The sequence below is a fragment of the Leuresthes tenuis genome, unplaced genomic scaffold (genome assembly GCF_036924035.1).
Source record: "Leuresthes tenuis unplaced genomic scaffold, fLeuTen1.0.hap1 SCAF_16, whole genome shotgun sequence".
Lineage (NCBI taxonomy): Eukaryota > Metazoa > Chordata > Actinopteri > Atheriniformes > Atherinopsidae > Leuresthes > Leuresthes tenuis.
Window position 1 is genome coordinate 6,938,699 of NW_027325370.1, and position 71,130 is coordinate 7,009,828.

The 71,130-nt window shown below is 40.7% G+C and overlaps 5 protein-coding genes across 9 annotated transcripts in view; 3 read left to right on the forward strand and 2 right to left on the reverse strand.

Annotated features, from left to right (window-relative positions):
• The window catches only part of znf740b (zinc finger protein 740b), a 5,767-nt gene extending 3,119 nt beyond the window's left edge, over positions 1-2,648 (forward strand). For both annotated transcript variants that reach the window (XM_072367318.1, XM_072367319.1), the window contains 2 exons: positions 199-317; positions 427-2,648. In XM_072367318.1, the coding sequence (XP_072223419.1) occupies positions 199-317; positions 427-576 (269 nt within the window). In that variant the 3' untranslated portion in view covers positions 577-2,648. The remainder of the gene's footprint in view (positions 1-198; positions 318-426) is intronic.
• A 10,265-nt stretch (positions 2,649-12,913) lies between these two features.
• copz1 (COPI coat complex subunit zeta 1) lies at positions 12,914-17,057 on the reverse strand. Its single transcript, XM_072366939.1, has 9 exons — positions 16,951-17,057; positions 16,449-16,517; positions 15,314-15,395; positions 15,103-15,194; positions 14,557-14,612; positions 14,376-14,453; positions 14,228-14,279; positions 14,107-14,145; positions 12,914-13,437 (listed from the first exon to the last, which is right to left on the reverse strand). The coding sequence occupies exons 1-9, from the start codon at positions 16,966-16,968 to the stop codon at positions 13,390-13,392; spliced, it is 534 nt and encodes a 177-aa protein (XP_072223040.1). The 5' UTR covers positions 16,969-17,057; the 3' UTR covers positions 12,914-13,389.
• A 5,149-nt stretch (positions 17,058-22,206) lies between these two features.
• nfe2 (nuclear factor, erythroid 2) lies at positions 22,207-27,004 on the forward strand. Of its 3 annotated transcripts, XM_072367522.1 has the most exons (4): positions 22,207-22,459; positions 23,542-23,620; positions 23,712-23,849; positions 25,755-27,004. In XM_072367522.1, the coding sequence occupies exons 2-4, from the start codon at positions 23,573-23,575 to the stop codon at positions 26,961-26,963; spliced, it is 1,395 nt and encodes a 464-aa protein (XP_072223623.1). In that variant the 5' UTR covers positions 22,207-22,459; positions 23,542-23,572; the 3' UTR covers positions 26,964-27,004. The 3 variants fall into 3 exon arrangements, with proteins under 3 accessions (XP_072223623.1, XP_072223622.1, XP_072223624.1); XM_072367521.1 differs by lacking the exon at positions 22,207-22,459 and having other exon boundaries at positions 23,348-23,620; XM_072367523.1 differs by lacking the exon at positions 22,207-22,459 and having other exon boundaries at positions 23,575-23,620; positions 23,716-23,849.
• A 135-nt stretch (positions 27,005-27,139) lies between these two features.
• hnrnpa1b (heterogeneous nuclear ribonucleoprotein A1b) lies at positions 27,140-30,792 on the reverse strand. Of its 2 annotated transcripts, XR_011907894.1 has the most exons (11): positions 30,684-30,792; positions 30,068-30,184; positions 29,812-29,958; positions 29,475-29,685; positions 29,229-29,387; positions 29,092-29,145; positions 28,881-29,021; positions 28,667-28,801; positions 28,498-28,567; positions 27,344-27,401; positions 27,140-27,262 (listed from the first exon to the last, which is right to left on the reverse strand). XR_011907894.1 is itself a non-coding variant. In XM_072367524.1 (10 exons), exons 1-9 carry the CDS (start codon positions 30,693-30,695, stop codon positions 28,509-28,511), a joined length of 1,035 nt encoding a protein of 344 aa, XP_072223625.1. In that variant the 5' UTR covers positions 30,696-30,792; the 3' UTR covers positions 28,029-28,338; positions 28,498-28,508. The 2 variants fall into 2 exon arrangements, 1 of the variants encoding a protein (XP_072223625.1); XM_072367524.1 differs by lacking the exons at positions 27,140-27,262; positions 27,344-27,401 and adding an exon at positions 28,029-28,338.
• Positions 30,793-31,963: 1,171 nt separating this feature from the next.
• On the forward strand, positions 31,964-37,247 carry cbx5 (chromobox homolog 5 (HP1 alpha homolog, Drosophila)). The gene is made up of 5 exons (XM_072367525.1): positions 31,964-32,107; positions 32,616-32,797; positions 33,023-33,248; positions 34,385-34,485; positions 35,690-37,247. The coding sequence occupies exons 2-5, from the start codon at positions 32,667-32,669 to the stop codon at positions 35,829-35,831; spliced, it is 600 nt and encodes a 199-aa protein (XP_072223626.1). The 5' UTR covers positions 31,964-32,107; positions 32,616-32,666; the 3' UTR covers positions 35,832-37,247.
• The last annotated feature ends 33,883 nt before the right edge of the window (positions 37,248-71,130 follow it).

Here is a 71,130-nt window from a genome sequence, read left to right on the forward strand (position 1 = left end):
AAGTCACCTGGAATTTTTTGGACTATTAAATGGCTGCATGCAACAGTTTTTTTTTTTTCAATTTCTATATTTTTCTTAAATGCTTTTAATCTCTGCTCTTTCTGCTGTATTTCTTTCTTTCCTTAAATTCTCTCTTCATAAAAAGCAAAGCGTTCTGGTAAATGCTAATGAATGCTCCACACCTGTGGTTGCTTACAGGGGAAAAGCCATTTGCTTGTGATGCATGTGATATGCGGTTCATTCAGCGCTACCACCTGGACCGACACAAGAGGGTTCACAGCGGAGAAAAGCCGTACCAGTGTGATCGCTGCCATCAGGTCAGTCAGCATTTCTTCAGGACTACCAAAATACTCAACACGTACTTTAGCTGTGCACTCCTCTGCTGCCTTGCCTGAAACATTTCTTTCTTTCTTTGCCTCGCTGCAGAGCTTCTCACGGACAGACAGACTGCTAAGACACCGACGGCTGTGTACAGTTGGGATAAGCAAAGAGGAAAACCAGTACTCCCAGGATGCATCTGCTCATCCAGCCTCCTGGAGTCCCCTACAGTCTTCTAACAACCGTCTGACTGTCTGACCATCGGCTTCCTGACAGCAGTCTGCCTCTTCGTACCGCCACTCACTGGAGTTTGACCTTAAAATAGTTTCACCTCAAGGCAACCAAACTTTAGTTTGCTCCTGCCAGCTGAACTGGATTCAAAAATAAATCTTTTCTTTTTTTTACTTAACTGTTACATTTATTATACAAGCAGAAGGGGAAGGACTAATTTGGACAAGTCATTAAGGCAATAACTGAATTAACTCGGCTGAGAAACACACACATCTCCTGTGATTTATTTATTTGTTTGGAGTCACTACCCAGAGATTTTTGTTTTTGTTATTTCTGACTGCTTGGACAGTCAGAATATAGCAGCACTTCTTCTATCCTTTGACCTGCAATCTACCGTATACCTCTGTTACATTGGACACGCACAAAACCTTGCAACCTTTTAGTATTAAAAAATTGTTCTTTATACTACCAATTATGAACCTGCTTCAGCTGACAAGCAAAAACAGTCACAGCGGGAGTCTGGTGTGTTATCCAAAAAAATATATATATATATAGTCAATAATCAATGACTATAGATCCCTTTAATGTACACTGATTTAAAATGAAAGGCTTTTACGAAGAAGTGACATTCAAGCTAGTCTGAAGAGGAGTCTTGTTTCCCCCTTAAATGGCTCTAAACTAACTTCTTGCCTGCTAATCTTCCAGCTGTAAAACTTGAAGAACTATGTCCTCACAGTGATGGTTAAACATTATCTAAAAAACACTAAAGGTTAACTTTTCAACCGATTCTGGAATTAAGACGCATAGTGAAAGTTGGCACACACACTCACAATTCTTCCCTGTTTTAAAGGGATTTGGTCCCGACTGTTAGTAACTGGCATTGTTAGTGGTAATCATTAGAAAGCCGATACGTTTGTAGGAGACCAGATTTTTCTTAAGCCCGAGAATGGTGACCTACCTTAGACTGACTGGAAGTAGGAACCACTTCTTTGTTGCAAATGGTGTTTTCCATAGTGCTTCCTTAAAGTAACCGCCTATATAAATCCATTGTTTGTCTGCTCCTAGAAATCAGCAACTTGTCTTTCCCCGTTCACTAACCAACTGATTCCGCTGGCGTTCAGAGACTTTCATCCCTTCAGAAAGCGTGTGGAGTTGGGTGATCACGCTCTCTGCAGCCCGTTGCTTTTCATGGAAATTTAGATGAAATTTTGTATGGATCATATTTACCAGACTGTTAGCACAGTGCTGGATCAGAAAACGCCCCAATAATTGTTTGACTGAAGGCGCTGGGAACATTGTCTTGATGGCGGCTACGTAAATGGCGGTGTAAATGTCCCAGGTTAACCCAGTTAGTTAAAAATACGAACTGCCTCATGAACAGATTTCTCTGTCTGACTGAATGTGACCTACTAGCAGTGCCGTGTCGTGTCAAGTCCCATTTACATTGAACATCTTCAGTGAAGATGGATAATTGTACTTTGTTGACAGGGAGCTTGTTCATGCCTGCTTATAGTTAAATCAGACTGTAAACACTGGACTGATTATGTAAGTTCAGTTGTAGAGGAACATTTAACAGTTATTTAGACTGAAATGTATTATGATAGACAAGTAGCTCTGTTGCTTTTAGATGTGAGAGGAGTTTGGATTCCATTACCAACTGTCGATTGTTAATGAAGTTAATATATATTTAAATTGATGTAGGTGTAGTAAATAGTACAAGGGAACTAAACTCCAAAAGCAAATCAAAGTTTTTACAAAGTTCTAAACCCATGATTTATTGTGACGGCTGAAAAAGACCATTTCAGGTTCTGTGTTCGGTGACGATTAAAAGCTGCCACTTGTTTAATTTTAGCATCAGCCCGTAACAGCCGTGATTAGTTAGGATTCTTTTTTATTTTATGTTATCTTGCATGTATTTGTTGATAAGCTTGTATAGATTTTGTTTTGGTTAAAAAAAAATCATTTTTTTCTTTTTAAAGTCTATTTTTCTTTATTTTATAAAGGCCTTAACCATTTTGTCATGTTTTGATTGAAGTCAATTTTGACTCAATGACTTCGTACTGAATGCAGTTTAAGGGTCACAATAAAGGTGTTTTAAAAAAAAAAAAACAAGAAAACAGTGAATGCTGTTCACGTGGTTTTGTAGATTTTTTTTCTTTCTTTTGAAACAAACTACAAACTCTCCTTTTCAAATTTCTTTTTATAGAAAGCCAGACTGTTCTGAATGGTTTGCAACTTGAAATGCGCTCAGATTTTAGTGTAGCGCAAATGTTTGTTTTTTTAAAAAATGGGCAATACACTGAATATGTCAGCAGATGGCAGCCATGACCATATGAGAACTAATTGTCTTTACAGCACCGTGATGAAGAGGAGAAAACAAGAAATGCTTTACACCCATTCCTGAACGGTTCTTGCTGTGAAAATACCCATAAGTAATTAACATTAAGTCGGTTGTTTGAATTTTAAAAGAGACATGAAGCAGAGGAAAAACGTTTTTCTTTGCATGAGAACTAACAAAACTTTATAAACCATTCCAGGTTGTTCATTTGATGGGTTTTTACAGCGCTTTGGCTGCAAGAAGAAAGTGCAATCTAATTCTCTTTATAACCTTTTATGGTTCTATGAAACAGATGGTCTTTGCACCGTGTAAAACAAAGTGCTTTGTATGTTTCAGACACTTCTTTTTGTGAGTTTATTTTTTACATTGCATTTTGAATGCATCTACTTTGAAAACTTTGGCTTGGAGTTGTGATGTTTTATGGGTTTGGATATCCAGGTTGGTTTCAGAAGTTGCTTGAAATCTGCAGAAAAAGAAATGTCTTAACAGTCATCAGGTTCGTTCATGTGAAATGTTTCTGTTCGGTACAACGTGATCAAAGTCGGCAATCAAACAGACATTAGCATCTGTGGGGTGTTACCTGAAACCCACATTCTTCAGAGTAAAGGAAGGAATTTCCTCAGGTGCATTGCCTCCGTAATTCTGCCTGTGTGGGTATGGGCACATTAGTCGTATGGTAGGGAGTGCAGATCATACCCTTTAGCACCTTCCTCTTTGCTATTGACTAGTTCTTTAATAACAGCATAAGGATAGGTAGAATGAGATCAGCCTGAAGGCTGCTAGGAGTGTGTGCCTTCCCCCATGGGAGACATCCCCTCCCTCTGCAGCCTGATTTACAGCACCCACAGGCCCCTTGCACTCAACAATGGACCTTCTTAAGTGAGGTAGATGGGGGGGGGGGGGGGGGGGGGGAATCAGAGAGTGGAGATAACACTCCATCTTCATGCATAAAGTGCTGAAATCATCGAGGTTTGAAATCATTTCTGCAAGACAGACTGATCACGGAGAGTCCAGAGGTAAAGTGTGGGAGTGCCGCCTTGTCCTCAGTGTGGCGCCCCTCCATCAAAGAGGAGGGCTCAGCCAGACTGATAGCAAGCCCTCCACATGCTCAGCTCTCCTGTCAGAGGGATACAAAAAATAGGTCCTTTAAACAAAAATATCTCCAACCACCAGTAAATCTTAGCTGCCTGTGCACACTGGCTCCATAAACATTTGGGTGGTTCAGAGGTTTGCAAAACAAGTGCTCAGCAGCAGAAATGTTCTGTCGACGACAAATGTTTGGTTGTGCCTGATCAAACACATCACAGGCTCACTGCAAATGATTAAAACCCTCCCAACAATAGCTCCTGCTATCTCCCTCTCCCCAAGGTGTGGGAGAGCCTTTTCATCTCAGGCTTTGATTAATAAAGGAACTGCTGGTTGGTTGAAAGCAACGATCTGCCCCCTCTGAGCATCCATCATGTCCATGACAGCCCACCTCTCTGTGTTAATTAGCGGTGATATTTAAGCTGTCTAAGGTGTTCCACTGCCGTCAGCGTGGAGGTTGCGCCGCTCATCATGACAATTTCAATTCCTCAGAGTCGAGGTTCCTCCCATTCTCCACAACACCTCAGTGAACACGTCCTTAAACATCCACATAGATGCAGACCCAATGTTGCAGAAGTCTAAAAAATACCTAAACTAAAAAAAATCAACTAAAGCCTTGTGAACGCTGTAAATGCACTCTGTCTCTTTCATGTGTTTAAACCAACTTTGTCAGCAGGAAGGTAAAAATCTCGAGTTGACTTATTACACTTGCTTAATAATTATTTGAAATTACATGAAAGAATTTGCCATAAATTCAAAGTTCTCGTCAAACAACGAGCAGAGAAAATGTGAATGCATTACTTATTAATGATTACCAAATACAGCAATATTCTCTCACACTTGGGGCTATTATTCAGAAATAAATAATTTATGTAGCAGAATCCTGGTCTGTGTTATACCCAAGAGGTGTCGTGCACCAAAATGAGAATTTTAGAGGTGCAAAATTAGCTGAAGGCAGCCATTTGGCACCAATATGAAAGCAGACAATATGGCTTGTGTGGTGCACACAAAGTTGGTGTGAAGACGGTGCCAATAGGTTTCAAGGTTATCACAGTTAGTGTTACCAACATTTAGCAAATGTCTGGAAAAAATTTCAAGGGGAAGTCTTCCACATGCCCACTTCACAAAAGGTCCCTAATGGGAACATTTAGTCACTTCACGCCTCATAGTGTCCTATATTCAAATGTCTGTCCTCACTTTTCTAATTAGTGTAACTCAGCAAGATTAATTAGCATCTGCATATCACTCCGAGGACTCAAAACCTAGCACAGAGGAGAAAAGGAGCGAAAGCTATCACCTATCTGACAGGTAACAAGGGAAAATTTTGAATTTGGCCTATTTTTGTTTTGATATGCTAAGACAATGAATATTCATACATGAAATTGAACCTCGAGTGAGCTCCGAACACACAAGCCGAGTTTTAAAATATACCTTTATCCAATCTGACTTAATGAGGAGAAGTCTTAAAGATATGAGAAAAAAAAAGAGAAAATTAAAACAAGGTTTAGGGTTAAAAAGAAAAAAGGTCAGTTTTACACTTTTGTTCACACGTTTGTTCATTTGATAGCCTGTTTCAGGAAATTAGTGTTGTAAACTCTGGCATGGCTTACTGGTATGTTTAAATGTAGCACAGCTATTATTAAAGTGAAAAAGAAAGGTTATTTTGCTTTCTCATAATGTGCATTCCTAGTGTTCATTCTTATAAAGAAAGGTAGATAAAGACAAAAGTGAGAGTCTTGAGTGTGGCAGACTTTCAAGGAATCCTGTCATAAAAACATTATGGCAGTTCAAACTAGAAGAGTGCCTAAAAAGAGGATCCCCCAGCAAGCAAATGTCCTGTTTGTTTTGATACTACTGACTGAAACCTACATCCAAATTTAATGGATCAATATTTGCCCCTACTCCACCCCTTCACCATCAGCTTGGTTGTCTTCCTGTGAAATGAAAAAAAAAACAGCATTTAAAAATCAGATGCAGAATATTATGCTTCTTCAAAAATGTTAATGTTACTCAATACTTGCAAAGAAAAGACAGAGAGAGAGAGAGAGAAGCCCAGATGTTGCTCCGTACAAGGGCCTCGTGCTTTACCATGTCCCCTTGAGTCATGCAGTGGATTATTGCTGATGTACATTTGGCCTCAGGATTATACAATAGAAAAAAAAATCTTAAATGAGTCTGTTCAAAACCAGACTTTTAAAATGCATGCGTGAAACGTAAGTCTGACCAAAATCGTGCTTTCTCCAAACTTGATTAACACACCAACTTAATCCATTCAACTAGACTCAAGTGAGCGAGTTCCATCATTTTGCATCTCCTCCTAACAACTGTAAAGCTTCAGTGTAGGCTATATCATTACAGCCAAATTTCCAGGAAGGCTGCTCTGAGTCACATATGTTGATGTTTCTTTTGTCAGAAAGCTAAATGTGTCACCTGAAACGTTTCTGGACTGTCAGTCTGCTTTAATAAAATACGATCTTAAAACCACAGAGTCATCAGACAGAAACGTAATTCCAGTAACTTAAAAATAACATCAACATGCAATTAAATCGGTTATACTTACATGTACGATGATGAATTCTCATTATTTCATCTGTACTCGAAAATACTCAAACATTTCACGTAGTGAAACTGAAGTGGAACTTTAGACAAATAATTCTATAGATCAGGCCACTTTTAGTCATTCAAGCATATAGTTCTAGTGGTGGCCATGTTAGTCTCGGCATAAAATTGACTACATTCAAGATCACCGGAGAACAAATACTAATGACTTCTTCTCTTGCAAAGCCATTAGGCCCAAGTGTTCACTTATCCTGTGGGGTATTTCTCTACAGCTACTGGATGGATCTGCACAAAATGTTGCTCAAACAGCTGTGTTACTGAAAGAATATATCCCTCTAAATTTGGCAATCCCTGGATGTTTCCTCTTTTACTTTAGAAGTGCTGGATGCTCACTGCCCTATGGGAAGACATTTATCTAGGAAGCCATTATCTTTTTGTTTAACACGCCAGAAAAAAGAATGCAGCAATAAATTTCAAACAATTTTTCAGAGTATAATTTTTTTTTCTCCATTACCTTAAAAATGTAGAAGTAAAAGATGTCCTGATGTTTATGTAACCTGGCCAATTACAACAGTGGAAAAATAAAGTCAAAGGTTCAACAGCAGCATGATTCTACAAGAAAGACCTCGTCGTAATAATTAACTTTACCCAGGCCTATTTGCCTCAGACCCTTTTAACACACCGCCAAACTATCCATCACCCCTCTGAGTTCAGAGGGATCATGTCTCTTTAAGATGTAAAACCTGTTTTCTCTCTCCTGCATGGCACATTGTCAGGGGCCAAGCTGTGTAACCCCATGTTATCAAGTTCAAGAGAAGGTCTTTCGTGAAATTATGCAATCCTACTTGACAAGGCAAGTCCAGGGCTTTCCTCAGTCTTCTTATTCACCAATAATTTTCCACTTGAACAGACTACATGGAGTGTGAGGTGAGAGTTAAGGGAGGGGTCTGATATCCAAGGGAGATGGTACATGAATTCACTTAAGGTTGATAGACAGGGGAGGGGCACCCATGCTATTTACCCTTAGAGATTTCCATGGGTGAAGGCTGTTACAGGGCCACATTGTGCCTCCTCTCGATCTTGTCAGGATAGGCTGTCAGGCTGATGAAGAGATAGGCTGTAGATAGATGACGGTACTGCACGAACACTGAGGCTGCAGTGAGCAGATGTAGTAGTCAGACAGAAAGTGACTTTGGAGGTTTGCAGCTGCAGATCAGGCATGCGATAAAGTGTTTTTTTCTTTTTTTTCTGACCCCTGAGTCAACCAAAAACCTGAGAAATGAGGAATGAGCAGAACAGTTATATATATTAAAAAAACATGTTTCAAGATAGGAAATCATTCAGAGGAAAATAAGAGATGGTTTTGGATGCATGGAGACATGCACAATCACATTTTGTCCTCTCTGTTTGCAGCATGATCAGAAAACTATCCTCAGTCTGAATATAATGTTTTGTTGTAAGCATTTCTGGATCGACATCTGGCGATTAGGCTCTCACTCATTGCTACCTCTGTGCTTGCAAGAGACACTCTCGTGATGTAGGGACTATTATGCTCCACTGCCACCTCCCTTCAGGGATAAGATTTTACGATTGCAACCTGACACCGTTTCTGTGTCCTATAAGCGACAGAGCAGTAACTCACTTCAAAGGCGAGAGGCATCAAATCACAGCGCACCCATAAATTAACCTGCCAAGCCTTGGCCAATGAGAAGGCAACATTAAATCTCGGCTGTCACGCTGGCGGCCAATGGAAAGACGAGGGTTGTAAATCTGTCAAGGCCGGTCTGTTAACGGTGTTGTGGTGTGGTTGGGGAATCCACAGGGAGGGAGGGGAGAAAGTGAGAAAGAGTGGATGAGAGAACATGCTGAGGGTTTAGAGGTATGCACGGAAAATGTTATTTTTTTCTTTTCATTCTGAAGCTCCAACACCAAAAAAATACATTGACACATACTGCAGGGGAACAGCAGAGGGCAAGCTTTTTTAAAGAAAAAAAACAGCAGTAGGAGCTGATGAACACCAGCAGAACACTCGTAAAGGTTTACAGCCAACATGGCGGTAGTCTATTTGATGTTGACTGCCTACAGTGAAAATGACTGATGGCCCTTCTTTAGTGCTCTTTTGCATCATCGTCACACCAAAACTTTGAATTGACTGATAACAGTAGTAAACTGTGACTGTCAGGACACAGCACTGTCAGCAGCACATCCCCAGGATTACAACCTGCCCGTGAGGCTCATGGAAGGGGTAGAGCATAGTCCAGTTGAGCCTATCCACCAACCAGATGTGCCCCAGTTGTGCAAGTTCAGAGCATGATAGAACTGCTCCTGGGGATTTCATGCTGAAAGAATCCAGCCACGATGAAGCCCATCTTCTCCAACTCCCACTCCAGTTTACCTTTTGCCAGCAGTGAGTACGTACGCATTCAGAGACCTTTCACTATCACTCCTCTGAAGCGTGCTTTCAGGAAAGAGTTACTCACAGGAGAACTGTGGGGAAACAGCAGAAGGAAAACACATCAGCTGGAATATTTCCTTGACTAAAAATTCCCTTGGTGATGCGCTTTCATTATCCTATCAAACTTGAGCATTTTCATGTGATAAATCTTACAAGTATCATGAAATAACTGGTATTGTAAAGGCGGCGCTACAGAAAAAAAAGATCTCAGTGTTTTTCAGCAACTTGTAATGACATCCAATAAAACACACATACTTGGGGTGACATTTTTATTTTACACCAACAAAAAAAATTAAACATTATCATCAGAATTTACAGTCATCTTATGTCATTACTATGAAAACTTTTTTTTTCCTTCCACAGACACATAAATAGTGGGTTGAGTTATGGCAAAGGCAGGCTATAGTGCGGTGGTGGAGGTGTTGTTTTTGGCTGGCTTTTCTTGGAGTGGCCATTATTCTCTTTTCTATGGGAATCCATAAACAGGCCTGGAGAGGGCAACTGGGGCCATAAAGCACATCAGGCTGCTACAATGCTGTTGAGGCAAAAGGAGCAGGCCTGGGCGCATATCTCCTCTTGTCTGCATGCACACACGCACGACCACAGACGCTTCAAGCAGCTTTCAGTGACTTATTTTGAAATGTTTACATGTGCACAGTATACTGGTTATTGTTGGGGTTTTGGTATGTCATAGTTTTGTGTTGCACGTGTAAACATCTTATTCTGCTTTGGGGAACCTGGATTAGGTGTTATCTTGGTTTTGTGAAACCTGGGTATGCTACCTGGAGTTATTTGACAGAAACCAGTATACTGTGGCATGTAAACAGCTTATCCAGGTTTATGAGCTTTTCTTTGCTGTTGCTATTAGTGGCTGAGGTGGTGAGTTGTTACACTACTGTACGCAAATGATAAAAAAAGACCTTTAATGACAGTGTATACTACGTTTCTTATGTGTTATGTAAACACCACATAGGGAATATGACCAAAACCTTAAAAAAACTAGTGTGTACTAGTGTGCATTTAAAACTAGCAGATCCAGAGTAACTGATTTTGTTTAAATTTTTTTCCTCTAAATATCCGATAAAAAATATTATGTTCGTGATCTTTGTTTGTGAAACTATGTGTAATAGCCTTGTCCATCGTAATACAGTGGGTCATTAAGCATCCTGTGAGTCTCACCCTGTGCCCTGCTCAGACAATATAATGGCTCTTCTTGTAATAGGCACCTCTGCTGGGTCCAGCATGCTGTCATTGTTTTCCCCTGTGTTGTGTCTGTTTAACTGGACAAGCTATTGGATGGGTGCAGGGGCCCATTGACTATGACATAAAGACTCTGTAAGCTTACAGATGATGATAATTTATTGACTCTAATTCACAAAGTCCACACACACACACGAGAAAGAGAGCAATTCTTTCAGTGTATGCATCGATCAATTACAAGGCTCTAACCCACACGTCTCTGACAATTTTACTGCATGTTATGTACAGCGTGTCAAGCCATGGCGTTTCTAACTGTTATACTCATTCCTGTATAATTAATATAAATTACCTGGCTGGTTTTTATGATGGTGCAACTGTAATTAGAGGATGAAAGCAAGTCACCGAGCTGCCGATGATGCTGCAGGGCTATCTAGATGAAAAGTGAGCGTCTGGACAGGCGTCTTGGGTGGGATCTGTTTTAACCCTCTCTCTTCCCTGCTGTGCTCTTGCTGGGATTTCATCTAATTGCATTTACTGCTGTCTATTACTGCTAGCCTCGTCTTCTTTAACCTCCACCCCCTCTTTTTTTCACTGAAACCACACACCAAGACATAAGCTGTCTTCATTAAACCAGCAAAAAGGTGTGATAACAGTAAACTAGTCCCATAATGGAGTCCATTTATAATAATTACACGTTCCTTTCTTCCTACGTTGGCCTTCATTCATGCGCCACGGACTCAAGAAGTGAAAACAAACTGGAGCAAATCCAAGACAAATTCACGTTTTCAGGACATTTTGGTCATGAAATTATTTTACCAGGAAAGGAGGTTAAAAAAAATTGTCCACGGGGCAGAAGAGCATTGAAAAGCTCAGATATAATTCCTGCATTCCAACAACATCCACAATATGTGTGATCTTCTCAACAAACTCCCACAGGCCAAAGACAACTCTACATCAAGAGAAATCACTTGATCTCTTTTTCACTTTGATGTATTGCTAAACTATGTAGAGATAGAGAGACGAACTGAAAAAGTTGTCAAACCTTACATAAAACATTTGGAGAAACAGTTACAAGCAGTGACTTTTAACTCGGGTCAACAGACGTGTCACAGCAGGACCAGAACTGTGGGTTGATTAAATCTTAAAGAATAAATACAGAAATGACAATTCAAACACACAAGCAAAAATGTAATCGTAACAATCAAACATCAAACTAATGAGCTGGTAATAATGCGCACTGAGCTAATAATCTATCCTAATTATAGATTCCACTTCAGAAATTAAAATGGAATTTTTTCAACCATATCAGCACCTTTGCAATGATCACTGCGTAAGCATACACTCACTCATGTGTGCACGAGTATACATTTAGATCCACATGTAGCGGACATAACTACAACTAATACCAAACATGAGTCATCAGCACTTTTATGCAATATGCACTTCAATCACATATCTTAGACAATGGAATTTAATTATTTTCCATGTATTTAATTTAGAAGAGCTTTCTTTGTAGAGGTCATAGGCTTGTAACCATTTACTTGGTATTTGTCTTGATTCTTGTTACACATTTTAGTCTGTACAAATACGAGAAAGAAAAATTCAATAGGAGCTGGAAGAGGGCCTGCTATCTAATGTGGTTTGAATTAAGCATGACTGGATCTGAGTGTTGCATCACCCACACAATAATCTGATGGCAAAAAATATGTGTATAACCTTAAGAAAGCAGAATAGGAACACATGGAAATATCCAGCCGGGAAGATGCAGATAGATCATTTCTAATCTTGAAACACGCATCACATGATGTGATGGAGTGCCTATTCTCACATTCATTCCTCTTTGAAGTGCATTTCCCATTTGTACCGAAACGACCGCATGAGGTTGCTGTGTAACAATTGCGGCGCATACATGAAAGCATTCAAATTTATAATGCATATGGGGGAGCTCAGAAGACATGAATACAATATATTCATGTCTTTCAATAAGACATGAATATGTCTTATTGACATAAAACTAAATCCTCAAGTCTTAATAAAACTAATCCTCAAGTCACAGAACTCAGTACCATGTCAGCTATAGTTCAGTTAGGGGAGTAAGTCTCTTTCCCACCCCAGAGTATGAACTCGCCTTTGTATTTTCTCATCAACACCAGGAGATGGAGCCCTTGCACTTGAGTATCAGTCTGCTGCTGAAGTCTTAAAAGAGGGCAAACGAGTCAGATCTGAAATGAGTGACGGACCCAACTATATTTGAGGATACAAAAATGTTGTAAAGTCATCCTAATACTACATGTGATTGCAAACCAATGAGGAGTCTTCCACTGGATCAAACCTTTGAAATGCAAGTAACCGTGTCAGTTTGACTAAAATCTTACAAAACCAAGCTTCTCAGAATCAGATTAACACGCACATATACTATGGTTTAGATTCGATTTATGCATGTAAACGTGTCCGAAAATGTGATTGAAAATCAGCCCATTAGGACAAGGTGTCAACTCTCAGTTTCTTAAAGCACTTCCAGACCATTGCGTCACTCTAATAAAATCCTGATTTGATAATCGCAACATCATCAACAAAATAACCATTTAAGTAAGTTAAAGACAACGTCTGACGTGAATGTGGACGTGACAACTTCCCACAGACAAAGCGAGAAGCACCAGAATGTCTTCAACATTTTGTATGACAAAATACTGTGAAAAACATAACTGCTGATATGACTGCAGTACTGGTTATTCAAGGTTTAATAACAAATTCATGTAAATTTAAAGTAGCTTTATTGTTTCTACAGTAATATGGAAGAGATGACAGAGTACTGCCCTAAATACAGCAATTCTTGTTATTGGAGATACATGGAATGTTGTCGCAGACTGTGATGGTGTTAATCAGTGTTTCACATCTGTAGACAAATACTCTGTTTTAATAAAAAGCCTTTTGTCTTCGGTGAAAAAGGAAATAAACAAAACCCCTTGCTGGAATGTACACCATATCTTATTCTCATTTTGATCGTACAATGCGAGACTGGAGAAAACAAATTATGAAAAATTTAACTTTGTCAAGCAGAAGTCCGCGAGTGTGACTGGATCAGTCATATGTACTCCTCACAGCTTGGACTGAAGAAGTCGAAGTGGCAGAGGGTGTAAAATGATCAGTGCCGTGTGGGCTGTGCTGAACAGCAGCTCGCTGGTAGACCGGCGCAGGCGTACTATCGAAGAAGTGACCACTTGATCTGTTCTTTGGCAGACTGAAGAACCTGTGCAAGAAAAATAGTTTTGTCCAGGCAGATCACTGCAGCAAATGTAGTCCAAACTGTAGTGGACGGTGAAGACGTGGCTACGACACGAGGTAAACCCTGACGAGAATAAGCATTAAATAAAACTAGATGTAAAAATAAGTGTCAAGGGCCAAGTGTAGCAAAGACAAAAATAAAGTTACAAATAGTTGGTAAAATACTCAAAAAATGCTGACCGAGTGATAAAAAAACGAGGAGATATATCCAAGGTCTAATTAATCATCCTAATTCATTGAATGAAAGCTGAATCATAACCATAAAGCATGAGGACAGCCATTAATCATGGCCAGAGGAGGACTGGCGGTAGCCAGTCTCAGACCTCTTAAATGACAACATTAATCAAGAAGAGCTCAAACACACACATACAGATGAGCACATACAGAAATTGAAACCACTAGCTACCTACCACCTTACCACTGAATAATTAGTAATCACGCACACTGTCGTGCATATAAGACAATGCCAAATATGACAGCTTGGAAGCGAGTGACAAAGTAGGAGAGGAGGATGACGTAATAACGATGCCCTTGTGTTTTCCGGCTCTGAAGTAATGACTTTTAACAGTCAATAAACTAATGGATCTTTGAAACTTTATAGTAGAGAGAGGATCAAGGTATGTTTTTTTCTCACCTGAGTGACTGTCTGCTCCGTCAGAGGTACATCATCCCCCTACAAGAACAAGTAGGTTATGTTCACAGCTCACACTACCAGTAGTCAACTTTTCTGAATATTTCAGACAAGAGGAGCTTACTCTAAGAGCCACACGATGTACGACTTGCTGTGGGTCACTCTCTAAAATCACCCTGTAGGCAATGCAAAACGTCCCATACACAATTAGTCATTTCAAGGGAAGAGATAACTTAGCATCAGGAGTTCCATGCTGGTAAATGTATACTTACCCTCCATCTACAATTTCATCCACAGCCAAGAAGAGCCCCTCCATATTCTCCAACAAAGCCCTCCTCTCGACATTTTTTCTGCAGTGTTAAGAAAAAGCGCTCTTCAGTCTCAAGCTTTCCAAACATTAGCTTTTTTTTTTTTCTCCAAATGATTGAAGTCTTGTAAATATCTAAAACATACCTTAACATCTGACTTAGGGAATCAAAAAGGCAATTGAGAACAGCCATGAGCATAAGCTGTTGAAAGTAAAAGAACATATCAGAACACAACCATCACTAATCAACCCATTGTGTCATTTCTACTTCTTTTTTCCAACCTACATTAAACAGATGCAAAAGTATTTGTGTTTACTTCTATAGGCGCTGGTTTACAGCCACATACACTGTGCTTCACCATAGTAATGGCATTTATCCTAAGTCTGGCTCAAGGCTAAAAGACGCTCTGAAATTCAGGGGTTGAGAAATGTACGCAAGAACAACATTTGGTTAAGGCAAAAGCAAAGATTAAAAACAGTTCATTCTTTAACACACAGCAGACTACAAACTCAGCCATATAAAATGAAGAATCTTTAAGAGAGAGACAGCTAACACTGCACTTCTCAGTGTTCAGTACTTTGGACTGATGTATGACACTGTGGAAAATGTTAAATCTAAAAGATTTCTCTTTGTTTTTTCCTCAAGTTTTAAACCATTATGGGGGAAGAGTAATTGAAATGTAATGGCTAACCTCATTTTCATGTGAACTTCCAATCACATAGAAGAAGAGGTCTATATTGCTCTTGTAGACAACAGTGAGGCCCTCCAGCAAAGCAATCTCACCTAAAGGGACATGGCAGGGGAATAAAATAATTTGATACAAAAAAAAAAAGCCATGCATAAGTCATCTGGACATTTACTGAGACAAAGTTGATGTATTTAGTATGACTAGCATTACTTACTGTCTGTTCTGTGCGTCTTGTTGAATATGTTCTTCTCAAATGCCTTCTGCTCTTTCACTGTTGGGTATGTGTCGTCATAATACTGTAGAGACAGCAAAATTAAAGAGATGATCATTTGAAATCTAAATCTATAGCCCACATCACACTTTTCATCAAAGGATACGGCTGGTGACATGCCAACTGCACCCCATGAAAATAAGAAAGAAAGAGCTCTTCACTGTCTCAGAAGTTTTCAACTTCCCCAGTTTGTTCTTACTATAGATGCAGCATTACTTTGAGCTCGTTACAGGAAGAGTTTCATTTTGTGAAGAGGTTCAACAACAATAATATTAATTTTACTAATACAACTGTTAAACAATACGACATTCAGTCAAAGGTATCCATTCAGTTTACATTCAGTCCTAGTCTGTAAATCAATTAAAATTCCACATCATTTTGTAGTTAGTAATGTGATATATTACATAATAAACAAAATTATTCAATCTTTGTATTTTTGAAAAATTTTGAAAATCAAATGTCAAAATTTGCACTGTGGATATAAAAATTGGGACTGCAACTAAACATCAACTTTAATGTCTGCAGTCCACGTGCGAGGTGAGGTTTTTCTATTCTAGGGTTTTTGTTCCTGCCATCTTTAAGTTTAAGTGAAAAAATAAAGTAATTATCCAGTTATTAACACACACACATTTTAGTGAAGCTACCAATAGATAAAATGCAACCTACATACAGAAATTTACTTTTCTAAAGTAAATTTGTCATTTAGAATTAGTCAAATCAAGATATCCTTAAAATAAACAAAGAAAAGAACAAAATCAAGCTGAGCTAAACTCTTTTGCGTTTTGTCACGTGTAGGAATCTTAAATGCGGTAACAGTGCAGGGCCCAGGTCCAAGATAAAAATACGGCATGTCAAACGGGGGCATTGATGGCTTGTGTATTGGTATGGGTTATTGGTAGAGTCAGTTCATTATTCGTTATGGTTACGTAATTTTATTTTTCGCGGGCTGGTTCAAGCTATTTCAATCCTTAAACAGATGCTGTTAAGTTTCCTTTCTGATGAAGGGGAGCAGGTCTGAAAAGTATTAAACATTTTTTTCCTCTGAATAAATGAATAAAGACGGAACGACAAAACATACCTTGGCATAAAGCCTGTCTCCATCGTTATCCAGAATCAGAACCGCTTTGACGGTGTACAAGGATGGTTCCTGTGAGGACAACAATACACTGCATTACCAGAACTTATACAGTAATAAGTGGTAAACATATGTATCTGACAAAAACTGAGCTAACTAAAACCAACTATGACTGGACGGCTGTGTGGACCCTCACGCTGGCTGAAGACACACCTAATGAAACCACAGTCGCAACTATGTTTAAAATGTAAAACCTAACATTTGTCAGCTCGTAAGGAAGACATGACACTTCCACATCAGCAACAAACGCGTATACGAGGTTAGCTTCAAGCTAACTGGTAAGCTAACGTTACTTAGCCCCCTGTCAAGTTAACTCGATACAAAGGTAAATATCCATATCCCGCTGCTTTTCAAAGGAGATAATCCTCAGTAACTAATTAAATGAACCAATTATACACTTTAATGACGTCCTGTTGTGCCAAGTAAATGCATAAGCTAACATTACCAGTATGGGAGAATCCATCTTTTCTCTTGTTGGCAAAGCTACTTCCCGGCTAGCACAAGACTACGTAAAACGCACAGTCAATGAGTCTCTTCTCTATTGGCTGACGCGGTGCCTTACGTGGTGCGCCCATGTCAAAGATCAGTTCACCGCACGGCGCGAGCGACCATATTGATTTCGTACACATAGTTGTGTGACATAGTTAATAACAATTAATTAATTAATAATACGTTTACCCATTCCGTGGGGGAAGATTACAACTTTGTAATGTCCCACAGGTAAAGTTAAAATGTTCCCAAAGAACGGAATTTCTGTAGCTGTTGGTTGACTCCTGTTACTGTGCGGCAAGAAGAGTTAACCCTGTTCCGTACACCTGCTGTTAGTCCAGACAAACTAAATGTCACTTTCCTGCGATGGCGTTTACATATGCCTACCAAGAGGGTTATTTTGAGGCTTAAATCAATCAAACCCTAAAAGCACAGTAGGTTCAGTGACTTTGAGTGGCTGCTGTGACTGCATGTTAACCATCCATCCATCCATTTTCTATACCCACTTAATCCAATTTTAGGATCATGGAGGGGCTGGATTCTATCCCAGTTGTCATTGGGCGAGAGGTAGGGTACACCCTGGACAGGTCGCCAGTCCATCACAGGGCCACACAGAGACAAATGAGACACACAACCATCCATGCTCACACTCACTCCAAGGGACAAGTTAGAGTCACCAATGAACCTAACATGCATGTTTTTGGGTAGTGGGAGGAAGCCGGAGTACCCGGAGAGAGCATGTTAACCAGAAATCCCTAATGTTAAGTCTTTTTAGCTTGCTCGTACTCATCAGCATCTTTTTTTCAGGATCCTCCTACATTTAACCAACTCCAATTATCTTAGTTCCCACTTCTGGGAAGTATTTAGAAACCTAGGCTGATGGGGATTTCCCTCTATCTCAGTCCATAAATGACCTCATTGCTCGGTCTTTTTGTTAGATGTTTTTTGGTTTTCAGCTTCAAATGATACTGGAAAGAAAATGCATGTGGAGTTATTATTCATCTGCATAACGTATGTAGTGCAGAGATACAAACTTTTTGTGACGCACACTCAAAACAGGACTGCGGGAAACCATCAAATGTTGCAATACTACACTATGTTTACACAATTCAGCCACTAAGATTTCAAAATTGCCCAAACTGCAGAGGAAACAGCGTGCTGCCTTGAACTTGATCATACTTTAAGGTTAAAAGATTCTCAGATGTCACTTTCATGCCATCTCATTCAAAGAGTTAAATTTAAATAGTTTACTTTGTGTTTGTTTGAAAGGCATCAGAGTGGTAATGATGACAGGCAGAGGGGGTGATGAGTGAAAGCTGAATGATGAATCAGGGTGCAAAATCAAACATTTTAAACGATTGTTAACTTTGCTTTACGGTGCCTGATAACTGCGATGTTAACCTAAAACAGAAACCGCCGTTGATGATTTACTTTGGACAGGTTGGGAATATCCAGTGTCTGCGCAGACGCTGTGAGGGAAACTTTAGCTGACCTCCTTAAAAGTCTTCAAAGAATAATGTGATGAAATTGTTGAAGAGGCTCATAATGTTTCTCATAGCGCTCCTATTCAAACTCAGCAAATACGTACATGTATTTTTTTGCATTTTAATGTTTTCATTGCAAAGATTCACAAACTGAATCTAAACAAATTAATAATTCATATAGGTAGAAGGAAAGTAGCGTTAAAGTATGAGCTGCTCCCCTCTCCCCGTCTTAAGCCAGCAACCACAGCAGTTAGCAGTTCCCTTCCTTAGAACCAAGTGCTCCCTTTATCAGCATTAAGCAGAGCTTCCGCCAAAGCAACATCCTCCTTTCCCTGCCTTCACTCTTTGCGTCTGTATTACCCACCAGCCTTGACATTCAGTGCAGTTAACACATGGGCCTAATCACATGTATAAACACACACTACCTGATGACATTAACAGTCATAAATAAGTTCGAAAGAGTGCCTATGGTGCTTCAGTGTAATTATGTTTCTGTTAGAGCTATTTTCACACTGTATTTATTAGATATAGATAGACTGAAAAAGGGAGGGGTGGAGGTGTTGGGGAAGTGGTGGGGAGAGGGGGTAAAAGCTATCAGAAAATAATTCAGAAATGCAGTGTTGTTCTTGCAAAACTTTATCATAACCTGGACATCTTGAGATAACCACAGGCCTTATTGAGACATTCAGAAGAATGATACTGCATACCCAGGTTCCTCATTTGATCTTGTTCAGACGCTGCAAGGGAGAAAAATGTTTTATCTGTGAATCTCTTTTGTGTTTGCCTGCGTGCTGATCTTATGTGGAGGTCTCTGCTGCAGCAGAAGAGCTTCTGGTGCAATTTCCCCTATTTCCAAGGTGCTTGGAGAAGAGAAATAGTCCAGAGAAGTCAGAGCTTACACGAGTGCTGGGTGTACAGAGAATAAAATCACGGTCTGACCCCTGAGTTTTGCCTTAAATGCTATTTGAATGTTAGTTTGGGGACGTTTTATGATAACCCAGATGAAAGCCACAGCCCAAAACTCGTTCGCCAAACAATGAAGTTGCTCTCTCTATAGAATTCTAGAGTTGCTAGAGGTCTGTACTCAAGAAAGATCATTTTAAATCCAGTTTATTTCAAACGAGCTGTTCATATAACTAATTCAATGCCCTCTTCATTTGCAGTTTTATTTTTATTATATGATAAATGTTAGCAATGAAAAAATAAATCAAATGTACTTGTTTCTTCAGTTCCAGAACTACATTACTGCTCATTAATAATTAGTATGCGAAATGTTTTCCCTTCCCAGAAGCTGACTCCAAAAACATTCCTTTTTTGATACCACAAACCAGTGCACGCACTTTTGTTTGGTAGCAACGTGGTTTTCCCACTCATGTCTGATAAAGCTTTCTGGATGCTAGAAAAAAATCAAACATGCCACAATTTCCTCAACTTTAATGAACACATTAAATCACATGTGCTTTTGCACCTAAATGAGGTAAAGAACAGGAGCAAACAATCGTCTTTAACCCCTGGTTTCAGGTTGGATCCAACACCGCTGTGTATGAAAGTTTGGGGTCATGAAGGGAATCTTAGCCGAGGTGATTCAACTGTGGGCGGTTTCCAGCCAGTGTGTCCGCTCTGTTTTTGAAGTAAAGTTGTTTGCAGCACCGAAGTGCACGAGAAGTACACAGTGACGGGCCTGAGAGGTTCAGGCAGGCTGGAAAGCAGAGATGTCAAAGACTAATTGAAGCAAACAAACAGAAACTGGGAGCGTGGGCGTTGACCTGGGAACTGTGTCCAGATTTAAAACCACTGTGGTCGCAGTAATAACAGGGTTCTCTTTGGCATGCTGTGGCGGTGGTTGAGTCAGGGGCTGGGTGCTAGGAACTTGGGTTGGGAAGTCCCTTCTTTGATTCCTGGTAGACATTTACCTTTCTTGACTTTGTCAGCCACCTACTTTTACCATCTGAAAACAATGACAGAAAAAACATCACAACTTGATTTATTTCTTAGTGGTATACTATTTTTTAACATTCTCATGGTTTTTGAAGATGCTTTGTCTTACTGAAAGGATTAATCGCAGCTTTAAAATACATTTTCATTTCAGTCTGGTTAGTTTTCTGCACTGACTTTTACATTGTAGTTCCCAAACTGTCATTTGTGTTGTTGTTTTTTTATAATTTAAACCACCAATGTGTGTGTGAATTGCTGATTTAGGGGTCCACAAATACCTTAAAGAAGTTTTATCTTTCAGCGTTAACGGTGGTGTTGCTACAGGTAGCCTGTAATGGGTTTTTTTCCCTCTCTCTCTATACAGTTATTTTGTAAATGTCATAATTGGTGAATATTGCAGCTATTACAAGAGTCAGAATAAGGTGAACAAAGATCTACATTTTGATTACCTTATTCAAAAGTGCCTAATCATACAAGCATTATTATATACGTGATACTATTTATACGTGATACGTGATACTAGCATAACACTGTTATATGTGTGTGTGTTCTGTGTGTGCGCATGTGATTCATCAATCTAATTCTGAATTTATTGAAAATGAATTCACACTGAAGTAAACGGAAAGGGGTGGATTGTGACATCTGTTTTCAGCATTGCAATTCATGGAAATGCAGTGTTGTTCTATGCCTATTTGCATATACCGTTCGACTATGTTTCACAAGGCGATGTGTGAATTACACTCAGAAAATGTATACTTTTGTGTACAGGTAATTCAAACAATTTGCCTCACATTATTTGACAAATATAATATTCTAATTTGATAAAAGTTCTTGCAAATGTCATAGAAGTTGAACAACCAATGCATATTTTGATAAGTCCGACATTAGCGTTATCGTCACTTGCTTTTGAATGTTGAACCTATCCAGTATGTTTCTCATTGTATACACAGTAGGGGGTCTCTTACAAAGAATGAAGGGTGTTGAATATTTCATGTGATCCTAATTACTTCCAAAATCGCCACTGTCATTATGAGACAAACTGCCACTGTTATATATTACTATATAAGACAGTAGATATTTTTTTCCTTTTAGATCAATAAATATCATCATCAAGCAACATCTTTTTTTTTATCAGTCATTTGTGTAAAAACAATGGCACAATAGGAGAATTCAACGGAACACACAGTCTTTGTGAGTTTACTGTTCACATCATGCAATGAGGGGATTTTTTTCTGAGGGATTTTAATGGTCACTTGCTATGTAAGACACGCTCCCCTCAATTCTCCCCCTGCTCCTCTCTCTCCTTTGGCAGTTGCTCTGCCAGATAGTGGAACAATGTACTCTTTCTTACCTGTTGGAGGGTGTACATTCCATCTCTGCTAAACTAAGTCTCAATCCTACCTCCAAGCCACCCCTGTTTGAGCACGGCCCTCACTGCGAAGCTGGCTCCGACTCCAGGTGCTCCACATCACACTCCTCATACCTTTGGCTTGGGAGGATTTGAAAAGACATTGTTCTTGTACGGTTTGGCCTGGAAACAGACACCCATATGGCTAGTTTTCACTCAGTTTTGTTGTTTTATGTGATTGCTTTAAATTTTTTTGTCATTACACAATAAGAATCAACATTGCTTGCAGTTTCTTTGAGATTTGTAAACATCTACCTACTTCACTGTGGACTGACAGAATGATTGCTGTGGTGTATGCCAGACTGTCGGTTTGTGGTTTGTCATGTGGGCAAAAGGGAAATTTGGAGGTCGGGGTGCAAGTGTGCTATTAAGGATACAAGAGTGAAAACGGAAAAAAAAAAAAAACTGTGGGTGCTTTACAGGAAGATTGCGTTTGTCTGCACAGAGCCATCCCATTTATGCCAGTGGCTGCATGTGTAGCTTAACAGAGAGAGACACACAGTTGAATAAGAGATAGGGCAAGAGGCCTCTGTTAAAACAGCACTGAGAATCTTCAGGACTGTACTTCACCTCTGAAGTTTTTTTTTTTTTTTTCCTTTTACTCATCACCTGTTGAAGATGCAGAAATTCTTACTGAGGTATGTTGATTTTCATCTTCATTGTGCTGATCTGTTTTATCTTGCTAGTTGTGTGTTAAATAAACCGTAAGTTCCCATAAATGCATTGGATCTTATGGAAGTATTTAAGTTATTAGTTTGTTCATAAAAACTTAAATAAATAGAACTTTTGAAAAAAGAAACAGAATAAGACATCTTTTTATTTTATCGATGCATAGGTGGTACTACAGAAATTTGATTCCTAAGACTAAATTAAATAAGAAAGCCATCACAGCACTGGTTATCACACAGTACATTTCTTATAACTCCATGTTTTAGATCACTGATAAATGGCAAATGTCCATATAAAACATGTAAAAAAAAAGTATTTATTTTTCATATTGAATACTTGAAACAATCCTGGTTAAAGAATGATCAGAAAACGTATATGTCATACATATTTTGCTAGTTTATTATAGTTTATTATATTCATTTGATCTTCCAGAAAAGGATGACACCATGTATTTTTTGCTTTTGCTTGCTTGCTTGTGAAGTTTATTATCTGTAAATTTACCAGACGTAAGCTTGGTTTATCTTAATTTACTTTCAAAATAATTATTATAACTGATTTAGGTTTTAAATTGGTAGCATAACATGGTGCATACACATTGATGTGCGACAAGGGGATTGCCAGAGAAATTTAGAAAATAGAAAACGATCAAACTTTAATGCTTTCTGATGTAATTGAACAACTAATTACTGCAGAGTTGTGAACCAAAAATTTCCCAAAACAGGCATCAGTCGGTCTCTAAAGCATGCTGTTTTCCCGCAGATTGTCTTATCAGGGTTTGGCATAGTTGCACCCTGGAACAGCTGATGGGAGGAGTTAACTCAACTGAACTGAACCTTTTATGTGTTCCAAAAGAACCTTCATAACACCCAAACAGTCACTTATTTAGCACCACCAGGTCCACAGATATGCAATTTGCTAGAGATGTGTGTGTGTGTGTGTGAAGGCATGCCATGACTCAACAGATTGCCCATACACAAGTGATGTGTGTCTACTTCTGGCGTGCAAAGGTTTAGAGACTAGATAATAATAACAAGTAATTTTGCTCCACCAGGTTGATTTTTTGCAGCAAAAGCCTGTTCTGAATGTGTTCAACAGCCAACTATGTTCTCCCTCTGAGGAGAACCTGTGAGGTAAGTCCATCTACACAATCAAGCCTAAAATTGAGCTTTGAAAGAGTTTTTCTTTTTCAACATAGAAAATTATTTGTTTTTCCCATAATAGATAGTGGCTACTCCAGGCAGACTGTGTGGTGGGGTGTCGATGCCATCTAATTTCCCTGGAATCAGGCCTCATGGAGCTCCACAGGACACAGAGATGGATGTGGCTTGGCAGGAGTTGATGGCTATCACAGAGTTACAGGTAACTATAGCGCCGACAAGATAGATGGATACAAGAATCTGTATAAAGAATTTAAAGTTTTTATTTGACTTACGAATAATAAGTACTATAACAATTACTTGTAAAGTGAGAAAATGTATTTTGGCTTATTCAATATTTCTGTACAATATCACAAATTGTCCAAGTGTGCAATGTAATGGAAACACAAGTTAATGTTTCTGTATTAAATTTTTTGATTATTTTAACGTGCGTAAGACAAGGAGCAGTAGTGCATAGAGTGCATGGAGCAGACAGATACCACCGCGCGTCTAACTTTCAGTTTCCACTGCCTGAAAATTTATTGAAAAATGTAATGCATTATAAGCATGTTCAAAAGGCATTATTCATTCATGTGGATTTCTGCAGCACTTTGCATATTTTTTTTTATCCGTTAAGCCAACAAATAAGGATTATGAAGTATTATAAGTAGTGGACACAATGTTAACAATAAATTGTTTTTGAAACAGTGAAAATTTGTTAAGAAAAAACCATGACAAAATGTCATGAGTTTACTTATAAAGCATTATAGAGCTGACCTTCAAAGAAAACGCTTTCCAAATCAAGTTATGGTGAAGTGTAGAGACAATATGAAGATGAGAAAGGCTCAGAAAAAGTGATACAACTTCTGAGATGAAAGGCAAACGCAAACCAACATATTGACATAGCAAAGAAGCTGCATCACCAATACCAATACACATGTGGTTTTGATATGTTTTAATGTATACGGTCTTGAAAAATTGGATGTTTCTGGAAGAGTCGTCAGACAGAAAACACGACCTGAAACTTTGTAATGAATGTCAGAGTCTGAAGTCTGCAAACCAACATCTGGAAAAGAAAGATTTTTAGTTTTACAAAAACAAATGTTGACAAAGTTAAAGCTGACCTCTTGGGCCACAATCACTGAAGATATGTTTGGAGTTGGAATCGCATTTGATGACCGCGTCAGTAGTTTAGAATACGGATGGAAATGTTATACTTTGAGGTTGTGAGGCAGTCAGTGGTACAGAAAACATAACAGAGATGGAAGCAGGCAAAGTCTGCATGCAAGCGGCATAAAAAGAACGTTGCTTTTTTTTTTTAACTGAAGTATCTACAAAAAAAACACAATACCAGTTAATTTACTTTTAAGTTCATGAACAAAACAGTGATAGTTGTATATTCCATTTTTAATTAATTTCTGTCTGTTTATTCAAGTGGTATTTACGTTATTTTACAGAAATAAGCTAAATATTGGAGTTTAAGCATTAATTGAATTGAACCAAATGAACAAGCACCGTCATCCCTCTTCCGGTGCTGTTGCAACTATGTCTGACGTCTTTTTCTGCCTGTATAGTGCGACAGTCAGGCCAAGCAGGTCCATTTAATCTGTTAGTGATTTTACAGTCCCAGTGACGATAAAATTAAGCTGGGTCAAAGATACATAAAGAAATTCCCTGTGGAGTAACATTGTCCTCAATGTAATTTTTGAAAGTACTATAAAAGCTAAAATGGTTAAACACGTTTGTTTAATTTCAAAGACATATCTTACAGCTTAAATGTGCTGCTTCATATTGTTAAGCAAATAGACATTCAAATAAGTTGAGCAACAATGGTCTATTTGAGTGATGGCAGGATGAAGAGATTGTGAGAGGGGACACACTGGATGCTGCCACTGGCCCCCTACGCTGCACAATAGCCATCTGTTTCAAAGTGAAATCGGATCACATCTTTGAGAGTCCTTCATGGGCTTTGGGTGGCAGGCTAAAGTGGGGGCAAACTCTGCTCAATAGTAAACCAGACAAGTTGTGAAAATAACAGTATCCAACTAATTAAGTCAGAGTTCTCTGTGATCTGTTAATTACTTTGAGTTTCTGCCTGTCAGTCATAGCTTGGTGTTTTTTGTTACAGGAGTTTGAAATACAAAGTGAAGGGTCCTATGAGTCAACACAGTACCAAACCATGCAACCCATGGCCCCTGCAGGAGAGTATGTCATGACTCAGCCCCATACTGAACCTCCTCCTGCTGCTGCCAACACATATGAGCGATGTTACGCTGAAGAGGTGCCTGTCTGCCATCGTCTGGGCAACACAGAGGCAATCTACGGAAACTCTGAATCTCAGCTGGGTCAAAGAATACTTCCTGTCTCCTCTCATACTCAGCCATCTCTCATGACCATGTCAGGTACCGGTCTAGGGCACAGGAGGGCAAACGCTGGACTCTCTCAGGGCTTAAATCGGCATATGCTGTGGACTACACTTGGCCAGACTGTGCATGCACATTCAACTGATGATCTTGAGTCAGACTCTGGCCTGTCTTTGGGATCCAGTCCACCTTTGGCATCCCCAGACAACCATGTTGGTGGTGCACCTGGCTATCAGAATGTAGACACAGGTATGACATACAGCGATGGTGAACCAGACAGCATGACTGAACATGCCAGAAGGGCACACATCCAGTACTCTATGGACTACCAGAGTCAATCATATGTACACTCGGGTGCACACTCATCTTATTTTTCACCTCAATCACATCCTTGTGCCTTGACAGATCGGTCAGTAAAACAGCAAGGTCCTTCTGATCTATACAATACTGCAGTGACCAGCAGAGGGAGCTCACAGCACAACATGTATTCAAAACCCCAAGGAGGCATGTCTACCCCCATCAGCAGGGACGAGCGACGGGCCATGGCTTTGAAGATACCCTTCCCTATTGAGAATATCATCAATCTACCTGTGGATGACTTCAATGAGCTACTGACAGAGCATACTCTGACAGATACTCAACTTGCATTGGTCAGAGATATCAGACGGAGGGGGAAGAACAAAGTGGCAGCTCAGAACTGCAGAAAGAGGAAGCTGGAGAGTGTAATTCACCTCGAAAGAGAACTGAACCAGCTACAAGCGCAAAGAGAACACCTGGCACAAGAACGGTTCGAGTTCCAGCGCAGCTTGGCTTTTGCCAAATGCCGACTGTCAGACCTTTATGCTGAAGTATTTTCTCACTTACGAGATGAAAATGGACAGCCTTACGCAATAGATGAATATTCCCTACAACAGACACCCGATGGTAAAATCTATTTGGTACCTCACACAATGGAAAAGACAGATCAATTCTAGATAACTGTAGGCTGATTTTTTTTTTTTTTTAATACTCCTGAAAGTGTACTAATTTTTGTGCCAACAAGTATTGAGTCTTTTTCCCCCCTGGTTCATCTGGTTATGATTTAACCCGTGTGTTATATTTGCAATTCATGTACCAATGAAAACTTCATGCTCAACTGATTTAAGACCACTTTTTTTTTATATAAAAATACTTTATTAAAAACAAGGTGTAAAAATAAATAAAAAACAAACTGCACTGCAGTCTTAAAGTTAAAAAAAAAAAAAAAACTCCAACATTAGCATGTTCAGCTAACCTGTGGGAAGAATAGACAAGTTCAGGTTTAATAAAGAATAAAAACACCCTGAAAAATGTGACGAAAGGTTTTGCTTTGTACCTGACTGAGCCATTGTCACAGAAATGAAGTCAGAGTTTAGAGACGGCCTGGACACGACCTGGAAAGCAGAAGCACAACATGAGTAAAAAGAAAAGCACGCCTCTGGGATGTTATTTTGCATTTACTGCATGCAACATATGATGGACCTCCAATCACAATTACAGAGGTCAATTTCACCATCAACATTGGTGCAAGTCAAAGCTTTGTTATCGTCATGTCATTACTGAGCTACACAACTCACTACCAGCTACAAGGTAAAAGCAAGATATACCATCAGTAGTTGAGAAGTCTGGTCTTACCTACAGACAGCAATTAAGCCTTTTCGTAGCTGCTGCCTGCTAGCCTCAGGCCTCTGTTCTCACTCTCCCCTGCTTCAATGATCCTGGCGATGGTTTTGCTACTTCTCTCCCTCAGCTTGCTTCCATGGCTAGCCTCAAAGACTTTGCATGTAAGCTAGCATCCTCCAGATGATCTTTGTAGAAATCAGGGTAGAGTCTGTACCAAGTGATGGGCTCTTTATGAAGATAGTATTTGTGTGCCACTTCTCTCTCCTTAACAAGTATTGTAGACACTGGGAGATGGGCTTTTCCAGACTTCTTTTAAAGAAAGGCCCTTATCCCCATTTTGCAGGGAAACTATCCGTGAACCCTCCCTTACCCAAACCACTCAAGACGCTAACGAGACGTTTTAAAAAAAACCGAAAGGTGGTTTATTTCAGATTGATTTGATGCAGTTACAAATAAAAACCAGACTTAAAGATAAACATAAAACCCTCATTGGAATGCTTGCTTTCCAGAAACACATATGATGAAAGAAAAACAGAAGACAAAGTTTAAATGAAGGCCCTCCATGATTTATCTACTGTACATCTCTTCTTGTAGCAGCTGTAACCTGCCACAACTGTTTGGCTGAGCAGATTTAGGAGGTAAACCTGCAGCTGCCCTGTCACTTCGCTTGCTCTCCTCTCCTTGCTCTCCTCTCCTAAGTACTCAGTCCTGTTGAACAATATGGAACAACATTGTTAACTGTGCACTGACTTTGTATGACCTGACATCCAGAGTGAATTGTAATCTGCACTTAATGATTCCTTGCAATGATAAACTCTGATTTTAAAAAGACTAAATATAAGCTCTAGCATGCCTGTAGACGCTTACCGCTTCACATCTCAAAATCGTCCTGGACGGCCATAGCCACCAGGATTGTTTGATCCACCTCCATATCCACCTGGAGGCAAAACAAACAAAAAAAAAAAAAAACTTTTTAAGATACAAAAGGCCAGTAAAAAAAAAAAAAGAGACATGTCTGCCATCTCTGAAGACTTACCAAAGCTCCTGCCGCCGCCGCCGCCTCCACCACCACCACCACCTCCAAAGTTGTTCTTCATTGGGCCAAAATTAGAAGCCTGGGGGTCATAGTGGCCCATGTTGTTGTAGTTATTGCCACCGCCACCACAATTGCCTAGAATCAGAATATCTGTCAGACAAGTGTAACCTTGCGTTTAAACACATAAGTGAAAGTTATCAGTGAAAGTTCTTACCATAACCGTTGCTATCATAACCATTTCCTCCATAGCCGCCTCCTCCGCCACCACCGCCGCCACCCTGGTTGTAACCCTGGTTATAGCCACGGTTTCCACCATTGTTATATCCACCAGGACCACCTGGGCCACCTCCATAGCCTAAAATGGATAAACAGTCTTTAGGACACTGCCAACTTTCAAAAGAAAACGTTCACACAATTTAACTTACCACCATCCCCTCCATTGCAATTGTAAGGACCGTCTCCATATCTACCCCTGCCACCTGAATGAGAAGCAAACATTTACAATTTGCACTAAACATGTCCAAAAAAAAAAAAAAAAAAAATTAACCTCATGATGACTTACCTTCAGACATCCCTTGGTTGAAACCTCTGTCGTAATCATATGGCCTCCCCCCGCTGTTACGTCCTCCCCTCATTCCCATTCCTGTGCTCTGCATTTCCTGCTTGGTGAGGGCCTTCCTCACTTCACAGTTGTGAGAGTTGATGGTGTGGTATTTCTGGACTATGAAAATGAGATGCATAAAATTAGTAACCAACACAAGTTTACAAATCTTAAAACTGCAGTGGGAGGGGAGGTATTTATACTTACTGACAATCCTATCAACTGAATCATGGTCATCAAAGGTGACAAAGGCAAAGCCCCTCTTCTTTCCAGAGTTACGATCAGTCATGATATCAATAACCTCAATTTTTCCAAACTGTCCAAAGTAATCCCTCAGATGTGACTCTTCTGTATCTTCTTTGATGCCCCCAACAAAGATCTTCTTGACGGTTATGTGAGCACCTGGGCGGTTGGAGTCCTAGATTCAAGAAAGTTATACTGAGATTATATATTGTGAAGTGGTAGCATGGGACGAAAAAAACAAGACAGGCAATTGAGACAAATGCTACATTTCTAATGCAATTGCTCATCTTATTCAATATACCTCTCTGGAAACTGCTCGTTTAGGTTCAACCACTCTCCCATCCACCTTATGAGGACGGGCAGACATGGCAGCATCAACTTCCTGTACAGATGAGTATGTTACAAAACCAAATCCCCTGGATCTCTTGCTGTTGGGATCCCTCATCACCTGAAGGCACACAGATAGAGTGGTCAATTATAACGGCTCCACGTAAACCACATTCAGTCTAATTTTTAATGCAAGGTACAATTAAAAAAAAAAAGAAGAAGAAACTCACCACGCAATCTGTGAGGCTCCCCCATTGTTCAAAATGAGCCCGCAAGCTTTCGTCTGTTGTCTCAAAGCTCAGGCCTCCAATGAACAGCTTGCGGAGCTGCTCTGGCTCACGTGGGACCTTCACAATAGACGGAATAAGGCATTAACAACTGCAACCGGCAAAACAAATTAATATAAAACGCACAACGTATCCTGCAACGCCGGTCTTTAAATACTGACCGAGTTTAATAATTGCACTCTGCACTACACACAAAAAAGGGAGGGGGGTGTCGCCGCCATTAACGTCGGCAGACGGATCAGACGATCTTAAATACGACCATTACTAGAAACAGTTGCACAAAAACAATATTCCGCTCGTGTTTATTTGCTAATTTAAGATATAATGATTGCCGGCCGATGTCGAGTAACATTTTTCAGTGTCGCATACAGTGTACTGTTGGAACAAAGGGCCACGAGGCCTCGTCGCTATAAAATGGCGGCTTTACAATGCAGGAAAAGCTGCTGCAGCAGCAACAATAACGCAGCCTGCGTTGAACATCGACAGGAGCGAACGACTTTACATTTCGAAGTATATTCAACGTCTAACGATAGAAAATATTTTCTCTTGGGATACTCACATCTTTCGACATCTTGCAGCTGAATCCTTGAAGACGCCTTGTTGAACGACCTAAAAGCAGCGATCTGCGTCAGACCAGACCAGCCTGCCGTCCAACAGTAGAATAAATGGAGAGGGATACGCCTTTTTTACAACGCAATTGGTCAGCTGTTCCCGCTGGCGTCTGTCAGTAGTTATTCAATCTTGATTGGCCCTTATTCTATCAATCACTGCGAATACCCAATCATCTGTCGGAAAGCGTGTATCGTCAACGATTAAAAAATAGGGTAACGGATATGTTTCCAAAAGTAAATTTACATGAGCTATGATTAGAACACGGCTCCATCAGATTGAAAAACATACAATGGCCATAGTTATCAGTAAATATCTTGGCTATACTGAGTGAAGAGCACAGTAAAATGACTGATTAATTCAGTAGTCATTCCAAGATTGTCCTGATTTTTACCTTATGGGCGGAGCTAATTGACTATAACAATACAAAAGTAGTGTCTAAATTGCTGATATTCATGGAAAGATGACTTAACAAGGATGTTGGCACAGGTCCAGTTGCCCAAACAGTCGAGCTTCCCTAATTTCTCATTCACTGGTTTCATTCCTGAAATATAATGGGCATAAAAGCATAAATCAAGGGATGTAAAATGCAAATAAATAACCACCAAAATTACCAACACAAGGAAATCTAGACAAAGGACACTATAAACCCAAAACAAATTTTCTCATTGCCATGTGGCAAGAAATGCTATAAAGATATACAAAAAGGCAGAAATGCCACACAAAAGGGCCAAATCTAAATGCAAGATTAACATAAAGAGATGCCAAATTAAACTGGGTCAAATGTCGACGAAGAGATGAAAACTGTCAAGATATTACAAAATATAAATATAAATAAAATGATACATATGTATTACAAATTAACTTCAAATTATAGGGTTACATAAATTATGCAAGACAAAGTTAAAGATGCAAGATAATTAACCATTGTTGGTTGTTTTGTGTCTCCTTCAGTGAGGGCGGTTTGGCCATTGATTATGAAGCCTTGTTCGTAGCTTCATGTGCTCAGGCGTTGTTTCATAATCCATCGGTGATTAATATGTGCCTCCTATAGACATGCATATTGTGCTTGAATTTCACTAAACATGCTCCAAACTTTAAAGACATTAAAACCATTAAAAATCACTGCAAAAACATGTTTGCCATCTAAATTTGTAGGTTATCAGCTGACTGGGAGGGGGATGGGGAGGGGGAGGGGGTGGGTACGTTCATTGTGCGCCTTTAACGCGCGCTTTTTGCGCACATCACCTTTATGTGAATCTAGCTAGATGCTAAGGTAGCTCCAGCGTTGGCTTCACAGACTACAGGTCCACAATAGATCGGAGCTATTGCCGCCTTCAACGACTCAAAACCGGCGGTCTAAACATCTAAAGGGTAAGACAAAAATTCGTCTATATTGCTGTAAGTATAGAGGGGGAGTTTGTTAAATGAATTAAGAGAGTCCGGTCAAGCGTTAGCTTGTTGGCTACCTGCTTTAGCAAGTTTGTATGTGGTTAGCACAGTACAACATCATATCTCCGTTGCTATGTGCACTTCGTGCGCTTTCTGTTGGCATATATTCTCCCAGTTTTAATGTAATGAGTGGACACTTATCGAGGGATGTTTAGACGGCCCCGTAATTTTAGCATTTATCGCTTTGTGGCGTATTTTGCGGATTGAATTAACGACAATGAAGCGATGCCTTTCCTTGTTAGACGTTAGCCACGTTGCTAACGTTGGCTCTCAGTAAAGGGTACCGACCAGCATCTTGTGCCTGTTTCGAAGTTAACGTTACGTGGTTAAATGTATGTTTTTGTGAGTATATGTATATTTGGCGAAAAATTATGCAAAGTACAATTGCAGGTTTATTTAACGTTGGTCTCTATCGTTTCCACTTGAACAGGGAAAGTGCCATCGGCCTGTGACGGCGTGTTGTTAAGCACCGAACTTTGCTATGGGCAAAAAGTCTCGCGAAGAGGCGTCCTCGTCCTCTGATGAGGAAGAATATGTTGTGGAAAAGGTGCTGGACAGGAGGGTGGTGAAAGGCAGGGTGGAGTTCTACCTGAAGTGGAAAGGATATTCGGAGTAAGTAGGGGTGGAGAGTCTGCTAAACAGTGTCAGCATTTAAACTCGAAAACTTGCACCAGTTTGCCTTAAAGTTGGTAGAGACCTAACTGAAGTTGTACTGTTTGTACAATGTGAGAGCTTTTGTTTGGTATCATAGTTTAATGTTTCTGGCCAGTACCAACATTAAATTAAGAGACCTGTGGCTATACCTGTACTAACGTCCTCCAATGTGATCTTTTTCAGTAAGCACAACACATGGGAGCCAGAGAAGAATCTGGACTGTCCTGAACTTATTTCAGAATTCATGAAGACCTACAAGAAAAGCAGCAGTGGAAGTGCCACACCTAGCAGTGGGGCCAGCAAATCAAACACGGCTCCATCTGGACGCTCCAAAGATTCCAGCAGCTCGAAGAAGAGAAGCTCAGATGATGATGAAGAGGGAGGAAGTAGGCCTAAAAAGAAGAAGGAGGTAAGTAGTATGTAGGAGACATCCGTGATGTATAAGCATGACTTGGTGGCTGTTTTGTATACGGGGTGTATGTTGAATGGATCTTTTGCATGTGAGATTTACACCTTTTTGTATGCTCTGCCTTCATGCGCTGATGATCTCTTGTTTTTAGAAACTCTCATTGTATGTCAACTGGCACATGATGGGATGTATTTATACTGAAAAAAAACCCAGTGAAAGCAGTTCTTTTGCATTTCCAAAAATACACCAGTTTGGTTTACTTGGTTGGGTTCTCTGAAAGTAATAGATATCGGTATCTTTTCAGAACAAGATATTAAAGCATTAGAGCCCTTCTGTCACTTTTGCTCCCTCTCTAATTGTGTACATACCTTGTGATTTTCAGACTTCCTACTTCCTCCCTGAGTAGTAATCTGGGTGATCCTTTTTTTGAAGAACAATGATCATGGTCTAACTACACACATTTGATGGCAATTTTTGATAACTTCACATGTAAATGCAAGCTAATCAGAGTGCAGCTGTTCTCTGGGATGTCTTGTTGAGATGCTTGCACATATGTGTAAAAGAGAAGTTTTGTTTGGAATTCAGCTCCATCAAAATACAATGTATGAGATCACAGCAGGAAGCAAAGCAGTCAGATTTTTAAGGGATGGGCATAGGCAGAATGCATCATATGTAACGCTATGATGACAATTTGTCAAGCACAGATATGCATCGCGGTTCACTCTTAACGTGGTGTGATGATGTTTAATCCAGATAACTGAACTTTTTAACTGGTATGTGTTGATCTGGGATGGACTAGCAAGCTGTCCAGGGTGTACCGTGCCTCTCGCCCAATGATAGTCGGGGTGGGCTCCAGCCCCCCTGCAACCCTAAATTGGATTAAGCGAATATAGAAAATGGATGGACCTGGTCTTGTATTATGTTCAAATTTCTCTAAAGCAGATAACCCTGCTCAGCAAAGTAGGAAAAATGCATGTAGATTCATCTTAATGCCAGACTGGATTTTAGTACAGTGGTTGCATTGTGTAATCTCAGAAATTTGCATGCCACCCGATCTTGAATACGACTATTGTGCAATCACCTAAAAATGATTGTAGAATGCAGAATTTCAGGCAAATGTCATTTGTTTCTTTCAGGAGGAAATTCTAGTTGCACGTGGGTTTGAGAGAGGGCTTGAGCCAGAGAAGATCATTGGAGCAACTGACTCATGTGGAGACTTGATGTTTCTTATGAAGTGGTAGGTTTTGTCCTTGCAAACTAAACACTATCAGAGGAAGGTGTTGTTCTTACTACATACTCGACATGTTGATGCTGATAAGCGCCAACCGTAACAGTAGTATTGTAACTGATACAGATGCACCTTTTTAGTATGCTGCATCATACATATGATACATTCACAGTAGCTTTTCGGTTGTGTCCACTGTTTTAGTGTTATTGTGTGTTAACTTACATTTAAACAGCTCTGCTTTGATACTGGTTTGATGTTGGATAGTCTGCAATGGTTTGTATAATGTAGTTCTTAAGTTTTCCGTAGTGATGTTTCTAGATGTTGACCCTTTAGTGTTGCATGACATTTGCAGTGTGTTCCACTACAGGCTTAAAGCTGGAATGGCATGATCCCCCAGAAATGCCCATCAGCAGCACTAGCAATAGCCCAGTTGTCCATTCATAAAGCAATGTAACCTACACCACACAACGTTACCTAATCACATTCTCTGATGGATATATGCTGTATGTTGGCTCTTGTCAATTTAGATTTTACTTTTACCAAACAGGAAAAATTCCATAGGAAATAAGTGCAAACATTAAATAATTAATTGACAGCAATTGGAGTGTAAATAATTAGCCTACTCATTCAAAAAAAAAAAAAAAAAAGCCTGCTTATTATAATTTGGCGGTAATCAGTCCAATGTAGCAATGTTTTCTTATTTTTACAGCTCTGCTAATCCATGAACACACTCTTGATACTGGTGATGCATCTCGTAACCTCTGCTTGTAGTGGCCATTGTTTCAGACTATAGAAACTCAACAATGGCAAAGAAATTCCTTAGCCGTGCAGTTTTTGGTGTTTGATTGAAGTCATACCAACACACCGTGTAAATGCTCATAACAGTCTGAGTTGTTTTGTGTAGTTATGCTTTAAACTCAGCATTGATCTAACACAGAAGCCTAAATTAAATCTAAATTTAGCTTAGAGGAGCGGGGCAGGATGGTTGAATTTTCTCCCCTCGTTTTTTTTTTTACCTTTTTATAATACTGCTAAAACACCCGTATTCAATGAAACATGTGAAATACATTTATAATTCTAGGCAGCTTTGTTTTACAGTTGGATATTCTACTATTCTCGTGCTCTGTATAGTCCCAACATGCCTGCCGTTGTCTGTGTCGACACTCTTGTGCAAAGTACACTGCATACAATCTGAAACTTTCGGGTCTTGCAGGAAAGACTCTGATGAGGCGGATCTCGTGCTCGCTAAGGAGGCCAATCATAAGTGCCCACAGATCGTCATAGCCTTCTATGAGGAACGTCTCACTTGGCATGAAGACGGTGACAAGAAGGAGAAAGATGCTGTGAGTGCGTGAGCGAATCAGCTCGGGGGGGAAACCTCCACTGCAGGGAAAACCTTGAGTCAGACATTTTTTTTTTTCCACACCCAAAACTCTCATCCCTCACCTTTACCATGTTCAACGATGATACAGAAACGGCCGGCACGGTTGTTGTGTTGTCTCCATTTATACCCTTTTGGAGCACAATGGCCCAGACTGCTGAGATGGATCAATCAGTTAGAGAAGAAGCTGTTGTGGACACGGGTGATATGCTACTGGGGAAGTTTCTACTGTTTTGTCTTTGTATTCTTTACCTTTTTAAAATCTTAATACATTTTAGTGCTAACAGGATGCAATTATATCAGGAAGGAATTGGCAAAACGCAAGCAAAGGTGGCCATCTGTTAGAAATTTGAAGTGTTGAGTACCAGATTTGGTATAAGCTGTGTCGAGTCCCATCCTAAAGTCATTACAAATGGTGCACCTCTTTTGTTTAAGACCACAAAGGCTAAAGCCATAGTACTGATATTGCATAATTGCTTCCTTTTTAAGAAAAAAACTTCTTATAGCCCCCTCCCCCCCATTTGTTTGCCACAACAAAACTGTAAAATTGGAACTCTAACAGAGGACAAAAGACAGCTACGTCTCCTTGTTTTTGTTATTTTTCCAACTGTAATGTTTTTGTTACCTCTGAGTTTTATCATGAATGTGATGTTTTTAATTTCTTTACATTATCACTGGTTAAAGAAGAGAACAATAAAATACACTTTGCTCAGCTTTGTACTTTCTGTTTTTAACTGCAGTGTTATTTTATCGATTGTATTATTCTCATGGGTCAGACAATCTTCACTGTCCACATGAGATGAAGCCAGCGGTTATTGGGGTCTGCCACCTTGTGGTAACGGCAACAAAAATGAGTGAACCACCTAGACTGTGACCCTTCTTGATGAGAGCCCTGCATTTCATAGTCATTGAGCTCGTTTTTTTTTTTTTTTAAACAAAAAGTTTGTCAGAAAAATGTGATTATAAGCCAGTGTTTTTTTCCCCTTGATTTAAATGTTACAGCCATTTTCTCATTTGATTAGTCCTATCCTCTTCTGGGACCTGAGCTGGGAAGCAGCAGTCAGTTCTCACACACAAGATCATGATAGTTTTGTAGTTGGATCTGTTGTGCTCCAGCGTGGGATCTTTGGACCAAATGTTCAGTGTCTACAAACTGAATTTTTACTCATTTTTGGAAGCCTCTTTGAATGAAGGCTGTCATTTTCTCTCCTTTGATACACATAGTCCATGAAACATGTTCCTTGGTATCACTTCATTTTAATTTTGGTGTCATTTCTTTCAGTTTTTCTTCCAGTGCCCAGTTTTTAAAAAGTAGGATATTTCTTGTGTAAAATAAATGTTACAAGTATGTGTACAATAGCACCCTTTAATAAACATTTTCAATGTTGAAGTTGTTGTAAGTTGGCCTTTTTTTTTTTCTTCAGGGATATTTAAATCCACATCCCATTCAGAAAAAGAAGAATGGCATCACTATTAAATCTAACACAGAAGTGTGATCAATTAAAACATAGCTTTTTAAGAAGTGGTTTTCATGTTGGATGGAGAGAGGGTGTTTTGCTTTGGAAGAATAAGTCAAAGCTGTTATGAGGCACAGACAATTCTTAAAATGAGACCCCCCCCCCTTTTTTTTTTTTAAAAGGTCAGAAGAGCACCAGCTGCTCCTGTCCAGCAGAGGATGCTGTTCACCCATATCATTACAAAAGTTAATTTTTATGCAAGCTAGTATGTTCTTTTAAAAAGTTTCTCATGAGGAAAATGCATAATCATTTCCATGGGAGTGTTAGTGTCAGTGTTAATGATTAAATGTTTTTTTTCTTTATTTTTTAGATAACATTGCGAGGGGGGGGCGTGCCTTTTCGATACCACTTCTTTGTCTTCTAGAATTGTCATCAGTTTTAGATTGATGTTCAGGATTGAGCGAAAAATAGCATTTGGTTCGCAAATGTTGGATGTGAACCAGCGGGTCATTATGGTTCATGCATGGTTGGTTCCCGGGCAACAGAGGCAATGATGGAGCATTACTAAAACATCAGTGAGGGAAAACAGTACAGCTTGAATAACAAAGTCAATACAGAGAGGATGCCATGCTGTAATAAGGGGAAAAGATGGATTCTCAGCTTGAAATAACAAGGGGGAGAATGCCAACAGAATTCCACCAAACAAAAACTGTATTTCAAGTGTATTTCAATCTGCCCAACATAAGAAAAAGCTTGTAAAAGATTTTCTCAAATGTGTTTTATATATTATTCCTGAGAACTGTCTCTGCTTCGGGATCCGCGTGCAAGATCACTGAGAACTGAGGGGAGGGTCGAGTCTCGTCTCTCACCACCATCTTTTTCTTTCTTACTGCCTTTTATAAGCGACTCTCTTTGACATACACATGCACACACATCTACGCAGTGCTGCCGGGCTACGTCGAAAGTGATGGAATTTTCCTCGCAAAAAGGCTTTTACGCTCCAAATGGAATGCAAAGGTCACTAGTAAATATCCAGCCCCTGGGACCATTAAGCTGGGCGAAGGGAGAGAGCAGCAGGCTGTTTTATGGAGCCTGGAGCTGTCTGCTGACAAACCCAGGCCCGTAGGTTTGGATGGGAAAGTCTCTCTGGCACTCAAGGGAGCTCCGCCAGTGACATGCGAGGCAAATACAGATGTAAATGCAGTCCTGATGCGTGATCTGTGGCAATACAGAATAAAGCATCGTCAAAGCTGAAAATCTAGATGTCGAAAATGCATACTGAGCCCTGTGCTGGAATTTATTATGTGATGTGTGTGACGCAGAAGCACACGGGAGCTGTCTGTGCCACAGCTGAGTAAGAGGTGTGAGCTTTTCAGCACACAAACAAAAAAATGTTGACAATGAGTTGAACTATCACATGACATTTTCTATCTACACCGAGAAATTCAACCCATTTTTAGCCCTTTGAGTCTGACGTGCGTTGCTTCACTGCCAATTATTTGTTGCAGTATATGTATTTATTTATTTATTTGCAACTGCCTCCCTGTACTTCAAACATACTCGTCCTTACTTGAAACTTCCAGTGTAAATGAGTTCCACAGGGTAAAGCCCACGGCAGAGGTGGGTCGTCTTGCAGCACATTATACCAAATGAGTGCCCGGGGAGCAACTGTGCAGCTGTGTTGAGGGAAGGGACTGCCACAGAGGGTCTAATCAGAGTTACAGTTTGCTCAAGGATACCACTAAAACAACAACCAAATGAACGTGTGCTCGCACTGATAACATAAACCCAAGGCACAGCGTACTAAAGAAAAAAGATTCATAGGTTTCAGCTGGTGTCAGAGAACCTGAAGAAATGAGTATTAGTGCTGTAAGTATCACGTAGTGGAGTGTAATTTGATGTGGCTTTTCTTTTGCTGTGATCGTGTAAGCACAGCTGCCCAACAGCTGTGTCTCCTTTTCCTTGTTGCAATCAGATCAAAATATCTGCAGCAACGACCAGCTCATCGTCCCTGAGCACAGAGCACTGATCTGTGTGAAGGTGATTGCGATGTGACCCTCTAATTTGTGTGGCTATCGCTCTTAATGTGCAGCAAAGCACCAAAGACAAAGCTTCTATGTTCTAAATGCCCCCTTCTTGTGCACCACAGTTCTCACCGCCAACCTTCTGCTGGCTGTGTTTCCCCTTCACCACCTCAGCCTCCTCCTCCTCTTCTTTCACACTCCTCCCTTCATCTCCTCTCCCCCACCAGGGGGGAAGAGTTATAGCTGCCATAAAAGGCAGGTAATGCATTGTTAACTAATTCTGTCTGCTCAGAGCTGATATATCCTTGGCTCTAAATCTCTGTGCTTCCAATAAAATGCAAATGCTAATGCTTGCCCTCCATGAGCTGATATCATTTTTAACAGGCCAGAGGTAAATGCTCAAGAAGGGTGGGGTGGGCCACAGATAGTGACACGGTGGGGCTTTCAGCTTTCTTGGTACATTTTTTGTCATAAAGGAGACCTCAAGACCTGTACCACATACAAGTGACTAACTGTGTGAGTGTGCAGATGGCTGCTGGTATGTTCATGAAACTGCAACAATACAATATCTGATACTGGGCTAGTTTAAAGCTAGTTGATATTGATAAACCAGGACTAAGTGCTTTCCAGTTAGTTCTCATTCACCATCAAATAATAGAAGCCAATTTGCCTGTGGATATAATGTTTCATATTTCCATGTTAATTGTAGTGTCACACTTCGTATAACCTTGGGCTCCTAAATATTGATCCACTTCTAGATTTTCAATTATCTTGTGCCATTTTTCTGCCATCTGGTAAAGACCAGTGATTTGTGTTCCTTCATATCTGGAGGCTTGTCTTGTAATTAGACCATAAATTAATTTGCAGAGAAGAGAGAGCAAAAAAAGATTGAAGGCATTAAGTAAGTCTGCGGTGGTTGGAGACAGAAAATCATAGGAGACCAGTGGACAGTGTTTTATTTACTAGAATTAAATAATTGGATTACAAATTCCAACACTATAACTTTTTCTAGGCATGTGTCACTTGTTTTCCTTTAAACTATTTAAAACCATGCAGCTAATGATTTCTTGCAAGTCACTTCATCAATACATGGCCAGAAATCATCCACTGACATAATTACTTCTAATTGCTTGCAGGGCAACAGCAAAATGATTAGGAAGAATTGGGTACATTAGTGTCAAAATGTGTTTGAAACTTTGCAGTGGAATCTGCTGTGAATCCATTGGCAGATTTGAAATGACCCCCAACGAAGGCAGACAACAACTGTGCGCTTCGAACCAAGCTCTTATTTACAGCGCAGCTCAAGTGGAGGCCCTAAAAAACTCAAAGCATCTTTATTGATTTTAAATTGGTAGTATACGCTCTGCTGCAAGATTAGCTCGTTGTCCCCTGCTGCTAAATTACACATGGTGATTGGGAATGTCGCTGCACACTTTCTGAGCACTACACCAATAGCTCTCTTTGCCATGTGGAAATGCACATTAGACAAGCCTAAGCTGCTCGCTTACAGCAATTAAGAGAAAAATGATGTCACAGAATGGGCCTTTATTGTGGCAGAAAATGTTAAATCAGCAGGCTCTGGGTCTTAACACTGTGTACACATAATCAGGAAGACTCGCTCTGTAGTTTCTGGGTGGAAAACTGCAATGGTGTACCTGCTCTACATAATACCTTGGGTATTGTTTAGAGAGGCCACAGCTGCCAGCATACTCTGATCATATCTTGTGGGGCTTGGGAGGCAAGGTCAGCTAATGCAGAGCCCACCTGCTCCCTCATCGCACAGCTACTCAGCCCCAGCCTTTCTGAGGAAACACGCCTGACTGCTGTGCTGGTACAGACAGCATGTGTCCCTGAATTTATGATGGCGACTTATTGGCGGCCTTTCACGTTAAAACTCATCTTGAGTTTCCCCAGTCTTGCAGTATGTGTGGTGAGCGTTAATCCATTAACATTCAGAGCAGACACGTACAGACGCTGGCTTCCTGCCAGCCTTGAGCTCTGACGGTCTTTTTGACCCACCGCTGACCACAACATTCTCCTGCCTCTGCTCCCAGCCACAGCCAGCCTTGACATAATGCAGGGCTATAAACTATCTAATGTTACACTGTATATTAATGTGAAGTATTATACGCTTGAGGTACAATATGCAAGGCTTATACCAAGTGAGAAAAGTCCAGCTGCGACAGACTCACTCTGTCATATGAGGCAAGAGTCACATCTGTCTGCTTTGGTACTCCACACTTCTTTCATTTTAATTATTGGATGCCAAATGAACATTAAGTTTCAGTCTCTTCTGTTTCCATCAAGGATTAGGGCTCAGAGAGGCTATGGAATCCCTTGGGTTTTTTGTAGTGGTGTTTATTTCATCAGGAGATATTGAGGTTCATATTAACTGATCCAAAAGGAACAGCTCTGGCAGAAGTAGAAATGCTGCAAGGCTTACCCAGACCTCAGAATAGAGTCTTCAACAGCACAGGCTGCTCTACAGCTGGAGGTGGCTCATGAACTGATTACATTTTTAGTGTCTTATAAAGCCTTGATAAATACTTTATAAAGCCATGCTGCATAACAAATCTAACACATAAAAGAAGGCATAGATGTTACTTCACACAGGATAAAGGGGCTCTTGACAGGATCCTGAATAGGTTTTATAATTCAATATTACAACCACCATCCTTGTAAGAGCCCTGTCATCTCTCAAGGCCTGCAAAATATATAAGTTAAACACACATTCAAGTGCTATTAGTCTAGTCCATTACACTGATTAGCAGTAAACACATTTGTAATAAAACTTCGTGGGATAGAGGAGGATGGTCTGCACACTGATTCATGAGTGAATCGTGGTGAGATATAATGTGTCTTAGATGTAGTACTTTTGAGGGTGCAGTGATACAAGCTTTTACTTACAGGATCTGTGACACATGCAGCCCACCTTATCCAAACAGCTCATGTCTAAACACAGAGTCCTTCATTGCAAATGCTGACCAGAAATAAACCTAGGAACGGGGGGGGGGGGGGGGGCTGAGCAGACCAAACAGATGTCTTTCCAAAACACAGACACCGCCTCTTTCCTCCTCTTTGCTCTCCTTATTCTCTCTCCCGCTTTATCTAACTCTTCATCTGTCTGATTATTTCTCATTCTTTCTGTCACCCCTCATCCTCCTCCTTCTCTTTAATTTATCTGCACTTGTGCTGCCTGGTTTGAAGTCTGTTTGCACCAAACTGCACCAAGCATTACTGGAAGGTTTAATGGTCCATTTTAACACAGAGTTTTTATTCTCTTTACCATGCAGAGGTTATTAGAGGAAGAAGAGCAGGATAAGAAGAAAGAGTGCATCATGTGTTTCCACTTTTGACCTCTCCATTCTGGCATGTACACACCTGGTTCAGTTTAGAATGCTGTTTGTGTAGAATAGCTGCTGGCAAGAGGTTTCATCTGGGAGGTGGAGGTTTAAAGGTTTACTCTCAAAAAAGTGTTTTTTTCAGAAATGAGTCGCTATGCTAGCATTAACATACAATTAGGTTGATGCTGGCACAATCACAGACCATTTTATTCTCAAGCATCCAACTTAAAACCTGAACTTTAACAATCTTAATGAAAATAATGTTTGTGTATATTTTAACAGCTGAAGAAAAAGAGGCATAAATAACTTTTTTCTAGCAAGGCTAGGAATGTTCCTATAAAAGCATATTTTAGCCCAAACTATGTGAAAATGTGTGTCAGATGTGTTGCCTTGATTACGGGTAGGACAAATCATGGCCACCTCAGATTCTGAGCTGCTCATCTGTTTCCTATTGGAGGAAGTGATGCTGGCAGGAAGGCAGGGGCAGCAGATGAAGGCAGCCTGGGATAGAAAGATGGTAAAAAGAGAGCTAAGAGGAGAAGCAGGAAATTACTGTGTGACCCACTGGGCTCACTTACAACCTTGCCAGAACCCCCTGGCCACAGCCAACCTACTGCGCCAGCAGTTTCCATCACCTGCTGCTTCTGGTTCCTCCACATAAATCCAGGTGCTCCTAAATAAAGCTCTCTTTCTCCAGGAGCCACAGGGAGTCAAAGGGGAGGCTGCAAGTAGGAGGGGGTTCTACCTAAACAAAGAAGTGCCATGCACTTGTGAGGGCATGGAAAATGGTGCCCCAGAAATGCAGGAAAAGGTAGAGCTGACTATGTGTATCAGTGCCCTGTTTGTCCAAAGCTCCATTTCATTATTTCTGTCTTCTAATTAAAACAAACGAAACCGTTCAATCAAAAGTTGCAGCATCTTTTTATTGCTGTCTCTTCCCTGTTTGTTATTAATAAAGCTCTATTCCTTAGAGAAATAGAACCTTGATTCTTTCATACTCTTCACTGCCCCCTGGCAGGCTGAGTGAGTGCTACAGCCCTGAGCTGATAAACCTGGAAATCATCGTAGACTCCGGCCAGAGCTCTTTACAGTACCTTCAGCGCTCCCTGGTGATGGATTAATGCACTGTTGTTGTCATTTTATTACCATTTTATTGCCCTGGTGCAATTTACCAGGCTTTATGTGCCTCCGCTGTCCGCCAAAGCAAAGCGCAAGCGCACGAGAGCGACTTTGCGAGACAAAGGCCACATCTCGCCCGAGATCTGCGCATGCGCACCACACAAACCACTTTCAAAAGGCGCACAGAGACAAAATGCGCGCATGCACACATACCCCCGGGATCTAAATCAAAAACACTATTCATTCGTGCACAAATAGGGTGCTAAACAAGCGCGCTGATGAAAGCCTGAGTAGTGAATCTTTCCACCATCTGATGGACTTCACATTCGCTGCTGCTGTGTTTCACTCTCACCACCTGAGGGCAACATCATTCAACGGCCCTGCAGCTGCAGCCTGACGCAACAGCACTCAGTCTTTATATAATATGATGTATTGGAATATGTATTTCTGTTCTACATAGCTGATCTGTCCAACGAGAAATACAACATTAACGCTGTTAGGGTTATTGCAGTTCTATTTGCCGCAAAAATGAATACATTTTCCTTTTTTTTTTTTATTTGACTTGGTCTCATTTGTTTCCTTGACAGAATAGTGCTTTTTCAATGAAGGATGCAGACGTTTTACGAATCCTGCAGTAATATTGCAGTTCCCATTTGAAACACATACCAGGACAATGAAACACTTTTCACGTGTTATTGCTGCGCAGGTTTTGGGTAAACAGACCCACCCACAGACGCACTGCACAGCTGCTGATGTGAGGTCCTTGTTGTAACATGTGGAGAACTCTTGTAATTTCTCTTGCCAAAATATCATGTCTCTCATGCTGTGGGAAAAACACCTATGTACTCACAGCCAGCTCCATTAGAATTATAAAGCTAGTTTATTTTTGTATGCTGTTGCTTTGTCTTCATTTGACATATAATCATTTAGTATTAACATCTGTTTATGATTTTAAATCCACTTGGAATACAAGAAACACAGTTGATTGCTTTTTTAAAATAATTTTTTGCTATTATAATCGTTTTTCTTTTATTTTTATGTAATTTAAATGATCGATGCTTATGTACGATTTCCTTCTTTTAAAAAGAATGTTTAGAGGACAGAGTTGTTGATGTAAGTCTGATTGAGTGAACATTTAAAGTGATCGTTGCTGGAACCATCCACCAGAGGGAGCACAGATGCTGTCAAACTGAATCAAGCAAGCTGGGAAAAAAACTCCACAATGCTGCAACTGAAATGATTAAAACACAGAAATAGGCAAATGACCATTTCAGTTGCATATACTTCTTCTGTGATATTTGAGGCACCTCCACTTTTTTCGTCTTCGGCCATTGTACATCAGCATGTTGCTTCATACTTTTTTCACATTTTCAGTGTAAAGTTCAATCGTTGCAAGGACCTGTAACCTCAGAGTCTCTCATGATCTGAGAGCTGCTGATCCATCACTCTTAATGGAAGAGGATACGTTTCAGCCAGAGAAAGAGAGAACAGACAAAAGCGTGACGATTTATGACAGACGTCGAAGTGGAACTCCTGGCTGCGGTCCTTGATCTGAGCTGGGCTGTGGCTAGGCTGGTTTGGGCTACGCCTAGGGCCAGGGTCATTCATGTAAACACACCCAACATACACACACACATACACCCACCCACATGCCCATGCACATACATTATTCCAGATTCACATCTCATCCCTAAATCCAATCCATTTTCTTAAGCTTTTGAAGTTCTCTTACACCTTTCTTCGAGAATCACTTTTGGACGTCTATCTTTTCCAGTGAGTGCTGAGCTCTGAGAGGTGAAATATGGAGTGGAGACCTGTTACATGTTAGCTTAGAAGATAACTAAGGTGTAAATTATGGGGGAGACTTTGGCCAGCCTTATTTATGAGAGCCCTGTCAGGTGTTTAGGTGTTGGAGTGAGATGTGCTGTTTAAATAGTTTACTTCGCTGTAAATCAGGCCATACGGGCCACATCTGTTTGGACAATGTATGTTTACGTCTTTGTGCCTGTGTTTGAGTTCATGTTTTTGTGGAGGACAATGTGAGGTCTGGTTGTGATGATGTCAAGGCATAGGTGTTAATGCTTTTGGTGCATAGATCTGATTTGTCTTGGGGCACTCATGGTTGGTCCAGATGGAACGGAACTCTAGCTGTAGGGATCACACTTTCTGACTAACAAAGATGCCTTTTATAGATCCCCTCAACACCTACACCTGCCGTCACCAATTTATTTTATGAGCAAACATGAAACCTCAAAATCTACTCAAAATCTTTTCTGTTTCTTTTGTGATCTCCCTGTCTGTCTTTATCCCAGACATATCATGTAGAGGTGGATAGCCGTGAATGTAGCTATCACTAACTATCCCTCTGAAGGTAGTTAGGCCTGTCATAGGATGATGGATACTGCCTCTCAGACAGAGAAACTGCAGCAAACAGGTTGCTCAGACCCTGTATTTGTTGTCATTATTCCCCCACAAGGCAACTCCCTTTCATTGCCGTATTGTCTGTCCTTTGCCTCGGCCTTGTCTCAGAACAACAATGGCATGGGACTTAGCTGGAGTGTTTTGTTCCTCCTAAGTGGGAGAGCATCACTTTTTTCTGTGAGACCAAAGGGGAAAGGGAGGCTAGAATAGAGAGCAGTGGAGATTTGAGCCAAGTTAAGGTTGAAAGGGGTTAAGAACATGAGACAGAAAACTCTGGAGAGAGATCGAGAGGATAAAATGAAGGAGTGCGAGGGGGAGAATAAGGGAGAAGGACAGAGGATGATGCGCTGAAGGCAGGTACATCTGCGTTCTCTCCAAACACAGCATAGGCCCTGTCTTAGGTGTCTCTATCCCAGCAGCACTCCTTGGCAGATTTATGGCCTCTGCTTATGTGTGCGTGAGTGTGTGTCTGTGCATGTGTGCAAGAAAGCAGCCAGGATAAGTTGAGAGCTAGAGACACAAGGTGCAAGACAGAAAGGGTATGTGAGTAGAGGTGAAGGGCGGCAAGCAAAATAGCAGCCATGTTGCATTCCATCGATATCACAATCCCAGTCTCCACCATAATTCATCCGTCCTCTCTGCCTTTATCCTTCCCTTCTTTCCTCTCCTCTCCTTCTCTGTCTCATCACACTGCTCTTCACTCTGGCACTCTTGGCCCTTCCATTGCTCTGCTGGGTCTCAGGCTTTAAAGTTCTCTCAGGGGGAAGGGTGTAAATCTGTCTCCCCGTCTCAGGAGATTTCCTGGGGCTCAGCAGACTCAACAAAGCCTAGCCAGTGTGTAGGACTGAATGTTACACACACACACCCCCACACGCATGTACATGCACACACACACACACACACTAACTTACATTTGAGTTTCAATCTTCGTAAGAACTCTTATTCATATAATACATTCTATATCCTCTTAACTTTCACAACCACAAGTCTAAACCATATCACTATCTTGAACATAATCCTTACTTAAATGTCTAACCTGAACCCTAAAACCAGTCTTAAAAAAAGTCTCTTGGAGAGCTGTCAGACGCCAAAATGCACTCTCTGTCTAAAAAACCCTCCCTTTTTTTGTCACAAGGCCTGAAACTCAGGTTGGTTCTCGTTTAAAACTGCATACAAACACAGATTTTCATTTGATCCTACATGTAGAATAAGCCATCATGAGCAGTCTCATGCAGGCTTGGCTTTGCTTGGGAGCTCCTGTGAAATCATATCAGCATGACTCCTTCTATCAAACCAAGTACCTAGAAAAACTTGTGTTTGTGCGTGTCTACAGGAGACCCTACCCCCAAACCTTTTGGCCAGAAGGGCTGTCCAGACAAACTTGTTGTCTGTCTTTATTGTCTCTCCCCCCAGTCTTTTTTCTCCACTGCCCTCTCTGCTTTATTGCACTTGATTCTAAGCGCGTCCATTCCTGAGATGGCTCAGATAGCAGCTGAAGCTAAATTGCCCATCATAAAGCATCTGCAATAGCAATGGAGCTCTCAGGGAGGGACTGCTGCAAGGGGGTACGAGGCGGTTAGGGCTCACTATGAAAATACAAGGTCCTCTTTTTAATCTTCAAATGTGGAATATGAACTCTGTTTCAACATCCACAAATCATTAGGCTCTTCCTTAAACATTAAACGATTCTGTTGCATGATCGATTTGCTGAGAGCCTCCTAAATCAGTTTTATGCTTATAATATTCAGGAACATTTGGCTATTTGAGTGTGTGGGTTTTGGAGAAAAGTGATGGAAAATCAAAAGTAAAATGATCTAATGGCATTTCAGGACGCCAAAATGCTTCTGCATGATACTACTAATTACTCACACAAGACAGCCTAGTTAGAGTGAGATGCTGTGATTTATGAGGGAGTCATATATTTGGCTCTGCAATGTTCCTGTCAGATGCTTGACAGATAGATGACTGCTGGGCTGTAATTGGCCTTCCTGTTTGTATCTTTTCTCATGTAACAACAAAGGCACTTCCTGGCCTTGACTGTAGAGGGTGCACATGTGAAAGTGCAGCTCTGTGTGAGCATGACAATATATTTTTTGCAGGAAGAAGAAATAAAAGGAGAAAGGAAGGATGAGGAAGTGATGTTGAGGTAGGAAAGTCACACGAAAGGTTATTGCAGAGCTCACTCTCTCTCACTGTCCCTGCATGTCTGATCAGTTATGTTGCTGCAGGGCTTGGTATTGACTCATCTCAGAAATACAGCATCTGTGTGTGGCATTTGTAGCGAGAAATGTCTCAACATCAAGCCAAAATCACCCCACAAGCTGCCAAAATAATTTCATCAAAGATTTGAGGCAGTTGACACAAAAGATTGAAAGATACAGATACAAAGCGGCAATGTAGTGAAGTGGGAAAATCCCTCTCGGCCCCAGTGCTTGTCTTCTCAGGGCATTGTATCAAAGTTCTAATATTATTGCTCTGGTGCTAACTATCAAGAAGAAGAATTCCAAGGGACAGCAGGAGCAAGATAGGGCCAGCAGCCGGCTTGGCAGGAGCTCCGGTGTGATCATCATGTATGGGAGGAGTGACGCCCCTCACTCCTTCCTCCTCCTGCCTCCCAGCTAGCCTTGTCCTGTGACAGATGAGCCCAATGACAGCAGGACGCAACAACCTGCAATTGAACATTCCTCTGTGATCTGTCAATGTCGGTGGTGGCGTTTCACTCTCAGGAAAGCAGACAGGGACGCACGTACGTTAACACACACCCTCACATTAAGTCATTCCACAAGTATTAGAAGAATCAGGGCCAGAAACGCCTTCTTGTATTTGTGAAATGCTTCAGATACCAGTAGAAGGTGTCTGTGCGTGCCTTGTTGTTTATCTGTGTGGGGCCCATTTATCTCTGTTCAAAATGGCCCTTAACTGCAGGCTAATTCTCTGGTGGGAATCAGTTGTGTTCTGATGTGTGTCAACTGGCCTTATTTATTTGCCAGATCACAACTGTTGCTGCAGTTATCTGCTTTAACCACAGGGTGTCACCATTTTCATGACGAGCTCATGGCTTCAAGCCTGGTAGGGCTTTATTTTCCGCTTTGGTGGCAGTGCTCTGGTGTATCACGGCAAAACGAAATAGGAAAAATGAAAATAGGGCATAAATGTGTTTGCCGCATACAGAGCTTAATGAAGTCAGCCCTTGCCAGTACATTAGGAACAAAGGCAGCAAAGAGAAAATCACTGAAGGACAACTTACAAACAGTTCCAAAATAAAAAGGGAGATAAAGTATGAATGGTGAGTCTCCTCAATGAAAAGCAGTTCAGTGGATGTCAAAGTGGAGATTTATTTTCCAAGCAACCGGCTTTTTATGGTCAAGCTCCTCCATACTGGTGAACAGCAGAGTGTTGTAATATGGCATGTAAAGAATGGGATTCGATAGAAGCAGCCATCCATTTATCATGTTTAAGTGGATAGAATAATGACCATTGGCTGCCTTGTGCTTGAATCGCTCAAGTTCGCTTATTTTTTGTGCAAAATGGAGGATGAAGACAAATGGACTTCATACATGACTTTGCACAGTCCAGACTATCATATGATATGTTATAACTTAAAGCAATGGTGAGCAGCTTATCATTATGCTAAGCCTGGAGCAGGAGCTACTTCTTTGCTAGATATGTATCAGTGGAAATTATAAAACAATCCAGCTGTCCTCACTCGCCTGTTGCAAACTAATGATCACTTGGCTTCTCAGCCATAAAAGCATGGTGCAAAATTAATTGTTTCAATCAATCAGTTGGTCAATTTCATAGCCATCAAGCTTTGTCTAAGATCATGTGCATTCTCTACCCTTCTTCAGGATGAGCCAAGAGAATACCAGATGATTTATGGCCTCTGCGTGTGCTGCATACATGTATAAATAATACATACACATGCTGACAAACATGAGCACTCAGGAGGTAAACTCACAGAAATGGATGCAGTCACATGCACAAACATGCTGCATATGCACATAGCAGTGCATGTAGCACAAAAATGCATACATTCTAAGAGGATGACTCACAGCAGGGGGTGAATCACGTGAGGATGCACAGAGGATGAGCACAGAGGGAACTCTTCAGTCTATGTTGAGCATGCTGAAGACACATGCAGCGAAACACAGCACATGAAACCCAACCAGCAATGATAGAGAACTCTTTTCAGCTCGCTACTACATGTGGCCCACATGTGTGAAGAAACATCCTACGAATCTAATGTAATAAAAATCTCTGCATCAAAGAGGACAATTGTATGTGCCAACTGCTGCTCCTACGGACATTCACTTTGCACATGGTTGTACGTGCTTATATGTATGCAAAAGCAAACTCATACATACATATATTCATATGTACATAAACTAGGAGCCAAGTGCAGAGGTTTGTTGTTAGCGTGTTGTTCCTGTGCTGTGGCTTGTGGGCCTGTCTGCAGGGCTGATCGATGGTCTTTTACTGCTTCCCCAGGATTATCGGTCGAGTTCACCGGGAGGGGAAGGCAATTCATCAGAACACAGCAGAGAGAGAGAAAGAGAGGAGTGGGGACAGAGAGAAAAGGATGGAGGGAGATATGGACGTGGGAGGGGGTTTCAGAGTGAAAGTAGAGGGAAAGATGAGAGAAGACAGAAGTAAAGGTGTGGTGACAAACAGAGAGAAGGAGACTGAAAAAACAGGCAGAGCAAGATGGAGAATGAGGAGAAAGGGAGGTGATAAACAGATGTGCTTCTGATACCACATCATCTGGAAATGTATGGAAAAGATAGAGCTGCAGACATAAGATGAATATCTCAGCATGGAACGATGGAGTGGTGGAGAAACCTCAGACTGAACCCTCCTTTTACTGTATATTCAACATCAAGCAAACACATGACAGTACATTGTCTGAAGCTATAAGAGTCAATACCACAAGTAAAAATGATAAGAGCTTTTCTGTTTTTACTGTAGTCTCTCTTTTGCCTTTAGATTTATTTATTTGATATTAATAGAAAAATAGAGGTTTCCAGTTCTCAACATCTAGAGTTTATAATATAAGTCAGTATATCACACCTTATATCAAATCAGCAAAATGGACTGAGTACAACATAATTACAACTACCATAAAAAAACATAAAAATGTAAAACTCTAGTATCACACAAATGAGCCGATACTTCTCCCCAAGATTTTTCTTTACTTGATTAACAAGGTCTGCAACAGAGAATAGCACCAGAACACCTGCAGATATAAATATGTAGAAACAAGTGTTTGCTCAGCTCCCAGAGGTTTTCACTATGTGTGCCTATGTTGTGAGACAATCTACAGGAGCAATAATACATGATTCGTGATTTAGCGTCACCGACAGAATCTTTGACAAAGACACAGATGCTGATGGACAGAGACACACAGATAATGTCAGATCATTTTCTTGCACTTTTCACCTTTTTATGGGCTACACAGATATTCCAAGTTTGCCATTTTGTACAATTCTGGGCAGAACTGCAAAATAAATAATCCCTTTATAGCCAACAACAGCAATAATGAACACAGCTCTCTGCAGCACTGCCTAAAGAATACCGTTTCTTCCTGTATGATCCTGAACATAAGAAGAAGCACAAGAAACCTACATGCATGTGTTATGTAAGACAGCTTTTCAATGTAATTCTGTTTGGATTTGTTCTTTAATGTGATTTCCTTTGTCGTGTGTGTTTTATGCTTGCGAGTGAAAATCCATCCCAATTTTTCTCCTTCTCCTCGTGTCTCTATCTCACTCTTCACAGATAGACTGCCATTTCTCTCTCCCTCCTTCTCCCCATTGATGGATGGACAGATCATGTATATCCAATCTAGCAGTGCTCCTGATGCGGTTAGGGGCTGTGACAAGTCTCCAGGCGGGGAACCGAGCAGAGCGGAGCAAAGGAACGGGGTGACGAAGAGGACACGACATCTGGAGAACACGCAGAAGAAAAAGAATGCAGCAGAGATTTGGACTGCATAAGGTGTCTGCATAGCGCCTTGAGCGAGTATGTTTGTGTGTGTGAAAAGCAAACGTACACCCTCTGCCCTGCCCTCTCAGCTACTGTGTGGGTTTCTGCTTGACAGTCCTGAGTTGGTGGACCCAGTGCCGCACATCAGCCAATGATAATGTTGACAATGGACCAAAATTTGACAGTTTAGTCTGATAAGGTTTAGGTTCTGCATTCATCTTAAAGAACAGGCAGAGAGTAAGAGGCTGTCTTTTCAGTGAGAAGATTTGGACCTCAAAGTGTTACATATAGAGATTGATTGTACTGCTGTCTGATGACATTCACTCATGAATTTCACCATGCAGTAGCAAACATTAGCCACTGGGGGGTAATGTTATCCTCACAGTATTCAAAGGAGCCACTCTGCTGCTCAATGAATCTGTGCGGCTTATCTCGGGCAGTTGTGGCAACTTCCTGCATGTTATTGGCAACAAAGATGATGATAATATGTTTTCACAGGCTGTAACAGTGAAGATGTGTTGGTGGTGTATGTATGGTTGGGTGAGGGTTTCATTTCCTCACGTACAAATGAAATGATGCTGAATGGAACAATGTGCAAAAAACACAAACACGGCAAAGAAAAAAAAGCATAACATAATTTTAGAAATCACAACATTGTTTAAAAAAATTATTTTAGTAAACAAAGCAACTCCAGAGAACACAAAACCAAAAACCTAAATCACACATTCAACAAACAGAACATTTCTAAAAACAAAACAGAAAATATAACATCAGGCTGAACAAAACAACACAAAGAAAAAGAACATTTTATGAATTACAAAAAAGAAAACCAACAACACTTAGTAGAAAACAGCAACATCGGTTAAACCATCACAGAAGAAAAATGACAACATGCCAGAAAACAACAACAAATTCAGAACAGATACACAAAAAAATCTCAAAATAAAAGTAAATCAAGAAATAAACAAAACAGGAAGTCAAGAACATTGGAAAAAACAACATTAACTCAGAAACACAACATTTCACAAAGCAAAACAACATTTCAAAGAAATAACTGCTTTGTTACTATGTTCTGTGTTTAAGTTTTTGTTGTTTTAACAAAAGAATATTTTTTGTTTTGTACCTCAAGGCCACCGCACACTGATCTGTTTTCTTGCTCCGTCCTTAAAACAAATGACAAACCATTTATCTGACCGTGCAGTGCTCAGGGTGAAAGTGAATGACACTTGAAAACGATTATCTCAAGTGCACATTCAGATAAACTTAAATAGATAACAAGTCAAAATTCAAATTCATTACTGAATGAAAAAAAATAAGAATCTTGCCAACAAATTTGCCCTCAAAGAAGTTGATTAACACTTCTAGATCCACAGGTATGAAAGCTCTCACATGTTGAAGGTGAAGAAGTTGTGTTCTGAGCAAACCTGAGACTGTCTGACCTCTCAAAGACAAAGAGGTCAGGGGTCGACTCACTTGACCTCGCCAAACCATATCAACCCTTTTGACTACATACACCACAGAAAACTTTCTTCACACATACCTTTACTCTCCCCTGACCAGAGAGAACAACTTTCTCTTGCAACCCCAACACACCCACAGAATCAACAAACAAAATAGTGAGAGTCCACCTAATTTCACTCTTCTTCTTGTCTCCTTCCCTTGTCCCACGTCCTTCAAACCCTGTGAGTTCTGCACACATCAACACACAAATAAGGAAACACATTTTAAACATTTAGAACCACTGAGGAAGAGAAGTTAGTAGAATCCACCTCCATTTTAAAGACGCTGAACAAAATAGCAGCCATTTTCTGAAATGCAAAATCACCACCACCCCCACCTCTTGATAGAAATCAAATTTGGTCTCATCTTTTCATTTTCTCATCTCTCCTCCCCATCTGTGTGGTGTAACTCCTCTCTTTCTCATTCTCTCCCTCATCATCCCTCACTGTCACTCCACAGCTCTGAGCCATTGACCTCTGACCCCCAGGCAGGTTCACCAGCGGGTCAGCAGCCCGGCGGGGGGAGACAGGGAGAGAGGAGGGGTGGGAGGTCTGTTACTGGGGGATGCCAGCTTCCTCCTTTGGCCATGGATACAGCCTTCACTACTGCTGCCATAGCAACTGGACGAGACGGCAGAGAGAGCAGACTGCACAGAGCTGCTGGGATGGAGCTCTCTCTTCTGTGATCTGGTTGTAACCTCCATGGGCACTTGCTCAGGTTCACACATACAGTCACACTCACATGCACACATAATGACAAACTGGCACACATGCACAATCCCATACGTGCTTGCAAAATCTAATCAAATTTCTTATTTGGACTGCCAGGCTGTGCTGGAAAATACTTTTTCACAATACAAGATTGATGGGCATTCCACGTTGGCTGCAATTAATTGCTGCATAATTAGACTTACAAGTTATTTATTGAAGCAATTTGGAGAATACAAGAGCCTGGGGATATATAAAATCCATTTGATCACGAGCTGCATAAACTTTAAAGATGTCCTCTTACAAGGAGTATTTGGATAGAAATTAGCAATAACCCCCCCTTCCCCAAAATGTTTCCCATGTTAATAAAATGATAAACGATAATAAATCTCTACTGAAGTGTATGATGTGTTTGAGGTCTCATGGGGTCAAACAAAGGTGAGGGTGAGACATACAGATAATAAAAATGATACGGTGGAGGGAAAGATAGCATTTTATGCACATTTTTGGTGTGTGCAGGTGTGTGAAGCTCTGAGCCAGCAAGTATAACCTGCAGGGCCTCAGGGGCCAGGGCTTACTCCAGGTGTTGTCTCGCTGGAAACAGTGGTATTAAAATCTCTGCCGTTAATTATCTCTCATTCGGCTCAAACTTTTTTTTTTTGTTATTCCGAACTTTCTGTACCTGTGTTTTCTGTTTTTTTTTTTTAAAGTAGTTCACCCTAATTCTTACAATAGAAGTCCTCTAAACATTCCTTACTTTTCCTCTTAAATTCTTCCCTCAGCACTCTCTGGACTCTTTCCTCTCTCTTTTCCCATCTTGCTTCCCTCTACCTCTCCTTGCTCAAACAAATATGATAAATGAGGCTATTGGTGTCGCTCTCAAGAATGAGCTGTGATCAGAGAGCCTTTGATGTTTGGCAGCTCTAATGACGTTTTTTGATTAATCGATGTACAGTCATTTTCACTTCATGAGACACACGGTTTTGCTATTGAGTTTGCTCTTATTCATTGTGGTGAATGAATGTTCCATAGAAGTGTATGTGTGTGTGTGTGCGTGTGTTTTTCTCATTCTTCTTGTCTTGTACTCCTACGCCTTGCATGTTTGGCGACAGTGTCAGTGCACTTAAGCCAACAAGCTTATCTCAAGTGCTTCAAGAGGGTCTTATCAGTTTTCTTTGTAATAAGCGGTAATAAACTACACTCAGCGGCACATGCATACTTGCAAACACGCAGGCTTGCTGCACACATGCACACCACACACACACTTGCACACCCGCATCATTTCTGGCTGCATGCAAATATCATTTTGAGTGAAAAACGTTATTTATAATTGTCAAACAAAGATGTGGTCCTGTACCAATAACTGCTTAAGGGTTTAAGGATCAGATGGGTCCTGGTTTATTAAATGTTTGATTTGGCCCAGTGGCTCAATTCAAAACCCAGTATGACTCAAGGAAGTTTAATTTGCTCTTTGTATTATTCTCTGACTTCACCAATAGGTGGAGCTACATACATGAAACAGAGGATGAAGATGCTTTGGTCAAATGCCCTCAAGCAGCAGGAAGAACTAATCAAATTGCCAGTGTGTCTGTGTCAATTACAGCAGGTCAATTTCATAAGGGGGAAAGGCCCAAATCATATTTGCACCTGTATTCTCCCAGTAGCTCCTGAACCAAAAGTAGCAGAGATGCAGAGAGGCTAGAGAACTTAGCAGAACATAGCAGTCAGATGCTCAGGCTGATAATGATATGAAAATGATGGGTCATAAGCACACATGCTTATGAGATATTAGCTATTTCTTAAATTCTATCGATAAAGGCTCAGTGTGGCTGCTGTGAGTGATGAGCTTGGCCATTTGCAGATCTTGGTGAGATGAATAGGAAGCTGATACTCTTACAGTGCAAAGCCACTATCTTATCACTTCCTTTTATCGGCCAGATAAAGTAAATGACTTTGCTATAGGTGTGCAACTGTTCAAATTCATTATCAGCCTGCTCAGCCAGGCGACTATCGACATGGCTGGGGTTGTGTGATGAATTCAGCACTCTCTGTGCGATATGTGTGCAGTCTGTGGTAGTGACATGTTCCGATAAGAGACTGACAGGAGATGAAGATGTTTCTAGATGTGAGAAGGGGCATGGAGTGTGGTGGCTGGAGAATCTTTGAGTCATCTCAAATTGAATGAAAATGCTAATTCTAAAGGCTTGTTAAGGTTAATATAATGCTGAGGAAGGCTGGGGTCATAAACCAGTCATTTGCATGTTTTTAATCAGGGAACTTGGAGGGGAAACATGCATAAATGAGCAACAGGATTTAACTGTGCAGTGTCTCAGGAGAGAGAACATCATTTGTAGTTTGTTAGAGGAAAAAAAGTTGGAGGAAGAAAAAGAAAAAAAGGTGGCTGGCTCTTTTACTCTGTATCAACAGTTAGTAGTCCCCGTGAGGGTGTTTTACCAATGTCAAGGTAGTGAGCGCCATAGTCACAATTTGGAAAAAAGAAAAGGAAAAAAACTCTGATGTTCCCCCTTTTCAAACTAACTCACCTCAGTGTTGTTTTCAAAGGTAGTTAGATCAGCAAAACAAATGAGTTAATGAACTAGGTTTGGAAGTGTCCCATGAGGAACATCCATCTTTGTGGTGAGTGGCAGCTCTGTCAATGAGCGCCAGAGCAGTAATGCACTGGATTTTGTTGGGCAGGCAATGTGTGTGTAAGTCTGTGTGTATATTGTCCAGCATCCAGACATTTGGCTGCCTCAACCAAGGAATGCTCTTACAGAGGATGTTGTTAAGTATAGTTGAATTGCACTGTTTTGCACCCTAGTCAGAGCTCTGTCTCCTGTATTAACATTATGGGGAGTCTGATCACATTCTTTTTTCCTGCCTCTGTACTTTGCCTGCTCTGCATCTAGAGAGGGTATCTCTGTCTCTGTCTCCACTCTACTAATAAAGGTCCATAATCCCTGCTGAGCCGATCTGGTGGTATTGCCGAATTTACAGTAATAATGAGGACTAATAGAGCCAATATCCATCCATTTGACCAGTAAATCAGAAATGTAGCTGAAGTAGGTGATAAATGTTGAGTTCCCCTCCAATTTTCTGAATCATAAATGATGAAATAAGTCTCTTCAATCCAGATTAAGCTCCAGTGTGAGCTCAAAATTCATGTCCAATGTGAAATCTCTTTTGAAATACAGTCACGAGTCTGTCAGTTTTCCTCACATTTTGGACATTTAGCTCCTACTATCACAGACTATAAAGAAGTAATAAAAATTAAAATGTGGTATTGATATAAGAAATGTCCTGTTTTTAAATGCATGCCAAAGCAAACGGTAACTTTGTGGCATCTGCGGAGATGGTAGGGATTCATTTATATTTGACTATATTACTGCTATATGCATATAGCTTTTATATGTTTTTTTTTCATCTTTCTCATTCTGTTTTGCACTTTGTGTTATACTTGTGTTCAAAAGATGCTGCATGAATGTTTATTTAAGCATTACATTCTGTTCTTTGGATATTATCTTATCACAGATGTTTTTACCTTTGTATTAACGAAACTACATTTGTTTAAACAGATATATGTTCCTACAAAAAGTCACACATAAAAGTTACTTACATGTGACACAATATAACACAAATACAGGACTGGCCTTATTCAAAAAAGGTATATGTAATTTGTGAAAAAAGGTAGAATTTTGAATTTCTATTTATGTATTTATCAGGCATATATTAAAAAAATATATATTTGTAATTAACACTAATGTGCATTTTTGTAACAGCATTACTAACATTCCGTGTATTCTACCCAATATAAATATATATGTATAATATAGATTATTATATACTCTATTATACCCCCCCAAAAACAAATACTTTGCATCTAAATATATTAAAACACAAGAATATATGGCAAATTTAAGTACTCTTCTTTTCTCATAAAGCAAAAAAAGGTACCATGGGAGGACCCTATAAAAATGCTCTAGAATTACTGAAAAACAAGGCACCGATTAACGAGATTCATAAAGATGATGATAATACTAATAACAATGATGAAGGTGTAAACTTACAAAAAGTCTAAGTATACATGATCGATAGTTGAACTTTTCACTGAAATATTTCAAGAAACGTATAATAATTCTTTAGAACACTTGGCTCTGATATGAGTTTAACTTTTTTTGTCACAACTGTCTGTTTAATAATATTTTCACAGATATTGCCCTCTTTGAGATAGCATATGTTTTACGTAGGCCTTAGTTTAAGTTTATACTCACAACTTTATTTGAGTGAATGAGGGCAAATAGTACACAGGTAGAAGTTAGCTTGAGAACAGACTTGATATGTACAGTCTGCTTTTACGGCCATTGCTTGAATGTATATGGGCTTAACTATGATCTTAAATCTGGTCATAAAAGTATCAAGCCAGATGAAAATAGTCTTTCGATGTAAAATTTAAATCACTGGTTACAAAAGTGAATTTCTGATGTGACTCATGTTTGCGGTTTAGTCCTGTTTATGTGCTCGTATGGACCACAGCTAAAATATGATGCATGTTTTGTTGTACTGGGTTGTTCCATGTATTTCACTACATTTACAGCTCAGCGGCTCATGTTGTGTTTGACTTGCCACCGTGTATAGCAGTGACACAGTGACTTCAGTGAGTTATTGGGTTGTTCTCGAATGTTTTGGTGAGAAAAAAAAAGACTTTAAAAAAACATTTGCATCTGAATAGTGAATGCGCTGTAGCAAAGTGACCCCATGCAATAGCTGCCAATAAGAGTAGATATCTAGAAATATAGTTTAACAAAAAATTGATTGATCAGTCACAACTAGCATACAAACAGTACTCATAAGTATGCTTGCTACATTCTTGAATGTATACTTTCATAAGATAAAAAATGGTTAAGAAGTATAAACCTAGCTATTGTAAAGACACTTAGAGTATAACTAAATATATAGTTGTGTTACATACTGAAATAAAACTAACATGCAAGTAACTCAAGTATATTATTTTTTTGCTTTCAATGTCTTCAATAGTACTTATCCACAAACCAAAACAGGGCCAGTTTAGTTCTAAAGAATACATTTATTGCAGAAAGTATATTTGCAAACTTCACATAAGAGAGTCAACAAGTCCTGATTCAGTGGAAACCTGTACTTCCCATCCAATAATGGATGTACGGTAGACTTTTGTAACGCTCTGCAGGAAAGTCTCTCTTGCTGATTATTGTCTTGGCCAGCACTCAGACAACAGAAGCCTGCCTGCAGCAGAATGTGCCCTGCAGAGTAGAAATCCCAGCCAGCCAACTGCATTAGGGATGCTCCTCTACCCTGCGGCTCCACTCAGGGAGTAGGAGGAGACGTACATGGCCATGGCTTCAGTACGACTGTCTGCTGGCCGCAGCCACATGGTCGCAAAGTAGACGCTGATACTTCCCAATGAGTGAGTGAGTAGGAGACATTAGTGTACAGGCAGACACATAAATGGCACCAAGATGAGATCAATTAGACTGAGAGCAAGGTCATTAGGCCCCTGTATGGCCAGTGGTCAAAGTGCAATGCTTGTATACTGTGTTGTGTCAGCTGTCAGTGGGTGCCTGTGTGTGTCTGCAACTAAGGTACAGTCAAACAGCATTTCCGGACCCAGTGTAAACTTGTCAGGGTCAAACCTGCTGCAGTATCTTGTCGTGTTTTAGTCCCTGGAGTTGAGATGCAAGGTGGTGAGTAATCATGCAGTGTCTGCATGTGCTGTCATTGATTTTGTCTCGGCTCCTAGCTCTCCCAATTACCTCCAACTCCAGGCTGCCAGTCCCTTCACTGTCAGGGGGGAGGCTGGAGACTGGGGCCTCTGCGAGCTGTTTGTTTACACTGCTAATTGCTCCTGTTGTTTCCTTTCATTAGCCCAGGCTGAGCTATTGGGCTGCCTCACACAACTAAGTGCTCTTAGCCTTCTGGTCCCCTTGCCTATAGTAAATATTGGCGATGTATACAGTGCCTCCTAACATATGGCTGCAGACTGGAAATGATAGGCTCTGCTGGTGCAGTAGAGTGTTTTATACAGAGCCCCATGGAGCAGTGTTCTGCTCTGGTTGTGTCTGACTTACAGTCTGGTCTAACATAACACACAGCCTTGGTTTGGCTGATGGCTAAGAAAAAAGGCTCATACTAAATTAAATACCAATATACCTGAATTTTCACTTCAGAAATGATGTGTCTGTGTGGTGTGAGTGCATCTGCACTAGTGCGATATGTATGTTTACACATGTGTGTGTGTATGTGTGTGTTTGCATGGCCTCTGTGAATCATAAATCAATGAATCAATCATGAATCAAAAGGTTGCATACTGGAGTCAGCCCCTGTGTCCGCAGTTCCCCCTCCCTACGCACACCCTACACACTCACATACACAGAAGCCCACAGCATCTCAGCACACACAACCGTGGCTCCGTAATGACTGCCATCCCTCTCTGTGCCACATTATTAATTAGCTCAATGATCCTTGCCAATGGGACCTGCACTGCAGATTAGAGCCCTCAGCGCCCGAACCCTGACTGCTGCTGTTACTGGTCCAGGGTAGGTGAAGAGGGACCAGGAGCAGAGAGTTATGTGCGCATATGCATTTGATCAAGGGAATTTAGTTGTTTCACAGTAAATATAAAATACTTCTCCTGGCATATTTTTTACCTGCATGACTGTACCCCGGAAGGGACTTCAATTTTGTCCCTCTGTAATGTACTATATATGCTGGTGTATGTGTAAAGAGGTTGGGAAAGGGACTGTGAATTGTGCAAGAGCACAGTGATAAATCTTGTAGCATTGAGGGAAGAAGGGTGGGTGCCACCTGGACAAGACCCTTATGCAGAATGTTTAGTTCCCCTGTGCACCACTACCCCCTGCACACAAGATACATGAACTGGTATAGGCTCCCAGTGCCACAGTTCCTGGCTATCCCCTGAGTTGCCAAGCATACTATTATCTGTCTGAAAACAGTAGACTTCATTGCACTCCTCAGTCTTCTCGGAAATCGCAGGGGTGTGTTTCTGTGTGTTCCTAAAAATCCTACTCTTCATCAAGGGCTTAGTCAGTGTGGCATGCAAATGTGCATTAATATTTTTGTCAGGCCAGAAAAAAGGGAAGAGGTGAGGGAGGAGGGGGAAAAAAGGGAAACGGCCTCTCCAGATGCTTCACAATTGTGCGGAGCAAATGAACATAAATGTCACTGTCAAGCTGAAATGAAGAAAAAATGTGTTATGGCAGCTAACTGTTTTGGAGTTGGAGGACAGCAGGACATGTTTTGCATATGAAGAGGTGAATGCCCAAGGAGAGAGAAGGAGGTTCTGCACCTGTAACAAATGACTGCCCACTGTCAGTGTCATACGCTCACAACCCACCCAAAAAAAGCCATCCCATCAAAACACAGAGGTAGTGAGAGCAAATATGATGTTCTGCATGACAGACAGAATCAACTACTTCAGGGGTGATGTTGTGAATCTTTTTGACTCTGCCACAGTCACTTGTTTGATCCACTGGTGGAATAGCAGTCCCTGTGCTATGCATGTTTCCTGCTCCCTGCCCATAGCTTTCAATACTGTAATAGTGGTTCACAGTGTTATGTACTAAGCTCCAAAGTAAATGGGTAGCTTGGGCATGTGTAAGGATAGATATGCAGGGCATGCAGTCACTCCAAGGTGACAGTGAGGTGTGTTGTGATTATTGACTGTGTGACCTCACGCTGACCCCGGCTGTGAGCGAGTAAAGGGCAGGGAGTTAGTGTGTGCCGCACCGCCTGTCATGCCTGTCAATACACTGATGAATGGAGCTGGCGGTTATTAAAGCAGAATTAGAGCGGGGAGGGAGGTGTGTGGGGGGAGGAGGGTGGTGGGGGGATAAATGATGGCGCAAATGGTTGTGCAGTGGAGACTGTGGAGCCGGATGGCACAGCATCGGTGTCATCAGTCTTTATTACCCTCCAGGGAACAGAGGGGGAGAGACAGGGAGCGGTCAGCGCCACGCACCCCTCAACCCCCCGCCGCCACCAACACCTAGATTGCACCTCCAAACCTTCACTCTGACGACCAAACAACTAGTAGTCCTCATGTACTGTTGCCTACTTATCTGCATGTCAACCTAACGTGTCTTCATCCTTGCCAGCGTGGACGCCTTTTTAAAAAATCTGATGTATGGATGTCGCCTGAAGAAGACACATACATACCTGTGAAGACATGTTTCACTTTACCCACCACACACCTTCTCTAGGCTTGGGCTTTGCCCATTATCCCCTCACTCTCCCCTGTTTTCCCTCCTCCATTTTCTGTCTCACTCAGGGAGAGAAGGACCCCCACTACAATCAATCATGGTGAAGTCACAGTGCACAGCGGCACACTCGGGGCACTGTGAAGATAAGCTGGTTAGAGGAAAGAAGGTGGAAAAACCCAGAGCTGCACTTGGAGGGGAGGCATGGACTGAGGGGAGGGTGCACTGGGTTCACTGCACAGTCAAAGAGTGGGCACGCTCTCTGCCAGGGTGAGTCGGGAATGGATAGATGAGCCAGTGCCATTGGTAAAGCCCCTGTGAGGCCCAACCCCTCAACACAGTGCTGTGCCTGCATACAGATGTAATCGTGCCATTGATATTCTCCCCCTGTGCTGTTGCTGCTGTTGCTCTGCTCCGCTTCTTTTTTCCTAATTAGAGGTTTATTTATTGATACCCCAGTTAATGTCTCTCCTAATTTTGCAATAGGTCTGTCTCCATTACCCAGGAGATTCATTTGCCGCAGTGTTCACAGCAGTGCCGTCATCAGTTTTTTGGGCACTTCCTATTTCACCTTTCCCCAAAATTTGTCCCAATCCGACCATGAGGCCTACTGCCTTTTATAGCACCTGACAGAGAAGAAATCCGACATCGACGTTACAAATCTAAAGTCATTAAATGACTGCAGCATTTTTTTCCGTAGAAATTCCGAAACTAAATAGGAGTATAGAGATCTGCATTAGTAGTTTTAAATCTACTTTCCCTTTAAATAATTCTTACAGAATCCGTGAACAAGTAATAGACATAAAAGTAATGCCTTCTGAGCCTGGAAATGATCACATCACATTGTTTCATTCTAGTTTTTCAGAGAATTCCAGCACTATGCATTGCAGCAAATGTTGATAAATGAGGTCCAGCAGGAGCAGAAGATGACAGAGATGCTTTTGCAGACACACAGGGTATAATGCATTTAAGTACAACCAACATTTTATCAAATAAGTTTATTGTATTACTTACCCAGAGTCAGACAAACTCATCTGTAATAATCCCATCTCTTTGCATTCTGTTGAAAAATAGCTGCTGCTCTGGTGATAACCGAGCATATTAAGAGAGGAGCTACACTAAGAGCAACTAGCATCCCTATAGTGAGGAAATTGTCCTTCCAGCAACTTCAAGGTTGGTTGGTCTATCATTAATTTATATTACATGGCCTTAGTTGTTTTGCATAAATTCTGAGTTAGTTATTTTTTCTTGGTTAGTAATTCCTGGCATGGTGTTGTTTTTGTTGTTCGGATTTATTGTGTTTTTGGTTTTATTCAAACACATTTCCAATTGACTGCTAAGGTTTTAAATTACAGGCAATGTGATGCATTTCCCAACTGGTTGTTATATAGAAAATTTAAGTTAAGCCCATTATTTCTTAGACATATTTTCTCTTGTGGACCCTCAGAGCTTTTGCAGTCTCTAAAACAACAGTGAAAACTGTGTGCTGACATTGGCTAAATCATCACTTGATTTGAAATAGAAACCTTACATGTCTCTCTACAGTGGCCCTGAAGTGCTAAATGCTATCATATTTAATAAAACATGACCACAAAAGAGAAAACACAACCAAATTTAACAACTGCTTAATTAATTTGAAACTAGGGAATACAGATCGTGCCTATGATTGGACAGAATCCAAGTTCTTTTGCAACAGGTTGATGTAATTTCCTGTTTTTGGTGTTTTCTTCTTATGATCTCATCAGTTTCTTAACTTAGTTTCTGAAGACTGCAAGAAAGAGCGAGAACTTTCTCTATTCTTACAATCAATATTTCAATCTTTGGAGGACCTGTTTTTTTTTTACTTCTGTGGTTGTGTTCTGTAAAATGTAGTTGTGCTGGGCAAACATTTATCTCTGAAGTTCTTATGCATTACAGGAGATTTCTCACTTTGTACAAAAAAGTGTACTAATACATTATGAAACAGCAGGTTATTTAGTGTGGATTTATTACAGTTTTGCTTTTTGCATATTACTTTAAAGTGTTTCTCTCTTGAACAATGAAATTTTCCCCTGAATTTTATCCTAATCCAATCCCTCTCAGGCGTACAACAGCTTTTAGGCTTTCTAGTAAAATACGGCTAACTAGGAAGTTGGCATGCTGTACTTACACAATGCCATGACATCTCACTGGAAAAGTTAATTCTGTAGTCACTTGCCTTTTGTCAAGTTTTGTGAATAGTGCAAGGCATTCTGATTATTAGTTAGCCTTTACATCATCTTTTGGTGCAGGAAGGGATAAATTGTTCTTTTTTGTCATTACACCGTTTTCAAAGGAATGTATTTTAGTTTATGTATTTATTTGGAATTTGTTGTCTAGAGTGTTTCAAGGAAAACCATGAGGTTTTCTAAAGCTTAACTAAGTTGTTAAGATGTATAAACCGAACTAACACCCAAGACAAACAAAATAGAGTTTAAAAAGTATTAATGGGGGACAAATATCTGGTATGCATATACACATATATGTACAGATAGCTAGATAGATAGCTATATATATATATATATATATATATATATATATATAGATAGATAGATAGATAGATAGATAGATAGATAGATAGATAGATAGATAGATAGATAGATAGATAGATAGATAGATAGATAGATAGATAGATAGATAGATAGATAGATAGATAGATAGATAGATCAAATATGTCCAATATGTTTACCAAACAAAATTGAAACTGATGTTGTTATTCATGGATTTCACAGCTTGAATAAATTAGATCATTTTTTTGTCCTGTTTGTTGCATCTCCCAATCTCTTGTTGATCCTGGTCTCACAGAATGTTTAAAAACGTAACAACCAAATTGACAACTGCACCCCACCATATATGTCAATATGTGGCGATTACATCATCCCTCTTAGTTTGAACAGATTGTTGTTGCTCCCCATCTCTCCCAGCTGCTTCCTCAAGCACAGGTGCTGCTACACTGACTAACTCATGGATCAGAATCAACCTTCTCGTTCAGCCCAGGAACATCCCTGTCAGTCTCTTCTGTCTCCCCAGGCTCAGTCTGATCCTATTCCAGCCATCTCACAGACTACAGCTGCCCCTGGCTCTGCACTGGAATTGGATGGTCTGATGACTAGTGCAAATGGTCGATAAAAGTCTCTGCAATGGTGCACAAGACAATGAAATTCACAACCCCGGATGTAATTTTGTGGTATAGCTGGTTCTGTAACTGTGTCATGAGATAAAGGTAAGATGCTAACAAGATACAAAAGCAGTTCAGTGTCTCTTTATCATTTGGCTCTAATGCCCTTCAAATAGGGAGGATGAGCTTTTGTGCACCAGGCATTGACACCAATGGGTTAACTAATGATGGCATTAGTGTGTGTTGGTGTGAATGGCTGTGCCTATGTGCGCATGTGCCTGTCTGCATCAGAGTCTGTGTGGTATCGTTTGTGTGTATGAGTGCATGTGTCTTTCACAGGTGATCAGTCAAGGCTATCCACTCAGCCGTTCTCTCGCAGCCCCCTCATTACAGCCCACTATCTCCTCTAAACACCTGCAGCCCCACAGCCCACCTTCAGCTCCTGGGCCCACACGTTGCCTCTTTTTGTCCCAGTGTGGAAAGAGCCTGCCCATCACATCAATCTACTGCACTGTTTATATTTATGTACAGGAGAGAGGCTAAAAAAGGCCCCTCTTACTGTGGGCTTTATTGACTAAGCATTAAGCGGACATTATCAGGCGATAGCCCAGTTATTTATGAGGCGGTGATAAAGGCTGTAGGACTGAGTTATGTGAGAACCAGGAGCAGGATGAAAGCTGCTCATACAGAGGCGCTGATATCCGACACTTGCTTCTCTCAGTCTTGGTAGAGAGGCATGGCAAATGCGCCAAACAGAGCTGAAACACTCAAGGATTTATGGGCGGCAAATTTATGCTCCACATAGGTCAAACGAGGGACTGTTTATCTGAGTTTCATTGTCACTGTCCTCGTGGCGCTGTGCCGCAGGTACTGAAATTTTCATATTCGCTTTAGGCATGTTGCCAAAGAAGAGAGGGGAGGGGGGATCTCCAGGCACAGTACTCCACTGACCTTCTGAACTTAGTTTTGAATTTTCTTTGCAACGCAGAGCTCGTGCTTTTGTGATGTTGACATAAATTATGCATGACAGATCATACTCCTCTTTGACTGTGAATGTTGTACACTGTATTTCAGCAATATGCAGTAACCTTGCACAAAAGGTCTGTGGCTGTCTTTGACCTTTTGCAGGAGGGTTGCATCAATGTTGTTGACATTTATTGTCTACATACCTATACCTACACTTTGATTTGGTTCTTGCACTGTAAAGCCTGAAGCACCTTTGAGTCTTGTGTCACTTGTTCCTCCTCAGTGTGCATACACAGCTGAGGTATATTTTTTTGTGTCACTTTCATAAATCTCATCCCCACTCTGCCACTAAAATTCTTGACATACATATATCCTCACCTCTGTATACTGTACATCGCCCTGTCTTAGCTAGCCAACGCCATCTCTCTTTTCAATAAACCAGGTCAACAAACAAAAAGCAATTACGTTGGGCAGCTGCCGCCTGGGAATGGGTAATTACAGTGTGGTGTGGACAGCTTCATTCTAAACAGGTACTAAAAGCATCATTAATCATCCTCCCTCTGATGCCTCACCCTGGTCACGTGACACAGGCTGCTGATGAGCTGGGGAGGGGGATCTGCCTTGGGGTGGGGGAGACCTGATTGGCTACTTACAGAAGTCCTTTTAGAGGTCAGCCAGTCAGCAGAGATGACCCGCCAATGACCTTGTATCACTTGACCCCTGAGGGCCTGCGGGTCACTCTCTCATATCAGTTGGAGAGCAGGCAGCAGAAAGACAGAGGGGAAGACGAATGACACAGAAAGAGGGAAGAGGAGGAGAAGAATGGTGCAAGGGTAGATGGAAGGCACACAGAGGGTTTGTGCAAAGAAGCAGTGGGAGGGGTAAAGATGAAAAATAAAACAGTAGGCGTGAGGTTTGATTGAGCACCTGGTCTTTCCCTTTTGCATAAAAAGGCTGACGAAAAAAAAAACAACTGTGTTTTTATAACAGCAAGGCCAGTCTTGATGGCTGCTTCAATCCTACACACCTCTTTCCTTTCATTCTTGTCTCCTATCCCTGTCTTCCCCCTTTTCCTTGCCTAATGCCAAGCTGCCCTCAGGTGGGCTAAAAGGTTGATAACATCAGATGAATCTAATTAGTGAGGACTAAAAACATCTGTATATTTGCTCTCTTGATGTTGATTAGTCATTTTCGTAAACAACAAAACAGCAAGAGACTGTAAAATGTGCGTACATCTTTCCAAATCAAGTTGATGATACATATACTTCGTTTTGAGGGCCAAGAGATTGACTCAAAAAATAATTTCTCTTCCACGTGAAAATGGAGCCAAGATGGCGTTTGATGGAGACTTGACTGAGGAAAGTTCATGAACTGTTCCCTCACTGAGCATAGACTTCCTAGGATGGCTGGTTGACAGATAAAACACAAAGACGGATCTGAGAGACAGAGCGCCAACATCCTCATACCGGCACCCATCCCTTTCTCCTCTGTCGTCCCTTCAGCTCACCCCTTTAGCCACGCCCCTTTAACCCGACTCTCCTCTCTCTCCATATGTCTATGAATCTGTCACTATGGCAACCTCACCCCAGGGGCAGAGAGTAGGGGGTTGCCTTCGTACAGACAAATAAGCATTGCAGGGCTAATTTATGATGGTTTGTTTAGGATTATAATACACTGATGAGAGGTCAAAATCTGTGTTCTTGCACATATGTTTGGAAATAAGGCTGTATGTGTCTGCTTGAGCCTACTCACATTAGATTGTGTGTGGCCTCTTGCTAAGCATATGCGCTACAGCTGCACTGTACACATTTTGGAAGGATAAAAAGGACAGAAGAAGTGCATTTAATCAAGACTTAATTAGACATTTTACATAACAATTGCAAATTTGTGATGTGATACAAATTTAGGAGGGCAAGACAACTTACTACTGTAAGGGCATTGGCATTAAGTCAGTGCCATCATTAGCATCACAGGTCCAAGTTACACTCGATGTCTTAGATGCAAAATCAGCATTATCTAAAAGGGCTTATTGCTTTGTTTCCCTCTTTTTTATTTTATTTTTTATGCTTGTCTGCAACTTTTCAAAGGTCAGCCTAAACTAGTAAGTAGATAGAGCTACATGGGAGAGGTCACATAGGCAGGTATGTCTCAGGGCCGTCTTGATTGAGTTTCCTGAAGCAGCATGATGCTACATGCAGTATACAGCAAAACATACTGTCCAGGATGCTCTCCTGCACCATCCCATCACACGACTTCCCAGGAAATGTAGTTTTTTTTTTTAGTGCGGCACACATTTACAACCTTGACACAGTTTCACCTCTGTGTGCACCCTTCTTCTCACTCATTTCCCCTCTCCTCCCATCCACACAAAACCTTCTACTGACTCAAAGGACCCATCCCTACCCCACCCCACCCCACCCCCAAGAGCAAATTTCCCACTGCAGCCAGAAGTGCTGAGTGCTGCTGTTTGCCGTGTACACAGAAATTCGCTGAGGCTGTAATCTGTCCCCAAACATCTGCTCCCTGGAGTGGAGCAGGAGAGGAGAAGCAAAGACTGGACTGGTGTGTGTGCAGTTGAGTGTGGCTCCGTCAGAATGTGTTATGTATAGACTTGTATGTGTGTGAGTGTGTGCGTGTGTGAGTGAACAATTATTCAAATAGGTGCTTTGTATGCTTTTAAACGCAATATTAGTAGCACCTAGGAAACAAAACACATATTTGAGTAATTGTACACAAAGCATCCAAATGAGCATTGGCACACAGTCACACAGACAGGTGCACTTCATTTCAACTTTCTTGATGCACAAATTGTTTGTTAGTCAAATATGTGAATTAGACTGACCAAAAAGACTAATAGTGCGTGAAAGTCTTTGCAAATGAAGAAAAACAGTAAAATCAGACAAGCAGAAAAACTAAAAAGGAGGAGAGCATTCAAATGATCTATGATTGCAACAACAACAGAGCTATCTGTTTGTGTCTCACAAAGAGTTAGAAAGAGCTTAACATGATCAATTGATTTTACTCCCATGAGCTCTGGTAAGGATGTTACATGCACATTATGTTTTGAGTAAATTTTAGGTCAGTGTAGCATTAATTACAATGAGCTCAGAAACGTATATCTGTTCATTTAAAATATAATGGAAGATATTCTATAAAGCACATACACTCCCTTGTTGCTCATCCCACACAGCCTTCCTCTGGAGAATCATAACAGCTGCCCTCATCAGCCAACTTGCAACAGGATACAGAAGGAAATAGAGGCTGTCAATACTCTCATCCATCATGCACTAATATATTACTGGATTTAATTTGATATCTCACTTGTGTGTTTCATTTGTGTGTTTCGTGTTCAGGAGAGTTTCATCTAAACAAAATTTGGCAGGAACTTTATTTTTTATAAGAAATTATGACTTTATTATTAATCTGCCGCTTGATGATTAAAATGAATAAGTTGAATAACAAGATTTCTAGAGCAGATTTAATCATGAGAAATTATTGCTTTAAAGAAATGGAAGAGAGAATTAAGGCGAAGAACACTGTAGCTTGTTCAGTGTCAATAGCGCTTGGCTACTTATGAGAAGCAAGTTTACATTTTTTTTTGTTCGTCTTCATTTTTGTGCTTTATGTTTGCATGTTTGAGCACAACACAGCTGTCAGTCTTGCGAACCCACCGTAGATCTTCAGCAAGGAATTACAGAAGAGTAGAAATTCATCATACTGGGGTCACACTCAAATGCTTTCAGACTAAATGTCAGGTCTGAACAAACAATGCAGTTCTCCTTTCATCAATTGAGACGCAAATGCTGAAGCTGCCACAAAGTGAAATTAGAGTGATAGTTCACCCAAAATAAATCAACACTTCCTTTCGCCTTCACCTCAGCCATATGATTCACAATATCTACTATCTTTCATATGTTTGGTCCTTGCTAGCTGTATATTTCTAAGTGAATCTATTAAAACTATGATGAAGTAAGTCTGCATTTAAAAAAAAGAAGTCTCAGCGCACACCTGCTGCAAGCATCCCTTGTGCACAATATAACCTGAAGCCCTGTGGCAGGGGACCATGTTTGCACAAGATGATGAAGGAGTTTCAAATAAGGTCAACTTACGCTTCTCAGCAGGAATAATTTCGATAATCACGGACATTGTCATTATGTTGTTTCCGACGTCATCATCATCCCCGTAACCTTGACAAGTGCTCACTTTGCATTGGAGAGATGGACACATTTGTCGGTTTTGTTAAACATTCCACTTTGTACTATTTTGTTTACAGAAAGGCAGCCTTGATGGCATGCATTTTGCTTAAATGCAAATTTGAAATAAATTGAGCGCAACACTTTTTTTAAAATCCTGCCTGCATGTAAAATT

Bases quoted from the DNA above. Each gene is read 5' to 3' on its own strand.
- copz1 (XM_072366939.1), bottom strand. The intron at 14,280-14,375 runs GTAAGTATACAT...CATTGCCTACAG, and splicing joins GATGAAATTGTAGATGGAGG to GGTGATTTTAGAGAGTGACC. The intron at 13,438-14,106 runs GTGAGAAAAAAA...TTTCTTGCACAG, and splicing joins CGGAGCAGACAGTCACTCAG to GTTCTTCAGTCTGCCAAAGA.
- nfe2 (XM_072367522.1), top strand. From the start codon at position 23,573: ATGTGTTCAACAGCCAACTATGTTCTCCCTCTGAGGAGAACCTGTGAG. The intron at 23,621-23,711 runs GTAAGTCCATCT...TTCCCATAATAG, and splicing joins CTCTGAGGAGAACCTGTGAG to ATAGTGGCTACTCCAGGCAG. The intron at 23,850-25,754 runs GTAACTATAGCG...TTTTTGTTACAG, and splicing joins TGGCTATCACAGAGTTACAG to GAGTTTGAAATACAAAGTGA.
- hnrnpa1b (XM_072367524.1), bottom strand. The intron at 29,959-30,067 runs GTGAGTTTCTTC...GTGTGCCTTCAG, and splicing joins GGAGCCTCACAGATTGCGTG to GTGATGAGGGATCCCAACAG. The intron at 29,146-29,228 runs GTAAGTCATCAT...CTTCTCATTCAG, and splicing joins CAACCAAGGGATGTCTGAAG to GTGGCAGGGGTAGATATGGA.
- cbx5 (XM_072367525.1), top strand. From the start codon at position 32,667: ATGGGCAAAAAGTCTCGCGAAGAGGCGTCCTCGTCCTCTGATGAGGAA. The intron at 32,798-33,022 runs GTAAGTAGGGGT...GATCTTTTTCAG, and splicing joins AAGTGGAAAGGATATTCGGA to TAAGCACAACACATGGGAGC. The intron at 34,486-35,689 runs GTAGGTTTTGTC...CGGGTCTTGCAG, and splicing joins TTGATGTTTCTTATGAAGTG to GAAAGACTCTGATGAGGCGG.